The 55,300-nt window shown below is 36.8% G+C and overlaps 7 protein-coding genes and 1 pseudogene across 8 annotated transcripts; 6 read left to right on the forward strand and 2 right to left on the reverse strand.

Moving 5' to 3' along the window:
* The first annotated feature begins 451 nt into the window (after positions 1 to 451).
* On the forward strand, positions 452 to 1,477 carry LOC149382836 (uncharacterized). Its single transcript, XM_089629447.1, has 2 exons — positions 452 to 750; positions 820 to 1,477. Exons 1-2 carry the CDS (start codon positions 466 to 468, stop codon positions 1,381 to 1,383), a joined length of 849 nt encoding a protein of 282 aa, XP_089485573.1. The 5' UTR covers positions 452 to 465; the 3' UTR covers positions 1,384 to 1,477.
* A 4,332-nt stretch (positions 1,478 to 5,809) lies between these two features.
* TOPII (topoisomerase II) lies at positions 5,810 to 12,401 on the forward strand. Its single transcript, XM_089628365.1, has 19 exons — positions 5,810 to 6,471; positions 6,760 to 7,052; positions 7,151 to 7,217; positions 7,307 to 7,577; positions 7,670 to 7,869; positions 7,962 to 8,171; positions 8,272 to 8,385; positions 8,496 to 8,606; positions 8,699 to 8,863; positions 8,957 to 9,298; positions 9,396 to 9,529; positions 9,618 to 9,966; positions 10,043 to 10,229; positions 10,319 to 10,368; positions 10,458 to 10,886; positions 10,973 to 11,156; positions 11,254 to 11,315; positions 11,408 to 11,519; positions 11,601 to 12,401. Exons 1-19 carry the CDS (start codon positions 5,890 to 5,892, stop codon positions 12,188 to 12,190), a joined length of 4,452 nt encoding a protein of 1,483 aa, XP_089484491.1. The 5' UTR covers positions 5,810 to 5,889; the 3' UTR covers positions 12,191 to 12,401.
* A 1,034-nt stretch (positions 12,402 to 13,435) lies between these two features.
* Positions 13,436 to 18,371, forward strand: LOC149382838 (PHD finger family protein). The gene is made up of 13 exons (XM_089628773.1): positions 13,436 to 13,586; positions 13,664 to 14,015; positions 14,413 to 14,590; positions 14,670 to 14,719; positions 14,825 to 14,917; positions 15,014 to 15,102; positions 15,452 to 15,530; positions 15,631 to 15,713; positions 15,904 to 15,982; positions 16,093 to 16,810; positions 16,887 to 16,961; positions 17,267 to 17,783; positions 17,870 to 18,371. The coding sequence occupies exons 1-13, from the start codon at positions 13,555 to 13,557 to the stop codon at positions 18,018 to 18,020; spliced, it is 2,496 nt and encodes an 831-aa protein (XP_089484899.1). The 5' UTR covers positions 13,436 to 13,554; the 3' UTR covers positions 18,021 to 18,371.
* Positions 18,372 to 23,950: 5,579 nt separating this feature from the next.
* Positions 23,951 to 27,578, forward strand: LOC149382839 (Ras-related small GTP-binding family protein). Its single transcript, XM_089627604.1, has 7 exons — positions 23,951 to 24,370; positions 24,486 to 24,577; positions 24,660 to 24,801; positions 25,320 to 25,624; positions 26,487 to 26,540; positions 26,621 to 26,751; positions 27,120 to 27,578. The coding sequence occupies exons 1-7, from the start codon at positions 24,280 to 24,282 to the stop codon at positions 27,343 to 27,345; spliced, it is 1,041 nt and encodes a 346-aa protein (XP_089483730.1). The 5' UTR covers positions 23,951 to 24,279; the 3' UTR covers positions 27,346 to 27,578.
* A 300-nt stretch (positions 27,579 to 27,878) lies between these two features.
* ATAB2 (RNA binding protein) lies at positions 27,879 to 30,291 on the forward strand. Its single transcript, XM_089629554.1, has 5 exons — positions 27,879 to 28,470; positions 28,991 to 29,060; positions 29,162 to 29,333; positions 29,431 to 29,574; positions 29,960 to 30,291. Exons 1-5 carry the CDS (start codon positions 27,953 to 27,955, stop codon positions 30,217 to 30,219), a joined length of 1,164 nt encoding a protein of 387 aa, XP_089485680.1. The 5' UTR covers positions 27,879 to 27,952; the 3' UTR covers positions 30,220 to 30,291.
* A 639-nt stretch (positions 30,292 to 30,930) lies between these two features.
* LOC149382841 (uncharacterized) lies at positions 30,931 to 32,523 on the reverse strand. The gene is made up of 3 exons (XM_089629190.1): positions 32,398 to 32,523; positions 32,018 to 32,136; positions 30,931 to 31,363 (listed from the first exon to the last, which is right to left on the reverse strand). Exons 1-3 carry the CDS (start codon positions 32,492 to 32,494, stop codon positions 31,250 to 31,252), a joined length of 330 nt encoding a protein of 109 aa, XP_089485316.1. The 5' UTR covers positions 32,495 to 32,523; the 3' UTR covers positions 30,931 to 31,249.
* Positions 32,524 to 39,551: 7,028 nt separating this feature from the next.
* LOC149382842 (hsp70-Hsp90 organizing protein pseudogene) lies at positions 39,552 to 40,478 on the reverse strand (annotated as a pseudogene). The gene is made up of 2 exons (XR_016301750.1): positions 39,797 to 40,478; positions 39,552 to 39,699 (listed from the first exon to the last, which is right to left on the reverse strand). The product of XR_016301750.1 is annotated as a hsp70-Hsp90 organizing protein pseudogene (transcript).
* Positions 40,479 to 50,771: 10,293 nt separating this feature from the next.
* On the forward strand, positions 50,772 to 52,437 carry LOC149382843 (uncharacterized). Its single transcript, XM_089629331.1, has 6 exons — positions 50,772 to 50,857; positions 50,960 to 51,031; positions 51,110 to 51,156; positions 51,408 to 51,691; positions 51,789 to 51,920; positions 51,994 to 52,437. The coding sequence occupies exons 2-6, from the start codon at positions 50,985 to 50,987 to the stop codon at positions 52,213 to 52,215; spliced, it is 732 nt and encodes a 243-aa protein (XP_089485457.1). The 5' UTR covers positions 50,772 to 50,857; positions 50,960 to 50,984; the 3' UTR covers positions 52,216 to 52,437.
* Positions 52,438 to 55,300: the final 2,863 nt, after the last annotated feature.

The following is a 55,300-nucleotide window of genomic DNA, read 5'->3' on the forward strand; positions in this document are numbered from 1 at the left end:
GTCAAATCGCGTCAGAATGAGTTGAGAAACGTGAGAATCTTGTAAGTGAGTAGTCAAATCGCGTCAGAATGAGTTGAGAAACGTGAGAATCTTGTAAGTGAGTAGTCAAATCGCGTCAGAATGAGTTGAGAAACGTGAGAATCTTGTAAGTGAGTAGTCAAATCGCGTCAGAATGAGTTGAGAAACGTGAGAATCTTGTAAGTGAGTAGTCAAATCGCGTCAGAATGAGTTGAGAAACGTGAGAATCTTGTAAGTGAGTAGTCAAATCGCGTCAGAATGAGTTGAGAAACGTGAGAATCTTGTAAGTGAGTAGTCAAATCGCGTCAGAATGAGTTGAGAAACGTGAGAATCTTGTAAGTGAGTAGTCAAATCGCGTCAGAATGAGTTGAGAAACGTGAGAATCTTGCTATAAATATTGTCTTCATAAGTTGTAATTTCACCACATCACTCACCTTACTAAAAAAAATGTCTAGAGCTTCTAATTACTCTCGAGATGAAGACAAACTCCTTTGTAGGGTTTACATGGAGATTTCGCAAGACCCAATCATCGGTATATACCAATCATCCGATCAGTTTTGGACTCGTGTTGCGGAAGCTTACAACAACGGCAAAAGTCCGGATTCAGAGATGCGTTCGACGCGATCAATCCAGTGCCGTATTCAAGTGATTGAGAAAGCTACAAGGAAGATGCATGCATGCATTCGACAAATTGAGAATAGACACCCAAGCGGTGCTTCAACTGAAGATATTGTGAGTAATATAGTTTATTATTTTCTCACGATTAGATTTTTACTTAACCATTGTTTTATCAACTTTTAGATGGATCAAGCTAAAGTATTGCTTTCACAAGATGAAAAATTCAAGAAAGGTTGGAAGTTTGATCATGTGTGGAACATTATTAAGAATTTTGAAAAATTCCAAGATGGAGCCTCAAGTGCAAGACAAACATCTCGAGGTTCATCTTGCCCACAAGAGTCAGAAAATCCAACTCCTGAATCTGCTAGACATCCATCTCCTCCTGAGCGGCCGATTGGGGTGAAGAAAGCCAAATTAAAAAAAAAAGTGGATGATGGAATAATGTCTAGAATTAGTGGTATTGAGGAAGGAAATAAAGAACTTCTTGAGCAATTGAAGAAGACAAGTGTTATCAGGCAACGCCACTTGGAATTGAAAGAAATCAAGGAAGAAAATAAAATATTGTTCCGGGATTTAAGTTCAATACCAGATCCACAGGTTCGGGCATATGTTCAAGCCGAACAAGCGAAAATTATGCAAAAGAGGCTTGAACAACAACAATCCCATGCACCACCTCCGACTTCTGATTCATATTCTCAATATTTTACCGGTCTCGGGGGATCCGGCACCAATCTTCCAGAATATTAGTTTATCTATTGTTATTTTATTTTGTTGCATTGTGTTTTTAATGTCTTTTGAGTTTTTTTGTTGACTTTCTTCTAAATTGCTAATGTAATTGTGTTTGGTATTAGTTGATTATGACCGTTTTAATATTATAATTTTCTTGCAATGTGCAAATATCATTGTTGTATTTTAAAATATTGTTGTCTTTTAAATTATGCACAATAATAAATTTTATATAAATTAAATAATTTTAGGGGTAAATATTAAGTAATTATATACAATTTGGGCATTTGGGTAAATTTTAAAACCTAAAAGAGAAAAAAAAAAAAAAAAAAAAAAATTTTAACGCGTAAACAGTGCAGCGCTACAAATAGCGCTGCACTGTGGGGAAATAACTTCCCACGCTAATATAGCGTGGCTTATTGCGCTCCAGTGGGGGCACTAGCGCAATAACAGGGAGGTTATTGCGCTCCACTGGAGACGCTCTTAGCTGTTGTTTAATATTTCAGTTGACGATTAGCTATATCATCTCAAATTGGGAATTCCAAAACCGTGGCGCTACTTTAGAGGCATCCCCATGTGCTTGTAGGACCTACTACTTTGAATACATGATCATCTTTCAAATTAGTTATAGGCAAAAATATTTAAAATTTACTTGAAATAATATTTATGTACTTATTTTTTCTTTTTGCGACAAAAATACATAATATTACATTTTGGTTGCATCGTATGTTTTTATGTCGTTAATCATTAAAAAAGTACATGTGGAGGGCTTTGATTTGATGAATATATAAATTATGTATTTTTAAAATAAGATGAATAATTTGAGGAAAAAAATATAAAATAAAATTAATAATGTACCCTCTTCATTAGCTTGAGCGTTTCGATTCGTCGCCGAAGTTCATGATGAGGCAGCTACAAGAACAATGTTGTTTCCCGACGGCGCAAGGCCGGTGAGAGTTTTGGGTTTGGTATGAGCATTGTTTCTATCCCTTCTTTATCCTTCCTCTTCTCCACCTCCAATATTCCTTTTTCCATATATGCATGCAATCAATCCAAAACCCTAAATCGTAATTCAAATAATTGATTTTAAGGTGAATGGTGTGGTGTTCATGATATGGAGGTTGTATTCTGGCTTTCTTGGGGAGTCCGTGTCGCCACGAAGAAGAAGCGAATAATGCTTCCTCCTTTTTCTTTTATGCTGGTGACGAACTTTGTGAGTCTCTATGAAAGCTGAGTCCGAGCCAATGGAAGTTCATGATGGCAAGGGTCTTGAATGTGTCCAGTGACATCGAAAGCGCATGCCAAGTGTTCGAAGAAATCATTGCTGCTGATTTGCTCTCCTTGTAGCTCTTGACGGTCTAAGTACCAGTTCGAGTTCGTAAATGGAAGCTTTTGACATAATCATAGTAAATGACAACAATTCACTTAATTAGTCCGATTGAATAATGGATAATTTAGCAAAATAGCCAAATAAAACCTTTAGAATTGCTAAATAGCCAAGGTTTTGTAAATACTAAGTAAATAACCAGATACCATTTAAGACATTTCTAAATTTACCAAAACGCTCAGACTCTCCCGCCCATAACACACGGTTGACTTTAAAAAAAATAATAAAATAGGTAATGTGATTCCGAGAATCGAGGAAGTAATAACTGCATTTAAAACTTATCATCTTCCCACCGATATTTACTCTACCATTAAGAAGAAAAAAAATCGCTCCCAAAAATATTTTCATAAACCAGCTCCTCTCTCTGACGAACTGTAATTATTTTGGCGACTTCCGACGAACTGCAAATATTTTTCAGACCAGCTCATCTCTCCGGCTGTAAGAGGTATGCATGTGTTATTTTTTTGCGATTGGAATTCTTATTTACTAATGTTCAAACTCGATTTACATATTAAAATTTTACAATTTTTTTTTTTTGGAATCGATTTTGAAATTAGATGGTATTGAACATTCCTCTCCCTATGTGTAATGAATCCGTGGATTATTGGTCATTAATCCTAAAATTTACACAAAACCCTATTCATCACAATGAAATTTGGGGGATCCGACTATTGTGATTTAAATACAAAATCCTGTGTCATTCAATGATTATTATGTTTATTGTAAATCCTTTTGAATGTTTAAAGTTGTTGGAATGGGTTTGTATATAAATCTTGATGTGTTATATCTATATCTTGATGCGCAGTAAAATGAAATCATGTATCAGTGTGTTAGTTTTCCCGATATATCATTGTGAATGCGTTTTCTAACTGGGTGTTTGGATGTTAGAAGAAAAAATTGGAGTCGACATATTTTGCAGTAAATCTGAGTAAATATTGGATAGTCTAAGTTTTTTGGACCAAATATTTATTTACACATATTTATTGATGAGTTTTGATGTTAAAAGAAAATAATAGTTGGCGACATATTTTGCAGTAAATCTGAGTAAATATTGGATAGTCTAAGTTTTTTGGATTAAATATTTATTTTCACATATTTACTGCTGAGTTTGGATGTTAGAATAAAACAATAGTAGTCGACATATTTTGTAGTAAATATCAGACAGTTTTTTTGTACCTTTTCTTTATTTACACATATTTATTAATGTAATAGTAATAGTAAACCATATATTAATGTGGATGGTAAAATTTTGTTAATGAAAATGTAACAATTATTTTTGGTTTATTGTAAAGAATGTTGGTGACGAAAAAGCTCCAACCGAAAAGGAAGAAACAGGGGTGAAAAAGCGTCTCAAGAAGAACGGCGAACCAGTTGCAGTGAAGCATGCCATAAATGAGAGACCAAAACGCGTTATAAAGAAACCAGCAATGCTACATTCACCATATGTCACGAAGAAGAAAGTAACAAAGCAGGTTGATGAGAATCCAAGCAACCAGCCTAGTTTCTCACTCAACATCGACGATGTCTAAACCGTTTATCTTGCTTTTTAATTCACCAGCAGGATTTCAAACTTTATTCTATTACTTAATGATGTGTATTTTGAGATTTATGTTTGCTAACTCTTTTGGTACTTGGATTCTTCGTTAATCCAAAGAAACATATATATGAGTAAACTTTGTCATTACTAAGACCTATATATTTTGATGTTATTGGTTAAACTGAAACATGACTTATGTAAATCTGGGTAAATAACCTATTGACGCAAATGTAAATGAACACTCAACCAACATTATTTACATAAGTTTACTAATCCCTACAGAAATCAACTTAAAATTTACAAGAGATATTAACAATTTATTAATATATAAACAAATCGGTGGTTTGATCATATTTACATAGTTTTACTGATCCCTAGCCTAGAGGGAAGCACCCGCGCGAGCAGTGGTAGACGAAGCGGAAGCGAGAATGTTATAGATATCAAGAAATAATATCTGGCCGAAAATATAAGAAATAATTTTTGGGCGTTAGAAACAAGAATTTAAATAACAGACGATGCAATATAAATCTGGCCGAAAATATAAGAAATAATATATAAAAAGAAACAAAAAAATTACAACTGCCACGTCCATTTAGTTTCTAAAATAAAGGGATCATTAATAGACTAAATCCTGTTCACACTTATATCTGGAAATACAATTCAAAAAATTTCGAGAATAAATTTCATCCGAAAATTCAAATTAGTAATTCAAAATTCAAACGCTAATGGGCAATTTTCGGATATAAAAAAACATTTTATCGGGCCACGTCATCGGAATGGCTATTTACTTAGTATTTACAAAATCTTGGCTAAATAGCAAATCATAACGTTTCATTTGGCTATTTTGCTAATTTTTTGTTGAATAATTCGGTTTTACTCATAATTTAATCATTGTAATACCTTTATACATGATTTTAAAACTAGTTTCAAAGTGATTATGGATTTTAAAAACTGAACAATCGGTTTCTTTAAACTGGTTTCAAAATTGGATTCGAATTTTAAAGAACCGAATAGTCGAATTTTGAAAATCAAATATTGAAAATGGATGTTGAATATAAGAAATTGAATAACCAACTTTTATTTTTGGTCTAAACTGGATCGTTTATTGGACAAAAAATTTCAAAACCGAAAATTCGAATTCGGATATTGAAAATGGTCAAAATTGAACCGAACCGATCCCGTTACAGGTTACAGTTACAGGTACAACTGTAGTTATGTGTAGATGGTTACACAAATCTGTTGGTACCTTCTAAAAGTTGCATATATATATATATATATATATATATATATATTTTAATTTTCACCGAGTTTCCCCTTTTTATTCAAAATGAAATCATGGTTTTAAAATAGGTGTCTATGAAATTAAAACATAATTTTTTTTGGGTTTGCGATAGAGACAGATATAGCCCAATTTGTATTTCGTGACAGCCGAGAACAGCGAGCCCAACCCAATAAGCACAATCCCGCCCAAACTTCAAAATTCAAATTCCGAATTCAAATCTCCAAAGTCGAACGTTTATTTTCCTGTCTCTCAAACACCTTAAAAACCATTTCTCACCCTTTCCTCTCTGCAAAATCAATCCCAAACACTAACCCTAAAACCATGGCGGCGATCGACAAGAAACGGCCTCTGCAGAGCGGCAGCGCCGCCAATTCCGCCGCCGGAGCCGGTGCCGGCGCCGGCGCGTCGAAGAAGACGATCGAGGAGATGTACCAGAAGAAATCGCAGCTGGAGCACATCCTTCTCCGACCAGACACCTATATCGGCTCCGTGGAGAAGCACACTCAGACTCTGTGGGTCTTCGAGAACGAAGAGATGGTCCACCGACCGGTCTCCTTCGTCCCGGGGCTCTACAAGATCTTCGACGAGATTCTGGTCAACGCCGCGGACAACAAGCAGAGAGATCCTTCCATGGACACCTTGAAAGTCGTCGTCGACGTCGAAGAAAACTCGATCAGCGTCTACAACAACGGCGACGGAGTTCCGGTCGAGATCCACCAGGAGGAGAAGGTCTACGTCCCGGAGCTGATCTTCGGACACCTGTTGACGAGCAGCAACTACGACGACTCTCAGAAGAAGACCACCGGAGGAAGGAACGGCTACGGAGCGAAGCTCACTAACATCTTCTCGACCGAGTTCGTTATCGAGACAGCTGATGGGAAGAGAAAGAAGAAGTACAAGCAGGTTAGTACTATTTGGTTAGGTACTATTTTGATTGCTTAGTTAAAATTAGGGTTTATTTGCGTGCTGGTTTGAATCTGATTTATATCTTATGAATTTGCGATGTAGGATTTGTTCAGCATATAATCTATCTGAATCGTCATTTTTTTTTAAGAAATTTGTTTGTAGTATCAAATAGTCTAGAGATTTTTATCTGTTTCCTTTATGGTATTTCGCTTCTGTAAAAGAAAATAGTCGAGTCGTGTTCAAGTTGATTAATTTGGTTATTTGTGCGTTTTTTTTGTTTGCAAGGTCTTCTCGAACAACATGGGGAAAAAGAGTGATCCGGCGATCACGAAGTGCAAGGAAAGTGATAACTGGACTAAGGTGACATTCAAGCCTGATTTGGCAAAGTTCAACATGACTCACTTGGAAGATGATGTGGTTGCGCTGATGAAGAAGCGGGTGATCGACATGGCTGGTTGTCTCGGAAGGACCGTTAAAGTTGAGCTGGACGGGAAACGAGTCCCCGTTAAGTCTTTCTTGGAATACGTTGATCTCTACTTGAGCTCTGCTAATAAGTTCAAAGAAACCCCTCTTCCGAGGTACATTTGCTCTTTCCTTCGGCCAGTGAGAGTACTATTTGGTTTGTTTTTGACATCTTGTTTGCTTAAAATATTTATAAATTTTTTGTTTGTTTCAGAATTGCGGAGAAAGTAAATGATAGGTGGGAGATATGTGTGAGCCTCAGTGATGGGCAGTTTAACCAGGTATACAGTTGTTTTGAGTCACTGCTATTGTTTTTATCTATATGCTGTGCACTTTATATTCAGAGAGTCTGTTTTGATTCTTATTTCAGGTTAGCTTTGTGAATTCGATTGCCACAATCAAGGGAGGAACTCACGTCGACCACGTAACGAATCAGATCACAAGCCATCTGATAAGTATCGTAAACAAGAAAAACAAGAACGCCAACCTCAAGGCTCACAATGTGAAGAATTATCTGTGGGTGTTTGTCAACGCACTTATTGACAACCCTGCGTTCGATTCTCAAACCAAAGAAACACTCACGATTCGTCCAAGCAGTTTTGGCTCGAAATGTGAACTACCAACTGAATTTTTAAAGAAAGGTACTTTCAATTATCTTTCAGAGTTTGTGACGACTACTATTTGTCTCCGTTATGCTTACGAGTTAAATACCTGTGTGACTTCTGACCCGCAGTTTCAAAGTCCGGGGTTGTGGATACACTTCTTTCGTGGGCTAATTTCAAGCAGAACAAGGACCTTAAGAAAACCGATGGTACGAAAACAGAGAGGGTTCACAACATCCCAAAGCTTGAGGACGCTAATGAGGCTGGAACAAGAAATTCAGAAAAGTGCACCTTAATCTTGACTGAAGGAGATTCAGCCAAGGCTCTTGCAGTAAGTTTGTTTTTTGTTTTTATTCAATCCCAATTGAGCTTTTTTTAATTCATTTCTGTAAATACAGTTTTTAACACTGTCGATTTATATAGATGGCCGGGCTCTCGGTTGTGGGTCGAGACCATTATGGGGTTTTCCCACTGAGGGGTAAACTGCTTAATGTTAGGGAAGCGAGTGTCACTCAGGTCAGGGACAATGAAGAGATTAAAAACATCAAAAGGATCCTCGGATTGCAGCAAGATAAGGAGTACATCAATGCAAAGTCGTTAAGATACGGTCATCTTATGATTATGACCGATCAGGTTTGATCACTTGAGCTCTCTAGTTTTTCATTTATTTTTTCCTGCTTATTTCAGGGCACCTATAAGAACAAACGATTAATTTTTTTTTCTTTCTCTACAGGATCATGATGGTTCTCACATCAAGGGCCTATTGATCAACTTCATCCATTCCTTTTGGCCTTCCCTCCTTAAAGTCCCCTCCTTCTTAGTGGAGTTCATAACCCCGATTGTGAAGGTTGGTTCCCATAATTAACATTTAATCTAAGTTTCAAGTTCTGTAATCGAATTTGAAGGTTTTGGTCATGGATTGAAATATTCTGAAAATATGTTCCATGAACCATGCAGGCAACACACAAAAATGGAAAAGAGCTATCCTTTTACACGATGCCTCAGTACGAGACATGGAGGGAGAGTCTGACTGGTAATGCACATGGTTGGACCATCAAGTACTATAAGGTGTGTGCTTTCAGCTTTTAAGCCAAAACAAACTTTAGTCTTTATTCAGTTTATTTTTTTATCGCATACCTAAACCATGTCATGTGATGTAGGGATTGGGAACCAGCACATCCAAAGAAGGAAGAGAGTACTTCCAGAATCTGGCCAAGCACAAGAAAGACTTTGCTTGGGTTAATGAACAAGATGGAGAGGCAATCGAGCTCGCGTTTAGTAAGAAAAAGATTGAAGAGAGGAAGAATTGGCTTCGTGGGTTTGTGGTAAGGAAATTTTAACTTGTTAGCATTCACATCTCTGCTTTCCCAAGAAAAAAAAGACCAAGAATTGATTTTCCTTTTCTTGTTGTCATACAGCCTGGAACCCACCTGGACCAGAAAGAGACGCTCATCAAATACAGTGACTTCGTTCACAAGGAACTGATATTATTTTCTCTGGCTGATCTACAAAGGTCTATTCCTTCAGTGGTAGATGGCCTAAAGCCTGGCCAGAGAAAGATCCTTTTCTGTTCTTTCAAGAGGAACTTTGTGAAAGAAGCGAAAGTGGCTCAGTTCTCCGGTTACGTTTCTGAGCACTCAGCCTATCACCATGGGGAGCAGAGTCTTGCTGGCACAATCATCGGAATGGCTCAAGATTATGTTGGTAGTAACAATATCAACCTTCTTCAACCCAATGGACAGTTTGGAACACGAAATCTGGTAAGTGCTCTTTTGTTTTTTTTAATCCAAAAGATTACTTGAATTTTCACCATTCTGTATATGTTTCATTTAACATATATAATTTGTCACTTCTCAGGGAGGCAAAGATCATGCCAGTGCTCGTTATATATACACGAAACTTTCTCCTATCACGAGGTTTCTTTTCCCGAAGGACGATGACCTCCTTCTTGACTACTTGAATGAGGATGGACAATCAATCGAGCCTGCTTGGTATATAATATATATTTTTTAACCCGTGACACAATGTAGATCAGCAAAACAACGGATGATATCTTATCAAGCTGTGTGTTTTATGCAGGTACATGCCTATAATCCCGACCGTACTTGTCAATGGTAGTGAGGGTATTGGGACGGGTTGGAGTTCATACATCCCGAACTACAATCCCAGAGATATCATTGCCAACGTGAGGCGATTGCTGACCGGAGAAGAAATGGTGCCAATGACTCCGTGGTACCGTGGATTCAAAGGGACGATCGTGAAAAATTCAAAGGAAGGAAACTTCACTGTGACAGGAACGATAGAGGAGTTGAATGAGACAACGTTGAGGGTGACAGAGCTTCCAGTTCGCAGGTGGACTCAGGATTACAAGGAGTTTCTGGAATCTATTTCTCTCGGGAACGACAAGGCCAAAGATCCTTTCATCCAGGTAAGTTATCAAATATTTTAAAAATAGCTGTAATTTTTTTTTAGTTCTTTTCTCATGTGTGCTTTTGTGGCTGCAGGGTTTCACGCAGCACAGCGATCACAGCTCAGTGGATATGCTGATCCATTTGACTGAGGAGGTTTTGCTGGCGATTAAGCAAGAGGGCGTTCTAAAAAAACTCAAGTTGACCAATTCGATATCCACAACCAACATGCACGTGTTTGATGCGAGTGGTGTGATCAAGAAATACGACACGCCGGAACAAAGTTAGTATTTTTGTTTTTTTTTTAAACTATTCATTTGAGCATGTATTAATGTTTCGGTTCGCTCATTCTCTGTCATTTTTGGCTTGCAGTTCTTGAAGAATTTTTCCACCTGAGGCTTGAATACTATGAGAAGAGAAAGGCAAGCCTAACGCGCTATTTTAATGAATTTTTCACAGTCCCGTCGAGTCAATAACGTATTTACTGACTCTTGTTTTATGATAAATGCAGAGAGTTCTACTGGATAACCTGGAATTGGAGCTATTGAAACTGGAAAACAAGGTCAGGTTTATCCTTGGTGTCGTAAGCGGAGAGATCGTTGTGAGCAATAGAAAGAGAGCAGATCTGTTTGTTGAGTTGCAACAGAAAGGATTTACTCCTTTCCCGAAGAAAGCGAAATCTGCCGAGCCAGAAGTGGCCGGGGCAACTGAGGATACCGAAGATGCAGAGGAAAACTCTACTTCCGAGGCTGCTGGGACGGTTCGGATCAGCGATTACGAGTATCTACTCTCCATGGCAATCGGAACTTTGACCCTCGAGAGAGTCCAAGCACTCTGCGGAGAGAAGGACAAGCTCAACAGCGACGTCGATGAACTCAGAAAATCAACTCCGAAGTCGCTGTGGGACAAAGATCTCGATGTGCTTGAGAAAGAACTAGACGTATGATACGTTTGTCTCATCTCTCCTCTCCGACTTACTAAACATCTTTCGTGGCTTGACATTTTTTTTTTGTATTTTTATCTCAGGAGCTCGAGAAAAGCGACGCTCAAGCTGACGAGGCGAGAAAGAAAGCCAAAGGCAAACAAATCGGAGCTGTTCCCAAAGTTTCCAGAGCCGCACCGAAGGCTCCGCGAAAGAATACTAAGAAGGCCACAAGTGCTGAGGCTGTAGAGGAAATCACGCAAACATTTGATTCAGCAATGGATATCGGTAAGCTACAAAAAAAGGCTTGCTTTTGAAAGAAGAAAAAAAATTAATAATCATTTCGGATGGCTAACATATTTTGGCTTAACTTTGCTTTTTCCAGAGAAAGCTCCCGAGCCAGCGAAGCCGAAAGCCAAAGCTCCTGCTAAAAAAGCAACTACTAAGGTCTGTGTTTGTTCCTTGAACTAATCACTTTCCTTTTTCGCACCCGTTTTTGGATATCAATGATCTCATGATTATCATTATTCTCAAACCAGGCGTCTAAGAAGATAGTGGTGAGCGACGATGACACCGACGATGATGAAGTACTCGAGCTCAAAGACCGCCTCGCTGCATATAACCTCGACTCGTCCCCAGAACAATCAACAGGTAAAAACTATAACGACCCATTTTGAAAGAAAAGACCTTTGCATAAGATTTACTTTGGACTGACTTTTCTCTCTCTCTCAGAAGCTCCACAGGTGACAAAGAAAGCACCGGCGAAAAGAGCTGCCGCGCCGAGAAAGAAGAAAGCTCCTGTGGTCGTCGTCGAAGAAGAAGAAGACATCGTCGACTTAGACAAAAACGACGACGACGACGACGACGACTTCGAGGCCGAACCCGCCGGAAAAAAGAAGGCCGCTCCGAGGGGAAAGGCGGCGGCGGCTCCGGCGAAGAAGAGAGGCCCGGCGGCGAAGAAGCAAGAGCAGTTGTTGGGCCAGAAGCTTCTGACGGAGATGCTGAAGCCGGCGGCGGAGGCGGAGATCTCGCCGGAGAAGAAGGTCAGGAAGATGAGGGAATCTCCGTTCAACAAGAAGAGCGGCTCGATTTTGGGAAGGGCGGCCGGGAAAGCCATTGCCGAGGAAGAAGAAGAAGAAGAAATGGAATCTCCGGCGGTTTCGGAGGAAGCGGCGGTGAAAGCGAGAGCGAGGCCTGTGAGGTCGAACCGTAAGCAAATGAGATATGTGGTGAGTGATTCCGATGAGAACGAGGACGACGATGACGATGACGATGACGTGGAAGAGATCAGTGATGACAGTGACTTTGACGAGGATGATTAAGATTCATAAGCTTCTTTAGTGAGATATGGTTTGTAATAGTTTCAGGAAATGTAGCTCGTTTTCCTGTTAATAGTTTCATAACTCTTAAGTTGAAGTTTGAACTAGCATTGTTCATGGTTTTGCTTCTTCCTCAAGTTACTCTTTGATTTTAGAATCTGTGTAGTGAAGCCTCTAATTTTAACTTGTTTGTAGTGAATCCCTTGATTGCACATTTTATATTGAATTGCTTGATTGGCCCTTAATGTCGCTCGGCCTAAAACGACATCTAACAAGAAAATGAATTGACCAGATAACGACATTTAAAAATAAAACACCATCTAACAAGAAAATCAGTTGAAGATATAGCCACAGACAAATAATGAACGAACTACAGTAAATCAAATTTGTAGGAGGCGCCAGATTAAGGTTCTCTCAACAATTATTTTTATTGTATTTTATTTTGACACCATTGATTACCGTAATAAAAAAGTGACCACTTAAACTGATTTTACTTATGAGAAATATGATTTTGCTTATTTTTGTATCTATTTTGAAATTTATTTAGTAGCACTCGCAGTTCTATATAAATACATGGATAAATTACATAAAAAAGATCTTTCTGTTATTTTCATACAAAGCACATTTAATTATGTAGTATGGGTTTTCAGGTTATATTCGTGTTCTTGATTTTGGAATTTTGTTTTGTATCGTCAATTTAGAATATGTGAATATGTGTGTATATATATATATATATATATATATTTGTTGCAATAAATTAGTTGCTAGATTTATCATTATTATACTAGCTATATTTTAGTTATTGTCAATTTCTTAAGGAAACGGGGATTATTGTCGTGTTACCTGGTCCATTAAACGACATGTCGTATATTAAAAAAACGAATTGTCGTACTTTACAAGTATTTCTAAAAAACGACATTTCTTATCTTTCAAACGAACTATCGAACTCGTATGTCTACAGACGAAATTTCTTATGTTAAAAAACGACATGTCGTATATTTGCAAACTCACCGAGCATTGTTGTTTGATTATCCGTCGTCCATGTGGTGCATATAAACGTAGATTTCAGTATCGGACCCTAACAACTATAGAAATTGCAAATGAGCCCCAACCTGTCCTTCGCTATATATCTACTCTTCCTTTACGCAGTCGCTCTTCTCTCCACTTTTTTCCATCACAGTAACTACGCTACTACTACTACTATATTTTTATTTATATTATTTATATTATTTATATTATTTATATTTAAGACAACACACACACATAATTTTTATTTTATTATTATTGTTATTTTTATTATTTTTGCGAGCGATCTCTAAAAACACACGAAAAATTCAAAATCAAAAGAAATCTCTCGCTCCTTCAATATGGCATTTCACGTAGCTTGCCCAATTACATGGTTCGTTACTCTAAAAAGCCCTTTCACTATATTTTCCCTCACTTTTTTTTCTCACTCTGGTTCGTTCTCTCTCGCAGCCGAAGAATCTGCTTCTGCAAGCTAGGGTTTCCTCGGAGCCTCGCGACCGCCAAGGCCAAGGATGGTTTCCTCGGCCAAATTCGGAGGCTTGAGGAGTTCCTCGAAGATCCATGGAAAATTAGGGTTACGGACGGGAAAGAGACGATCCAGGTCGCCGTTCCGAGGATCCCCGCTCCTCCGCCGCCGCTTCCGATTCCGATTTTACCTCCGGTCGGAGATGCCGTCGCCGGAGACGACGAGGCTGCTGCGGCGTCGGCGCAGGCCAAGCGCTCCGCCCTGCAGCGCAAGGCCGCCGCGGCCATGGTCGCCGCGGAGGATTTCGCGAGGCGGTTCGAGTCTGGTGATTTGGTGGTGAGATTATTTTTGTTCGATTTTTGGTTCTTGATTTTGAATTTTGTCTCTGTGGCTGTGCGATTTTTGAATTTATTAGTTTGAGGCTTCTTGTGAATCTGTGGGCGAGTGGTGTTACTAGGATGTGAGTGAAAAGTGTTTCTAAATGATTGAACTTCTGACTTAAAAGTTAACTTCTTGAGCTTAGAATTGACTATTCTTAGTTGGCTTTGGGGTTGCTTCATTGATGTTTGGTTTCGGTGGAAGAAAATCGACTTTTAATAGTCCCAAGTGTTTTTTTAATTAAGATTGCTACAACACTACATCTTTTTCCCTAAATATCTACCATGTAAAATTGCAGTTTTTATGAACCTAAAGACTTTAACTTGTCTTTGAATATACGCTGCTCATCGAACAGGAATGCGAGGGTGGTCTTGCAAGAGAAGAGCAAGGGCAGTCAAATGTTAATGTGATGTGCCGAATCTGCTTTTCTGGAGAGAACGAAGGGAGTGAGAGAGCAAAGAAGATGCTTTCTTGCAAAAGCTGTAGCAAGAAGTACCATAGGAATTGCTTGAAAAATTGGGCTCAACATCGAGGTACGATTCACCATCCTTTTTAAGTTGATTTCAGGCTAAAATTCCGCACATATTTCTAATCACCGAGGCTTATCCATAGATCTGTTTCATTGGAGTTCGTGGACATGCCCGTCTTGCAGAATTTGTGAGGTAATAACAGACTTAATGATGTTTTTAGGTTATTGTGAACTCTTCATGTTGTTCTTTTGTCTTACAAATGTGATGACGCATTTTATTCTCCCTTTTGTTGGATAGGTGTGCCGTAGAACTGGAGATCCCAACAAGTTCATGTTCTGTAAAAGGTGCGATGGTGCTTACCATTGTTACTGCCAACACCCTTCTCATAAGGTGGGTTTGCGTGCGTGTTGATTCAGTTTCATTTTTTGTTTGTATTTGAAAATTGCATTCTGATGTTTTTATTTTTATTTTTTATGGATGTTTCAGAATGTTTCGTCTGGCCCTTATTTGTGCCCAAAACATACAAGGTGTCACAGCTGCGACTCTACTGTCCCAGGAAATGGTTTGAGTGTGAGGTAATAGTTCTTAAATGATGGCTCAATTATAGCTTTTGCTAAGAATTTCGGAATCTTTGTATAATGAATGGGATTTTATGTTGAACTATGGGTTTACAAGCTGGTTCGAATATAGAACATGCCTTGTTCAAAACTGAAGTCATCACATGAGAATAAACATTTATTCACAACTTTAATCTGTTCTTGAAGTACATTGGCTTTAAATAACTAACCTTCTTATAAGTTCCGTGGCCTCCCAGTCGTGGTTAGGGATTTATTTTTTCTCTAATTTTTATTTACATTAAGCATTTCTGGCTGCTAACATTGGCGCTGCTTGTTTTCATTTATCACGGTTTATTTCTCTTGGCAGATGGTTTTTGGGGTACACTTGTTGTGACGCTTGTGGAAGGCTTTTTGTAAAGGGGAATTATTGCCCTGTTTGTTTGAAGGTGGTGATTTATATCTCACTTACACTTCTTTGGTGGAATTAATTTTTGCTTTGCGTCACTGACATGGAATCTGGATTGCGTTTATTGTCAAACTTTGTAGGTCTATAGGGATTCCGAATCAACTCCAATGGTCTGCTGTGATGTTTGCGAAAGATGGGTTCATTGCCAATGTGATGATATCAGGTGAATTATTAGCTTCTATTGTTTCTGGCCCATAATTTGTTACCATAACTTTTTGAAGGCTTGACCTTTTGTGGTTTTTGTTTCCAGCAATATGAATTTTTAAATTCTTATGTAGAAATATACCCTTTGTGTAAAAGATGTAAATGTAAAAATATATATGGATTCTAACCCAGAAAATGTTGGTTTGCAGTGATGAAAAATACTTGCAGTATCAAGTGGATGGGAAACTCCAGTACAAGTGCGCCACCTGTCGTGGAGAGAGTTATCAGGTTTGCGAAATTCTTTCAACCACCCTCTTTTACATCTTTGACCCATTCAAGGTGGTATAATAACTTCTCCGACATTTTTTTTTCTTTTGGGCTTTGAATACTATGTTCAGGTCACAGATCTCGAGGACGCTGTGAAAGAACTTTGGAGGAGAAAGGACGAAGCGGATCGAGATCTTATCACAAATTTGAGATCCGCTGCAGGATTGCCGACTCAAGATGAAATATTTTCTATATCACCATACTCTGATGATGATGAAGAAGAAGCCGCTATAGTAGCCAAGAATGAATTTGGACGGTCTCTGAAATTATCTCTGAAAGGGTTGGCAGAGAAGTCACCGAAAAAGGCCAAAGATCACGGGAAAAAATACGGTAGTAAAGGGTCTGCCAAGAAGAAGGGATACCAAACATCTGCTACAAAACTTGATCCAAGTTGCGAAGCTCATAATGATGGTCAACCCTTTGGATACATATCGGGCCACAACGGATTGCTGTCTCGAAAAGTCGAAGTACCGGAAACGTTTTCCTCTCCTATTGCCGGAAGTATGAGTCATATGGACGAGATTAACCCGATCAAGCATAAACCTGGAGTTTCGAAGCAAAAGCTTGTCAATGAAGTGATGGTGAAGGATGAAGATAGGGCTTCGAGAATTGTTAGAATCAAGAATGACAAGTCTGTTGATGTGGATGCCGTAGAAGACAATGGAAAGCTTCCCGTGAAAGGGAAAAAACTCGTCATTAACTTAGGTGCTCGGAAAATAAATGTAGCCAGCTCTCCTCGCTCCGATGCGTCAACGGGTCAAAAAGATCAAGAACTGTTGCCATCTAATGGTATATATATACACACACACAAACTCTGGATTCCCGTATTACTATGTCTGACTTGTACTATTATGTTCTTGATCAGGTGTTGAACACACGAGCTGGCGGAGAACAAACGACAAGCCTGTGACGGACAGGCGTGACCCTACTAACGGCGATGGTATTAAGCTTGTTATCTCTTCTTTCATCAATGGTTTTTTGTTTTTCTCCGATATATGTGCAATTGTGCATATGTATCCTTTTTTTTTTTTATAATTTTTTTTTTATTGTTCCCTGCCTGACACCACAACATTTGGGAACTTGAAACACTAGCAATTGCTAGGTGGGTACCCAGGTGTTGGTGAGAATCGAACTCGGGACCTCTTGAAAATAAACCAAGAACCTGACCACTGGACCACCAACACTTGGTTTCTATGTATCCCTATTATTATGTGAACGATAATCAAGTCTTGTGCACTTTGGCAGCGAGAAATGATCACGCCGGTCAAATAAAGGGTTTGAAGGTCGGAAGTATAAAATTGGGCAAGTTCAGGACTTCCGAAACCACGACCCCAGAACAAGCCCGCAGTGAAGTTCCCACTCCTCGAGCTGATAAGGTTTATGTGAGGAAACAATCGGAGAACAAGTTAGGGACACAGACCGAGAGCAAAGACAAGGACAAGGACAAGGACAGCCATGGTCAAACACAGTCCGTGCCCAAAGACTCGAAGCCGTTGCTGAGGCTCAAGTTCAAAAACCCTAGTATTATCGACAACCAGAACCTCCTTGCCACGGCTCAAGATGAAGAACGTAGTCTCATCAAGGGCCAGAGATCGAAACGGAAGAGACCGTCACTCGAGAAGCTTTCGATCGTCGGAGCCGACGCGAAGCACAGCGACAGCGTGGTTGATGAAATCATGAATGCGAATTGGATCTTGAAAAAATTGGGCAAAGATGCTATTGGAAAGGCGGTTGAAGTTCATCAGCAATCGGATAACTCATGGTGAGTTTTGTGTTTTAGAAAGCCTTTCGAATATTAATCACTTCGATGGCATTTTTTTTAAATATTAGTTTTTTTTTAATGTCCAGGCATAAGGGAGTGGTTGCGAACGTAGCGGATGGTTCGGGGACTGTATCGGTTAGACTAGACGACGGTAGAGTAAAATATCTCGATCTTTCAAAACAAGGCGTGCGATTTGTATCTCAAAAGCAGAAGAGGTCAAAGGCAAGTATGGTGTAAAAAAATTATATGTTCTGTTTTTTTATTTCATTTTGAAGCACTATATACAAATGAAGGCTATCCGCTCCGTCTGAGATATTCGTGTATTAAGCCGGGCCTTGCAGGTAGATCTAGATTTGTAGCTGATTTCGGTTCGGGACTAATTCGGTCCCGGTCCTGGTCCCGCGAGGAGTGACTGTCAGGTCATTCCATTTCTTTTTTGCTTTAGGAGGTTCAAACTGGGTGGTAGATATATATTTGGAAATCATTGTAATGAAGTCTATAGCGGAGACAGTACGTGTACTAATTAGCCTTGTTGAAAGAAATTTGATTTTGGTCAATCTATGCAATCAGCTTTTCCTTAAGACTCTCTTTTTGCCTTATTTCTTTCCACTGTATATTAGTCCACAATCAATATATGGAATCGGTAAGCATATAATAATTTTGTATTAAGCAATTCGGTCATTAAGTATGAGCATGTGGGCCCCGAGTAATCCGGGTTAACCGTTCAGACACCAGCTAGGGCTTCTATACATTCACCTTAAATCTCACCGCATTGCCACGTGTCGCAATGGCAATCAAGGGCTTCCATGCATATAATATTGTTGATCATAACTTCTTGCAGGTAGAGCTAGATTTATAGCAGATTTCGGTGAAGGACTAATTCGGTCCCAGTCTCGGTCCGCCCCAGATTTCGGAAAGGGTAAAATTATGGAATCGTTAAAAAAAAATGGGGGGTGTCTTGGTCAGAAAAAAACAACGAGTACTACTAGCGTAATTCAGTGGAGCAATAATAAAAGAAGTAGATGAAGAAAAAAAATTATTGAGCAAGATTGGAGGAGAGTTGTCAATTTTCCTCTTTTTCTTCACCTCGTTCTTCAAAACTCAAACGAAAAACTAGAACAAAATTTAAATAGAGGAAGCAAAATTTAAATGAAAAACTCATTTTTTATTTCTCTCGCTAAAACTGAACTTTCCCTTTTTTTCCGATGAGGAGGCAAAAAGTGGCTGAAAATCCTTTATCGGGCGCACTTTGGAGCTGACGTGGCGCATCAAATAATTTTCAATTTCCTTAATTTTCCCGGTTTTGCTCCAAATGTGCCGCATCTTCCGTCATAGCTCCAAAATGCTCTAAAAATGTGAATAGTCAAGATGTACTTCAAAAACACATCAAAAATTTCGAGACCTCGCTTCTGTTCAAATGTAAAAATACTCGATAAGTTATAGGAAACGGATTTATCAATCATTTCATATTTGCCAATAATTTAGCATTAATCTGGACACGAGGATATCTGAATTGTAGTACTAAGTAGATAGGCCATATGTAAGTACGTATGTATTGATATTTGCATATCAGGTGCTCCGTGTTAAAATGTCAAAAACAAGTTGGTCTAGTGTGTTTTTAATTAGATATGTACGGATATTGTTTGCTTGCTTTAAGTACACAAGTTAAGTTTCAAATAATTCTTCTCCCATCTAAAATTCAGAAACATCTCTCTAAAAATCACTTGGTGACCGTCGAACCGGCTGATTTGGCTCCATAGGTATTGTCCCATTTTCATGTTCCTGCACAAAATATAATTGTTCAAAAGATATTTTATGCTGGCAAAACAATTGATCCGGGCTTCAAAAAGATTAATATAGACTCAACTTCTACATATAGTCAAGATCAAATTTACCTTGCTCTCAATTGTTATTTCTACTGAGTGCTATTATATTGCTGAAAACTTCAAAAATATTATCAAGACACACCTTACGAGGTAATAAACTTAGTGAAAATATTATTAATGTATCTTTGAAAATTATTATCCTACTATCCAAAACACACAAACAAGGTTGCGTAGATTATTTTTCAAAACGTTCGTCCAAACGAAGCAACAAGTGTCAATATTCCAATATTCTATATCAAGCTTAAAAAAAAAAAAAAATCTCAGTTCAAAACACAAAAAATAACAGAATACCATCTTTAAAAATCTAGCAAGTATTTTAGAAAGCATGATTAAACATTTTGAAAAGAGATTAATATTTTTGAAAGTAGGATAATCACAAAAAGTATAAATGAAATTATAAAACACACATAAAGAGCCATTTTGCCTAAATCTTCAAACCACGTAGAAAATGTCAAAATCTTCAATGCATCTTTCAAAAATATTAATCATACGTGGAAATCCTTTATTGTTCAAAATATGAATCCATATTCTCCTTATCCATTTAGCTTAAATCTTCAAACCATTTACAAAGTGTCAAAATTATGAATACGAAACTTTAATGCGTGTTTCAAAAAGTATAATTTTACTAAATCCAAATATACCTTTGAAGTCGAAGACGCCGATGTGAGAATGAGAAGGGCCTAAACGCTTCTGTTTCGTATGAGGTATGAGGAGCGAAAAAAGGATAGAGCTACTTTGCCACATGGTTGGAAAGTGCGAGTCTTTTACAAAACTAATAGTTTAGTTCGAGTATATAGCTACCAAACATAATTAATGTGAAGTGCGACATTTTCTAGAACTTAAATTGTGACCGCTCAAAACAAATAAACGAATTCTTCAAGAATTGAGTTTCTAATTGTTGAAAGAGAAGTCTCTAGCGAGAGCAAATGATGGTCCAATATTTGAGAAAATAAATATTTACTACGATTTTTAAAAAAAATAAAAAATGAATATTTGTGAAGGTTGAGAAAATATTTGGGAATGATTTTTATAAAGGTTTGAGAACGTCTCGAATAAATTAAATTTTGCAAATGAAGATTCGGTGATATGTTGAGCTAAATAAATTGTCCGAAGAGCGAGAATAAATTATGAATCGTCTTAAATATAATGGAAATGGTTTAAATCGAATGAGTAAATTCTCGATTTAATTTCCTAAATTATTTTCAATTGTTTTGGACAAGACATATTAGTTTAAAAATAATGAAGGATGACTATGCAACAAGAAAAAAGTAGTGCTGCGGAGGAAATTGGAAGAGGCAACAAGGAGTGGCTAAATTCGAGTTTCTTTCCTTTATTATCCTCTCCTCATTGGACAGATATCCTTATCCGTTAAGGATTCGAATTTGTGGGTCCTCACTTCATTGATCTTCATACGAGAAAACAAATAGAGAGAGAGAAAAAAAAAAAAAAAAAAAAACCTTTAGCATTCTATCGGTTGTGGGCCTAGCCCATTCTCTAAATCCGACTTCTAATTCGAATGGAATTAGCCCACTCGTACCTTTGATTATTACTTCGGTTTAGATTCAGAATATTTGCACACCTTGAATAAACAACCTCCCATTTGGATTGTCCCAACCATCAATCCTTGACACATTTGTGTTATGATTAATTTAATTTTGGTTTGTTTAGTATGATTTAATATTATTTCTCCCATAGATTGTCTCTCTATTGCGCCATTTGGCCATGCTCTTAAATTCTCTTTCTACAAAGAGTAAGAGAGTATAGTCATGGATGCGTAGTGCTTGTTTGTGATCTGTAATGAATTTTAAATAATTTTATTAATATTTACATGCAATTTTAGAGATGCTTAAATTAGAAACCAATTTTAATAATGCTGAATACTCTCAACACCTTCGTAAACACAAAATATTTAAGATTTCGGGTCACTCAAACATTAAAATATATACATATATAGGCGAAAATATGAATTCTCTATTAATTAAGCCCAGCAGTGCAAATCGCACCTGAGCAGCTTCAATACGATACCACGTTCCGAGTTTTGCATGTTCAAGAATGATAAAAAAAAAAAACGAATATTATGCATGCCGTTATTTCGATTAGAAAAAAAGGGAAAAAAAGAATGCATGCATGTATACGAAATTTTTTATTTTTTTTCACTTTTCATAAATTTTTTATTTATTTTTTCACTTTTCCCAATTTCAAAAATTTTTTTAAAAATTTTTTTACCCCAAAAATATATAAATTAGCCCCCTCTCAATAATTTTACTAATAATCAAACTAGATCCTCATTGTTATTATAGTCTTACATTGACAATTTAGCTCGTAATTATTTCGTTTGAGCCATTTTTGGTCCCTAAATAGGTGTTTTAGAGGGATTTCCTATTCAAGCAAAATATCCCCTTTGGGCGAAATTTCATATTCAAGCTAAAAGACCCTTGTCATTTTATAGGGATTTCCTCCACCCCCTGATCTTCTCCCTCGGGTTCTTCTCCAATATATACACACTCCCACACACACACGCACACACACACACACACACACACATATATATATATATATATATATATATATATATATATATATATATATATATATATATATATATATATACTAGTTGAATATACGCGCTTGCGCGCGTTGGAAAGAGAGAGAAGACGAGAGAGAGAAAGAAAAAAGGGAGTGAGAAACAGAGTGGTAAGAGGAAAAAAAAAATTAAAGTCGTCCCGTGTCGTCATACATATAAAAGAGCTTTTTTGTTATATCAATGTAAGTAAAAGGCACGTGTATAAACATTGGCTTTTTAATTGTTTCTGTTTTCTAGGAGTTCACAACAAGCTGATCGAAGAGGAGAAATTATTACCTGCTGATCAGAAAGACCAATCAAGGTAAATTTGTAATAAAACTTTGTGTGATACACTCCTTTATATGTTTTTTTTTATTTATTTTCTTCATGTCATATAATCTGTCTTTTTTTTTTTTTTTTTTTTTTAACGAAGGAGTTTGTAAAGGAAAAAGTTCGGGAAGCCAAGAGAGCCAACCGAGAGGTATATTTTGTATTTTTCCATTTTTATTTATTAATTTTATTATATATAACTGCATAATTTTCAAATGTACATGCCATAATTGCTACTGATGTAAGAAAAAGACCATTGGTTCATTTTGATTGTTTCATCTACTCATTCATATTCTTGGGTTATTGAAATTCAATTTAAATAAATTTGTTACAGGCAAGGAGGCACGGAAAAAAGCCGTCGAATAGATGAGTGAAGAAGCCAAATCGGCTTTTGTAAATATGAGGTTCTATAAGAGTTCTACCCCGGGCAAACACTCGATGTATCAAATGTCAAGGTAAAATAATCAAATCGATGTCGCATATTCAAGGTAAAAACACTCGTGATCGGCTTTTGTCACATGTTCAGTGTAAAATCCAGAGCCAAGCCCTAAATCCTCGCAGATTTTGATCGGTGAAAATTCGGTTCACCGTGAAACTTTCGTGGGCTCTTATTGACAGATACCAAAAAGAAGTTGTTTCCATTGTTGAAAGTTGAAACTAGCAAAAAAGAAACGATAAAATAAGACGTTTTGATATCGCTTTTTTTATATCAATTTTTTAATTTGATTTATAAAAAAAAAATGTATTCAATTAACATATGAATCAGTAAATTTTGCAACTTAGTACTCCAACTTCTCAATTAAATATTAAAACGTCAATGGGTTCCTTCTGAATTGTTACCCAAGTGTGACTGTATCATTATTACAACTTCCTACAAAGGCTTTTTCAAGAGCGGAATTACTCTCTTAAATTAAACTAAAGAGAATTTGCCAATATTTAATTGATAGAAAGGGAAAAAAAAAGGACAGCAACCTACAAAATCACCTTAAAAATAATTAATTTACTTAATTTAAGACTGATGTCTCTAATTGGTCTTTAATATCTGAGGGTCCAATTATTAATGAGACATTGATTATCGAAAGAAATGTCAAGTAGTACGTTTTAAAATGTCGTTTTAAACTTGGGCATGACCATAAATAAATGGTTTTGAAGCGAGATTGCAAAAATATAATAAGATCAGGGACCACATAATATAAATTACCTATCCGCTTATTACAGTGCCCGAGAATAAGCAACAATTTTTTATATAATATTTTTTTTTCCAATAGAAGATTAAGCTACATTTAAAAAGAATACTTTAGAATAATAAAAAAATTGTGAACGTAAATCAGAGTGTTAATCAAACCGTGAATTAAATTAAAAGGCACCACTCTTTTTTTTTTTTTTTGTAAATCGCACAACATTTTACTCGTTCGTTCCTTCGCATTTGATTCCTTTCAGATCTCATATTTTGGCACTGAATTTTGGAGCCAAACCCAGCTTCGAACTTTCTTCATTTCAAGTTGAACTCAATTTGGCCTTTGTTTCGTAACTACACGAAAATTTGGGGGTTTCGGGTCTTGGCTCCATTTCGATCTAAGAACAGGATTGAATCTGAATCTGCTTGATGAAATCGATGCTCTTCAAGTCTGTTGAATGGATGAGAGACTCGATCGTATGAACGAGAAATTAGATTCTAAATTTCTCTGCTTGGAAAGCATTTAAAACCTTTGAAACCATGTTTTGGAGGGAACGCGAGAGAGAGAACAAAGACCAAAATGGAGGACCGCCTTGTGGTCAGGTTCGAGTTCTCGTCGTTGGCGATTCAGGTGTGTATCTACTTTCTAACATTTGATTGTCGATTTTTACTGATCTTTGAGATATTCTCAGAAATTTAGGGTTTTTAGGAGACTCTGAATTTGTTGTTTTTTTTTTTTTCGTCAGGTGTTGGAAAAACGTCTCTTGTTCATCTGATTGCAAAAGGCTCTTCAATCTCCAATCCTTCCCAAACGATCGGATGTACAGTCTCTGTAAAGGTGAGACACAACATTCTCTGTTTTCTGTTTCTCTCATTATGTAAAGTTCATAGTGTTTACTGGTTTCAATTACACAACACAGCACACTACTTATGGAAATGCCGGTAGTTCTTCGAGCAGTATAAAAGGGGATAGTGAGAGAGATTTTTTCGTGGAGCTTTGGGACATTTCGGGCCACGAACGATACAAGGATTGCCGTTCGCTTTTCTATTCTCAGATCAACGGTTGACTTCTTTCTTTGTTGACCCGCTTAATGCAATTTATTTTTTAATTCGAAAGACACTTAATTACATTCTTTGAGTGATTTCTCTCTCTCTGTTTTTTTTTCCTTCAGAATTTAGCTCTTTTTCTTTGACCGATTTAGTTAGAGATTAGTCTGGTGCAATTTAGTTTGTACTTTGGTTTGGCCTAACAAAGCCTTTATGTATAGTTTTCTTATTAAATTCTAAAAAAAGAAAATAATCGTCATTAGGAGCTAATAGCTTCATATATTCTCTAGTTTTCCTCTTGTTTTTTCAGAGGGTAGTTACTTTTATTTGGCGATTTTTCTAGAGAGTAGTCCAGTGCGATTAGTTAGTTCTTTGCTTTGGCTTAACCAAAGCTTTCCGTGTCTATTTCTTTTTGAATTCTATTGAGCTTCTTCTATTAATACAAAAAAATAACCTCGTTCTGAGGAGCCATATGTTTTGTTTTTCCCCAAAAGAAATACGTGTCTTATTGATATCACTTTCGTCCATATCAGGTGTTATATTTGTCCACGACCTGTCTCAAAAGAGGACGAAAGCGAGCCTACAGAAATGGGCCTCCGAGATTGCTTCGTCGGGAACGTTTTCAGCTCCGCTGAGCTCCGGCGGTCCTTGTGGTCTTCCGGTTCCGTTTCTGGTGATCGGAAACAAAGCCGACGTGGCTGCCAAAGACCGGAGAAGAGGAAGCAGCGGAAATCTCGTTGACATGGCTCGCCATTGGGTCGAAAAGCAAGGCCTAATTCCCTCCAGCGACGAGCTTCCTCTCACCGAGACTTTCCCTAGCTCCGGAGGACTTCTCGCGGTAAGATTTTTGTCATGAATTTCGATTGTAAAAGGACGGTAGAATAATTTATTAGGTTGTTAGCGAGCTTGTAAATAAGAGAGTGTGGTAGAGAAAAGGGCATTGAAATTGCATGAGAGACCATAGACCATACATTGAAATTGAAAATATATTTAGATTATATTTCGGAGAATACCAGCTCGTTTCAAATTGGTATCGGAGCAGTTTGTAATAGATTCCCGCTCGTTGATTTGTGGAAATTGGGCAATCGGTGCTTGGATACACTGTTATAATTAATTAAATTAGTGTGTAGCTTTTAAATGTCATGGCATGGCATTAAGGGAGATTTAATTATATTCTTAGTATGTAGCTTTTAGATGTCATGGCATGAAAAGGAACTGAGCTATAGAATATGTAAAAGTTGTGAGCTTGTAAATAAGAGAGGGTGGTAGAGTAAAAGGCATGGAAATTGTATGAGTGACCATAGACTCCTCTCAAATGCCCGGGACTGGCTATTTTATTGTATTTATATTATGGTTTGGTTGATATAAAAATACCAGCTCGTATCGAATTTGTATCCGAGCAGTTCGTAATAGATTGCTACTCGTTAATTTGTGGAAATTAGGCACGCGATCAGGGCTTGGATACACTCTAAGTGTGTAGCTTTTAAATGTCATGGCATGAAAAAGAAAAGGAAGAAGTGAATGTAAACGGGTTTTTGTTCACTCTCATACAAATTAAACTCCGTCCTCAAGCTAGAGTTTTTGGAACTCAAAAAGCCTAATCAAATTGCATTCTCTTTTCATCGTAGAAAATATATTAAAAGTTTCCTTTGAGTTCCATGCTTTGAAAAATTGGGCAAATGTTTTATTCGTCTCTGCAGGCTGCGAAGGAATCGAGATACGACAAAGAAGCGCTGATGAAATTTTTCCAGATGGTTTGTGCTCTCTTTTTTATTTTCATATTATGAACGGGATAAACCAAATCCGATTTATTTATTTATTTATCGTGATTCAGTTGATAAGGAGAAGGTACTTCTCGGACGAATTACCTGCTTCGAGTTCGTGGTCTACTTCTCCGGTTCCAAGACCTGTACAGCGATTGGATGATCCCTCAAACGACGACGATCGATCATACAAGAATGATAGGTATAAATTTGATTATGATGATGAAAATTACTTACTTTTTTTCCCTCTAGGAGTGACAGAAATAACTTAGGGTGAACCACATAGTACCCTCATTTTTCAACTGTATAATATATGGTACCTGGACCTATTCAGTATCTGAAAAACAATACCCTATTCAATTATCAAATATGATAAATTTGCATTAATTTAAAAATTTAAGTTTAAATTTGCATAATTTGTGGGTAATGTATAAAAAATGTCAGGAATCAGGATATTATTTTGCACAATAAGCTAACGAGTGAGGTATTATTTTGCAAGGAAAAAAAAATTATATGATAATTAACCCTATAATTTACTCTTTTCTTATTTTTTTTTTTATTGTATTATAGTATTTATAGCGATGCTTACAAATACACGAACAACAACAACAAGACGACACTACCGCCACTTCCGGCGCAGCGGAATCTGACTCCGCCGCCGACACTGTACCCTCAACATCCCGTTTCGGCCACCGAAAACTACAATAATAGCGTCCCGAGATTTTCATTCAACGGCTCTTCTTTCCAAATCAACTCCGCTTCTGCTGCGAGACCAAGACGATCCGACATTGTTTGATTCATATCATCATATGGCCTCAGCCTCAAGCTTTTTTTGTCGTAGCTTGATTTTGCTGATATAGAATGAAATGCCTTTCCTTTTTTTGTGTTTGATGTTTTATTACCATATTGGTGGTTTGTGTATACTGATGATTCTTTCATACGTACATTGTAATTTGTCCATGCTATATATAATAATTATAGTGTTTGGGCTACATTCCCATAAATATATATTCTTTTCTAAAAATAATTGATATCTTCAGCCATAGTAATTCTTTCAACTTGACCTTTTAAGGTATCTAAATGTATATAAAAATTATTTATGTATATAAGCTAGTCTCTACAATGTTTCTCTAGATGTCTTTTTTTCCTATTTATGATAGACACGTGTTATTTTGGTAAATTATCTTAGTGATACGGTAACAATCCAGGTCCGGCTCAACTAATTTTGGGCCTTATAAAAAAAAATAGACCCAATAAATATCAAGGAAAAAAATCCCACTAAAATAAACGGATAATAAAAATATTAAAGTGAGAGATAAATAACTACCACAACTAGATTTTGTTCCCTGTAAGAAGTACTCATCTTCTTCTTCTTCTTCATCATTGAGCTCAGTTCTCAATCCATGGCGAGCTTAAGCTTGAACTCGTCCAGGCTAAGAACTCCATCGATCCAATTCCAATTCCAATCCAACAAACAACACATCTCTTCCAATTTCTCCACCAAAATCCCTGTCACTTTCACCTCCTCCCAAACCTTGCCCAAACTCCGCCATTTTCTCCGGCCATGCTCTGTTTCGTCGGAGAGCTCTGTTTCGACGCAGAAACAACAACAAGGCCTCGAAGAAGAAGAAGAAGAAGAAGATGAAGATGATGATGATCCGACGGTGGAGCTTTGCTATCTGGACCCGGAGACGGATCTGAAGAGGCTGTCGGAGTGGGAATTGGATTTCTGTTCTCGGCCGATTCTGGACATTCGAGGGAAGAAGGTTTGGGAGCTTGTCGTTTGCGACGAATCTCTGTCGTTGCAGTACACCAAGTACTTTCCCAACAACGTCATCAATAGCGTCACTCTCAAGGAAGCCATTCAAGGGATTAGCGACCAATTGGGCCTTCCTTTGCCTGAGAAAATTCGATACTTCAGGTCATTCAATTTCATTCATTCTAAGACTCTGTTAGTTAGAGTGCTTACTTAGGGGAGGAGGGGCTAATATGGAAATAAAAATCTAAGGATGGCTAAAATGAAACTTTTTGGGTAAAGTAAAAAAGCTATTAACTTTGATGTCTGAGAGCTCAGTGATGAACATGTTTGAGCGTGAAGTTTGCGAAAATGGACATTCACAAGTGGCCTGACATCGATATTGTGTTTGGCTCAAATGAAAAAAAGAAAAGTCTCAGGAGGGCTAAAAATGAAACTTCTTGGGTAAAGAAAAGAAATAAGTTAAATAACAATGCATGGAATTTGATATTTGAGAGCTTGGTGATGAACATGTTTGAACTTCAAAGTTTGTGAGAGTGAAGTGTTTGGCTCTGGTACAATCAATGTTAGAAGTGTGACATCCAAAGACCTAGCTCGGGGTTGTCAAAAACATTTATAAACGAGCACATTTATACGTATATGATGTTCTGATACAATCGCATTTACATTTTTTTCTTCTTCTCAGGACTCAAATGCAGACTATTATAACGAAAGCTTGCAACGAGCTTGGTGTTAAACCTATTCCTAGCAAAAGGGTATGTATGCGTGAATATCTTTCAATTGTGTGTTTCTTACTTGAAACGAAAACATTAAAGACATGTTTTTTTTTTTTTGGTGGTTATGTGTTGAATTATAGTGTTTGTCACTGCTTTTGTGGTTGGAAGAACGGTTCGAGACAGTGTACACACGTCACCCGGGTTTTCAGAAAGGAGCGAAGCCGCTTCTGGCGTTGGATAATCCTTTTCCGGTCGAGCTTCCACAGAATCTTTATGGAGAGAGATGGGCTTTTGTTCAATTGCCTTTGTCAGGTCACAAAAAACACTTAACCATTCCCTAACCTCTCTTACAACAACAATCATCGTCTTTTTTTTTGTTCACGGGTCTTTTTCTTTTTTCTTTTTGCAGTCGTACGAGAGGAGATGGAATCGTTGTCAAGAAAACGGATATTCGGGGCGGGTCTAGATCTTGATTTGTTGGGGATTGAAATCGACGACGATACATTGATCCCGGGATTGGCCGTCGCCACTTCTCGCGCTAAACCACTCGCCGGTACATGAAAATCTTATCCATCTTATTCCTGGCCTATTCAAAAGGCCTTAATGGTCTCGCTAGGCTAAAGTTTATCTTTTGCAAGAGTGTTCTGATAAGATCTTTGGGGAGTAGGAATAGGGAGAAATTCCCTTTAGGAGAGTGTGATAAGACCGCAAATCTTTCATTTCCATCAATATTAAGAAATACAAGATAAGCTTTCGATAGGCTTGTTCTCTTCCCTCGAAACCTTTCTTTTCCCTTCCCTCTTCTCTTATTTATAGCAAGTAAATTCTAATTGTAGTACTACCCCTTGGTTATCTTGTAATTTAAGTTAACTAAAAGTTGATTGTGAACTAGCCGTGTTGTCGAGGCTTATGTTATGTTATTGGGTGGGTTTTTGCAGCGTGGATGAACGGCCTAGAAGTGTGCTCGATAGAAGCGGAAGTTTCTAGAGCGGCCTTGATTCTGGCGGTGGGAATATCGACTCGATATATATACGCAACGTACAAGAAGACTCCGGTGACTACAAAGGAATCCGAGGCCTGGGAAGCGGCGAAGAAGGCTTGTGGTGGTTTGCACTTTCTTGCCATTCAAGAGGACTTGGATTCCGATGACTGCGATGGCTTTTGGGTTCTCTTGGACTTACCTCCTCCGTCTGTATAACAACTCTTCAATTAAAAAAAAAAAAAAATTAAAATCTTCGTGTGTGATTGATTATACATGGTTCCTGAGTGAGTGAATGATCTATATAAGTATATTCAGATCCAGCTTAGCAATTTCTATTCTTTGTGAATTAACAGAGTTTTTGGAAAAGTGTAAAGAACAAGATACGTAGAGTAATAAAGAGAGATTTATTGTATAAAAATAAACGATAATCTGAGGAGATTAGGTTTGGAAAGAATTGGTGGTAATTTTCGCATCAAGTTAGTTGGGCGAAAGGACTAATTTTTTCAATAATTAAGAGGGCGAGGATAGTTTTACTTTTAAAAAGATTCTCTGACCAAAACACCTTGCAAAAGGTTCAGGATCATTCGAGGCAATAAGCCTATTCTAAAAAAAAAAAAAAACACCTCGACGGAGAGGTCATGGGTTCAAGCCCCATGGGATGCAGAAATGCATGCCCCCTATGATTTATTCTAATAAGTATGTAATCTTGGTCAATAGTGCCACCTACTATGTAATCTTGGTCGATAGTGCCACATGCGCTTTGCACTGCTAATATATCATGTAATCTTGGCTGATAGTGCTAATATAGATGGTAAATTTTGAAGTACACGGCAAAATGTAAGACTTGTAGATTTTTAAGGTGCATGACATGAACGTGATTTACCTTCATTTTACCAGAACCATCACTTGAATTTAGTCACAATCATATTAAAAATAAACAAAAGATAATCATAGAGAACGTTCGAATAAAAAACACAAGCTTAAGCAGAGAACCATAAAAGTCATGCCTATTATAAAAGAAAAAAAATATATCAAGAATTCAAAGACGATATCACGAATCCTACGCAAAAATGAGAACTCCGTCAACCTATACGAGTCTTTTTCGGGTTCCAAATACGGATAGAAAGAAAGAATGTATTGATGTCTAAACTCAACAGAGCAAGAAAGAGAAACAGTCATCTCTTTGCCAAATCGCTTCATTGGTTTTCAGCCAAAAAAATTTAGTATCGTCGAACGAATATGCCAATTATTCCACTTCATCCAAATGCCCATACAACTTTCTCCAGTGAACCGATGCTTCCTCTACAGTCCGAAGAGTCCAAATGTGAGTCGCGGCTTTTTCGCGAGCTTCAAGAATTTCCTGTATTCAAATATTCAAGCCTCTGTTACTCTCAGCCAATTGATTTTCCGCAATTAACTCAGACAAACAAATTGAAACAATACATTTTGGACTCGGCGATTAGAAGTAAATTTATGATAAACTGAACTAAAACTTGTTTCAATCCAGCCAGATTTTCTTCTAGCTCTAAAAATTCTAGGCTAGTCCATAACATCTAGGATCATATCCCAATAAAGTTTTTTTTTTTATTTTTTTATTTTTTTTTATTTTTAAAAAATTCAATTGAAGAGCAAGCTTATTTTATTTTGAATTCTAAGGTCTGTAGTTCTAGAACTAGAAGTTGACTCATTTCTTTCAAGTTGTTTCTCATTATTAAGAAAAAGGTAACAAAGATAAAATACGAGCTTGTTTTATAGCATTAGTGATTAATCGTTTTCCCAAGGCACGATACATATGCACGCGTACACAACTTTTGAATAATCTAAGATCAACAATAACTGAAAAATGGTCTGCGAGATCCAAATCCGATGTGAATTTGAATAAGAACTGGCTCAGATTCACAACTCAGTAACATTCCTATGCTTTACTTTTAAACCACCTCTAAAAACCACCGTAATGTTGTAAAAAATATCTAAAGTGTGCCCGGATGGGAAAACAAAAGCTAGAAAAACAAACCTGAACCTCAGAAGATCGTTTTGTCTTCAAAGTCAAGCAATCCATAAGAGAACTCCACTTTTCCCCACAGTTGTCAAGTGATCCGAGTCTATAGTATTGTTGCAACTGATGAACCGGGGCTGATTAATGATTTCGAAGAAAAAATAATAATACCAGTTAGGTTAAAGAAAAAAACGATTTTCATTGATATATGTATTTGAGATATAAAAAAAAAAAAAAAAAAGATTTTACTTCCGCTAATCACGATTCGACTAAGAAGCCAAAATTATAAGAGAATGACAATTGCAAAGAGAAAACGGATTGAAAATATTGGAATGCAAGCAAGGTGTTCGACAAAATTCGTCACAGAAGTAAAGACGAGGAAAGATAAAAGAGTTTACAGTAGCAAAACCAGATAGCGTCGAAGCAGGTTGTGCACGAAAACTTCCGTACAGTTTTGGCAGCGACTTCAGATTGATCTTCCATCTCTGACGACATTCTCTCTCTCTCTCTCTCTCAACCTCTGTTCACAAGAGCAAGTCACGGAAAATTTAGAGAATGCACTATGCACGTACACAAGACACACGAAAATTTAAAATCTGATTAAGTAGACACTCAGAAAAATTTACAAGACACGGCTTAAAATTCGAAAATATCCACAGATCTCAGCATATCAGGAAAAAAAAAAAATCAAACTCAATCCAGTCAAGTAACAATTCATTATAATTTAGCAGGAAATCAGATTCGAACCCCAAAATTCGCAAGCACGGCGGAGGAGCACGGCGGAGCTATGCGGAGGCGCGACTTCACAATGAATCTGAGAGAGAGAGAGAGAGAGAGAGAGAGAGCGTGAGACAGAATCTCACCGGACTCGACGACGGAGCTTGAAGGTTTAGGGGAAAATAATCAGATACCAAGTTACGGTAAAAATATCAAGTCAAGAATTTGTTTCTTACCGAGCCGATAAATTTGATGAAACGACACGTCCATTTCAAAATTAAAAAAAACATTCACTCTCTCTTTGTCGTAATGGGACTTTATCATAGGGAAATTTAATAAAGTAGACTTAAATATGTACAAAATATCATTATTAAATCACGTTTTTTTAAAAATATATAAAACTAAACATTTGGCTTCAAAATGGACAAAAATACCTTTAAAACAATAAAAACAAAAAAATTTCAGAAAAAACAAAAAAAATTCAGAAAAAACAAAAAAAAAATTAAAAACAGTCGCTCATATTCTCTCTCTCTCAAACCCAATATTCCCTCCTCCACTATTCCGATCGATTGCGACCAAGTACGACGTATTGCAACCTCTTTCGATGGAAACCGGTGGACAAGGCTTGAACTCCGGCGGTGGTGGTGGTCCAAGAGTTCGCGGGTCTCAATCCAAGAAAAAGGTAAGTTTTTTCTTCGATTCTCTTGTTAAATCTAGTATTTAATAGTTAGAAATGTGTTTAGTATTTAATAGTTAAATATAATATATATATATAAGATTTAGGGCCATTTGAATTGATTTGGATTGATTTTGAAAAGTTAGTGTTTTAAAATTTTCCCGGAATTTGCGATGAACTTCAAGCATTTGCGATTAGTAGCGATGAAATGCAAACCAAATTGCGATCGGTTACGACCGGTTGCGATATTTTTAATTTTTTTAAAAAAATTATATTTTGCGACCAAGTGTGATGATTTGAGACCAATTGCGACGGTTTGCGACCAAATGTGATGCTTTGCGATCGAAAATGATTTTTTTACTATTTTTTTTGTCTTTTGTAGGATCATTTGAAATACCTTTATGAAGTGGATTTCCCGGCTCGGGTCTCGTATCTTGGGTCCACATCATTGAAGAAAGTGTATGAGAGATTTTTCAAGTTGGAAATTTTGGATAGAGTTATCGGGACTCCGTTTGAGCAATTTTTTACAAAGGATCAAGTCGAGTTACAATACTCGGACATGCTTATACATAATTTGCTTCAGAGGAGGATCGAGCCCACTGCACGGGGAGAGATACATTTCGGTATAGGTTCTCAAAGAGTGAGATTTGGACGCCTTGAATACGATTTGGTAAGCGGTTTCACGTATGAAGATGGTCCGAGTTTGACAGAACAACAAGAGCGGCAGACTGAACACATAGTACCTAAATGGCAGAGACAATTGCAAGTTGAGTGCGTCAATAGACGCGTTCAATGCTTGTGCGAATGTAGAATGCAAGAATGACAATTGCAAAGAGAAAACGGATTGAAAATATTGGAATGCAAGCAAGGTGTTTGACAAAATTCGTCACAGAAGTAATAAAAGAGTATACAGTAGCAAAACCAGATAGCGTCGAAGTAGGTTGTGCACGAAAACTTCCGTACAATTTTGGCAGCGACTTCAGATTGATCTTCTATCTCTGACGACATTTTCTCTCTCTCTCTCTCTCTCTCTCTCTCTCTCTCTCTCTCAACCTCTGTTCACAAGAGCAAGTCACAGAAAAGTTAGAGAATGCACGTACACAAGACACACGAAAATTTAAAATCTGATTAAGTAGACACTCAGAAAAATTTACAAGACACGGTTTAAAATTCGAAAATATCCACAGATCTCAGCATATCAGAAAAAAAAAAATCAAACCACATGAAAGAATAACTGAGAGAGATTACTTACAGAGAGTAAGTGGAGGCGGAGGAGCACATCGGAGCTATGCGGAAGCGCGACTTCACAATGAATCTGAGAGAGAGAGACACAGCGTGAGACAGAATCTCACCGGACTCGACGACGGTGTTTAACGGTTTAGGGAAATATAATCAAGTACCCATTTTTAAAATTTACCGGAAAAATACCTAATTTGTTTCGTACCGAGCGAGCTGTTAAATCGGATGAAATGACATGTCCTTTCAAAATTTAAAATAAAAAAAATTGCTCTCTTTATTTATGATGGGACTTTATCATACGTATTATAATGAAGCTGCAATAACAAATATTAACATATATAAATTTAATACATCTAATATAATAAACATTTAAAACTTTAAAAGAATTAATGACTGTGAAAGGCACGTACTAATGACAATGAAAGGCACGTAATGACAAAATAAAATTTGTTATTTTGGTTTTTTTTTACAGGAGGCAACAAGGTCAAAAAATCTTCAACGGAAAATAGTTAAATATTTCGTGAAAACATAGTCACAAAATAAATTTACGAGATCATGTTATCATGAAACATATATATATATATATATATATATATATTTTTTTTTTCATGATAACATATGTCTTCCCGATGAAAAAGTCGTGATAACGTTGTAACAAAACCCATATTTCATTTAAAAAAATTTGTGTACTATCCCATTTTGCTTCAAATAGGGTTTTCAATATTTTATTTCGAGATCAAAAGACCATTCTACACCTTCTTACATTAAAAAAATATTGTAACCATCAATATAACATGTCAAGAATCTTAAATATATTTCACCATTTGAAATTGAATGACTTATGGTAGTTTCAAATTTTAGAAGTTTTCGTGTAGTAACCCATTTGTCTTCCAAAATGGTTTATTAAATTTTTATAAGGATCAAAAACTAATTCTACGACAATTTATTTTCGAACAGGTGAAAACCATCAATGTATCAAGCCAAAAAGCTTAAGAATCGGGTACAATTTTAAAGAGTTATCGTAATATCAATTTTTGAACATTTTCGTGTATTACTCCCCATTTGAAATCGAATTGAGTTTTTAATATTTTATTTGGAGTTCAAAAGATCATTCTACACCTACTCACATTAAAAAATACTGTAACAATCCATATTATAAGTCAAGAATCTTAAATTCGGTCACCATTTGAATGACTTATGCTAGTTTCTATTTTTGGAAATTTTTCGTGCACGCCCCTTTGGTTTCCAAAAGAGTTTATGAAGTTTTTATGTGATCGAAAACAAATTTAATGGCTACTTATCTTTGAACTGGTGATAAACGTCAACGTAGCAATCAAAGAAGCTTATAAATCGGGCACAATTTAAAAGAGTTATGGTAGTCTCAATATTTAAACATTTTCGTATACTACTCCTTAGGCTTAGAATAAGGTTTTCAATATTTTATTTCGTGTTTAAAAGACCATTTCCCATAATCACATTAAAAAATATTGTAACCATCCATATAATAAGTCAAGAGTCTTAAATATCAGTCACCATTAGACTGACTTATGGTTGATTTTGGAAGTTTTTCGTGTACAAATCAATTCGGCTTCCAAAAAGGTTTTTGAATTTTTTATAGGGATCGAAAATAAATTCTACGGCTATTTATTTTCAAATAGGTGATAACCATTAACGTAACAAGCTAAGAATCTTAAAATTCAGGCATTGTTTAAAAGAGTTATGTTAGTCTCAATTTTTTTAACATTTTCGTGTACTACTACCCCCTTTGGTTTCGAATGAGGTTTTCAATATTTTATTTCGTGTTTATAAGACCATTCTACGCATAATCACATATGAAAATAGTGTAACTATCCATATTATAAGTCAAGAGTCTTTAAAATCGGTGACCATTTGAATGAATTATGATACTATCAAATTTTGGAAGTTTCTCGTTTAGTAAACCCTTTGGTTTCCAAAAGAGTTTATTAAGGCGAATTAATTTTGAACAAGTAATAACCATTAATGTAACAAGCAAATAATCTTAAAAATTGGGCACAATTTGAAAGAGTTATGGTAGTACTATAACTAATACTACCCATTTGTTATAGTCTCACTTGCTGTAATTGTGATTGACATCATTATTTATGAAAAATGGATATTTGCGGAATTAAATAACTATTTATAGTATAATTGTTTATTTATTGTTGGATCAAGTAAATAATCAATTAATAAATTATTTATTTATCGTTGGATCAAGTAAATAAATAGTTTTGTATTTTTGGGCCGAGACTTGCGCTGAAAAAAAAATTCGCCACCTCCCTACCAGGAGGTGAGCGATTTTTTATATGCTGGTTTTATACCAGTTTATTCTCTTTATTCGTTATAACACTCAATTTTTTTAAAAAATTTCCAAAAATAACTATTTAAGTTTTAAAATTACATAAGTAACCGCATAACAAAATTCCAGAAACAACTTTAAAAAATGAAAATTCCAGAAACAATTCTAAAAAGCGAAAATTCCAAAAATAACTCTAAAAATGAAAATTCACTAAACTAACTTTAAAATGATAACAATTATTAACCGATTAATAGTTTTATAATTAAAATTACTTATGCTCAGTATAATTATTGAAAACTAATGAACATATAAGTAATGATGTTGATTAATAATAATTTTTGTGTTGCTAAAAAAAATCGTCTTCATAATTACAACTTACTATTTCTAATTTTTTTTTTTATATCTGAGTTATTATTTAATTAAAATGGTTTAAATATATATTAAAAAGTGGTAAAAGAAATGCTAACTTTTACGTATGATAACTGATAACCAACAATTGCAAACCGTTCACATTATTTGTTTTAAATTTAAATTTTTTTCATAATTAAATTCTATATTAAAAGGCAAGTAAATATAATTATAGAGATTTGTAAGTAACTAGGCCACTTTAAACATGTGATTTTGGATCTAGTCTATGTTTGACAATTTTTAGGGATATAGCCAAATGACTTATGTGGCAATAATTAAGGTCTGATTTGCCCTTATTTATTAACAAATTCGTCACTTTCTCTCTCCTATTCTTTTTCAAATAATTTTTTTTGCATCAAAACTTCAAAAATTCGTATCTTTCTCATACGAACTCGAAATTGACTGATTTCAGATCCTACAAATTCGTGGCATCGAGATCTTCAAAAATAGACCCATTCTATTTGATGAAAAATTATGTTTAATGCATCATAGTTACGTTTCCATTTATTTTTTTGATAATTTCAAAAATTTCCAGTTATTTCCATATATAAGGTAGTAACATGATTTTTCTACATCTATGGTATTAAACATGATTTTTCATCAAACACAAGGGATCTATTTTTGAAGATCTCGGCGTCACGAATCCGTAGGATTTGGAATCACTCAATTTCGAGTTCATATGAGATAGATATGGTTTTTTGAAGTTTTTATGTAAAAAAAAGTGTAGGAAAAAAGTAGGAGAGAGAAAGTGACGAATTTGTTAATAAATAATGGTAAATCAGACCTTAATTATTGCCACATAAGTTTGTTGACTATTTCCCTAAAAGTTGTGAAACATAGGCTAAAAACAAATTTCATAGTTTCATTTTGGCTATTTCGCTACAGTGCCCATAATTATATATATGCAAAATAAATCAATTAACTACTTAAATAAATTAATTATAAAAAAAAAAAGATAAAATGGGCATGATAAAACTGCACAAATTGCAACGTCATGTTTATTGACTATTTTTCAAATAATCTTGAAACGTTAGTTAATTTGTGATTTCAACATTTCAAATTGGCTACTTCTTCTTGCAATTTTCTGTATTTTAAGCTTTATAATTTCCCAATAGTTACAAAATGGGCGTTTCCCATATATGCTGGATTTGTCGAGCTATGGCAGTGGGCCTATAGAAGGAATATTGGCCCGTTGAGATCTAAGCCATAACCATAGCATATCATGTTGGCCCGCTGATGTCGCGTTACCAAAAACCCCCCAAGAAGATTCCAGAACCCCTAAAACACACAAGACTGACCATCGCACAAGAACCCTAAACCCCGCGACTCGTCTTCTTCTCGTCGAACACGCAAAATCACTCCTTTGCAAAATGGCAGCAGAAGCCAGAGCAAAGGGCAACGCGGCGTTCTCAGCCGGAAACTACGCGGAGGCGGTGGGACACTTCACGACTGCGATCGGGCTCGCTCCGACCAACCACCGCCTATACGGGAACCGATGGGCGGCCCACGCGTTTCTGCGTAACCACGCCGAGGCTCTCGCTGACGCCGAGAAGGTGGTTGAGCTAAATCCGAACTCGGCCAAGAACGCCCTCATTATCATATTTCCGCTTCCGAGCCTCCTCATCTAAATGAAGGAGGTTTATTACGTCCTAAAATATAATACACATTAGTTTATAGGATTAAGAGATGAGTATGTACAATTTAGAAAAGATATAATATATTACCTTCGGGTCATAGGATCTCAAACTTTGGTAATACTCATTGATTGGGAATGTGACGATAGCCGCACCATGTTTGGCTAAGTGGGCTCGTATCGCTTCCGAGTTGCGATTGTCGGTGGAAACATCTCGGAAAGACTTGATTGGAAAATACCTTCCATTCTTCTCACCTCGAAGTACTAGAAATTAATCCCCAAATTACCAAGTGTTCGAGAACATTCGAAAAGTCTTCCAACAAGCCCTGACCAGGCTCGCTGTACCTGAACATTCAAACTAAGTCAGATTTTGATTTAAAAAATTAAAGTAAAAAAAAAAACTCACTCAGTCACGATTTCATCGGCATCGATATAAATGTATAGTCCATGTAGAAGGATCGACACCATAGATACCAAATTTTTTATGGCGAAAACCCAACAATCTGCATCACTTATAGTTTTTTCCAATTCTGAATTCTCCTCCTATAAAGAAATAAAAGGCTCACTCAATCACGATTTCATCGGCATCGATATAAATGTATAGTCCATGTAAAAGGATCGACACCATAGATACCAAATTTTTTATGGCGAAAACCCAACAATCTTCTTCACTTTGTAATAGTAGTTTTTTCCAATTCTGAATTCTCCTCCTATAAAGAAATAAAAGGCTACATTTAATTAGCTTTTTCCAGTATAATTATTTTCGGTTAGAGTCCAAAGAGAGAACTAAGATAAAATTAGAATTACCCAATTATCTGTGGACTCGGGAGAGGGTGGAAGAGGGAGGGCTTGCGGAGAGCTTTCTTGGCAGCGACGAGTTTATGTTTGATGGCTCGGTTCTTGGGTTCGAGGGCCAGACCCTTCCTGTAGCTGTCCACGGCGATAGCAAGGTGTGCGGCGCCGACGCACGCGAGCCCCTTGACCGAGTTCGGATTTAGCTCAACCACCTTCTCGGCGTCAGCGAGAGCCTCGGCGTGGTTATGCAGAAACGCGTGGGCCGCCCATCGGTTCCCGTATAGGCGGTGGTTGGTCGGAGCGAGCCCGATCGCAGTCGTGAAGTGTCCCACCGCCTCCGCGTAGTTTCCGGCTGAGAACGCCGCGTTGCCCTTTGCTCTTGCTTCTGCTGCCATTTTGCAAAGGGGTGATTTTGCGTGTTCGAAGAGAAGAAGACGAGTCGCGGGGTTTAGGGTTCTTGTAAGATGGTCAGTTTAGTGTGTTTTAGGGTTCTGGAATCTTCTTGGGGGTTTTTGGTAACGCGGCATATCAACGGGCCAACATGATATGCTATGGTTATGGCTTAGATCTCAACGGGCCAATATTCCTTCTATAGGCCCATTGTGCCATAGCTCGACAAATCCAGCATATATGGGAAACGCCCATTTTGTAACTATTGGGAAATTATATAAAGCTTAAAATACAGAAAATTAGAAGTAGCCAATTTGAAATGTTGAAATCGCAAATTAACTAACGTTTCAAGATTATTTGAAAAATAGTCAATAAACATGACGTGGCAATTTGTGCAATTTTATCATGCCTATTTTATCTTTTTTTCATAATTAATTTATTTAATTAGTTAATTGATTTATTTTGCATATATTGTTAATCGCGTTTTTGGATTAGCACTAAGAACCGTCCGTGGTTCGATCCAGGGCCGGAGCCTATGACTGCACGTAGGTTGGGTTTGGTGAAGTTCTTCTCTTCTCGTCGTGTTTGTGTTATTCGGATCTTCGGGTTTCCGAGTCCTGGAGTTTCCGGATCTTGGTATCTTTCGTGTTCTTCGTTGAGTTCTTGAGTATTTGCTTCTTTGAGTCTTCAACCCTTTGAATCTTCCATGTTCTTCATGTTTCTAACGTATTCGTGTTCTTCGTGTTCATCGTGTTCTTCGAATCTTCTAGTGTCCGGGTCTTCGGATCTTTCACGTTCTTCGCGTTCTTCGTCGGGTCTTCGAATCCTTGCACTTTCACCTAACCACAAGAAAACGTGAATCTAGAGAACCCTCCGCACGTTCTCCGACGCTCAACATTAGTCATGTTGTATTGTGTTTTTGGTAAACGATTTGTACTTGTGGTGGTGTGATTTTTGTAGAGTTTTGACAAGTTGAGAGAAACCTCCCTTGTGTTGTGAATGAGTGGGATATTTATAGGAGCCAAGAGTTTGGTGAAAAGTACTTGATTGGGTGGTGAAGATAGCCAGGTGGTCTTGACCGAGTGAACACGACCGGGTGGTCTTGGCCGAATGAAGACGACCGGGTGATCTTGGCCGAGTGAAGTTGACCGGGTGATTTCGGCCGAGTGAAGATGACCGAGTGGTCTTGACCGAGTGAAGATGACCGGGTGATATTGACCGAGTGAGAATGACTGGTGGTCTTGGCCGAGTGAAGATAACCGGGTGATTTTGGCCGAGTAAAGATGACTGGGTGATCTTGACCGAGTGAAGACAACCGGGTGGTCTTCTTTTTTGACCGACCAGGTGGTCATTTTATTTGGCCGACCGGGTGGTCATTTTTATGGCTTTGTCTTGAAGATTTGTCAAGAAGTCTAGCTTGAAAACATTCTTTGAGAGTCTTTTGAAAGACATTTCATGAGTGTTGACTCGGAGCTTGGTGCGTGAGTTTGCTTGTGGGCTTGTGCCTTGTGTATGGACTTTATGTATCACCTATTACTCTCGGGGTGTTATTTATATCATGTGAAAATAACGACATAACATTAACCCCCAGTTTCTTGAGCGACTTGTCGAGCGAGAAATTTAATTTGAATTTCCCGAGAGCTTCGTTGTTGATGTCTTTGGACTGTTTGGTTTTCCATTTGTGATTTAGATACGTATCTTGTAGCGGTATGCCTCGTGGGACGCGACTTTGCAAAATTTAGGTCCCATGAAATGTGGCCTCGTAAGGCTAACCCCGTAGGGTTGATCCCGTAGGATTGCATCCCGTGGGACGTTGCCTCGTAAGGCTAACCCCGTGGGGTTGATCCCGTAGGATTGCGTCATGTGGGACGTGGCCTCCTAAGGCTAACCCCGTAGGATTGCGTCCCGTGGGATGTGGCCTTGTAAGGCTAACCCCGTGGGGTTGATCCTGTAGGATTGAGTCCTGTTGCGAGCCGAGGTGGCATTGAACGGTAATGATTGCGAAGCCATTAAGGCGTTGAGCTACAATGGTCGCTGTCGTAGACCTTATTTTTAGGGCTTGATTAAGTATTCTAGCCAAGGACTTTGTCAAGGGTTTTTTTTATTGTGTTCGGTCGGATCGTATCGGTTGTATCCATTTTGGGGTCTTGATTTCATATCTCACCGAGACGTCTCGGTCGTCGCTGAAAATAGAGTGTCATTTTTTCTTTGTACTCGATCAGATCGTCTCGGTTGTATCTGTTCCGGGATCTTGTTTTGTCGAGGCGTCTCGGTCGCCGTCGACATGGGGTCATTTTCCTTGTGCTCGCTCGGATCGTCTCGGTCGTATCCGTTGCCAGGTCTTGTTTTGTATCTCGTCGGGGCGTCTCGGTCGTATCCGTTGCCAGGTCTTGTTTTCGTATCTCGACGGATCCGAACTCGCGGTAACTCGCCGATTTTGTGCTTCGAGGAGGCTCGTCAGGTCGGGACTTGCGGTGTCTCTCCTGTTTCTTTCCACACACACACACACACACATATATATATATATATATATATATATATATTTGTACATATGTGTGGTACATTATGTACATATGCAAATGTACATTTTGTGTACGTACATATGTATATAATTGTGTACGTATGATGAGGACATCTCAAGCATCAATGTGAAAAAAGGCCAACGCACTCATCAACAAATTTGGATGTTTTTATTTTTACTTGTTTTGTAACCTCTAGCTTTTAATTTTCATTACTTGGTGGTTTTTATTTTCTTAGAGGTTATGGTTATTTATTTTTGTGGTTATGGTTTTTTTTCTTCATTCATTTGGTTTTATAACCATTGAATTAGAATATGTAAGGTTTGAGTCTAGAGGTTATTATCTAGACTATATATATGTGTGTGTAAGCTCTAGTATGGGCAGCTTGGAAGATATATGAAAAAGTGTGTTTGTGTGTTTAGTGAGGATTCTTTTAGTCTAGAACTTATCAAGAATTTGTGCTCAAAATTCTTGTGGCGTTCGTCCGATTTATCGACGGGAATTCCGCAACCCATCGTGGCCTCATTCGATCCATCCTAATTCGAAGGTTTCGAGCACGAAAGCTTCGTCTATATCTAAACCTTCGTCTATATCTAAACCTTCCGATAGACGGTCCGCTCAAATTGAACTCCGACGAGTTTCTCCGACGAATTCACATCAAGTGGTATCAGAGCCAATTTCTATCAAAGGTGTCTATTTTTTTTTTCTCCTCCTAGTTTTGTATATGCATTTGCAACTTCAAAAAAAAAAATAATCTCCAGAAAACTTTCCTCCAGAAAGTTATTCTCTCCAGAAAACATTTTATTTTTAATATTTTGTGTGTTTTAATTTATCTCTTTTCCTTTCCTCCAAAATACTTTCTTCCAGATTAATATCCCAGAATACTTTTAGCATATACCATTCCAGTTCTTAGCAAAAAAAAAGAAAAGAAAAAAGAAGAAAAAAAAAAGAATAGAAAAAAAGAACATTTTATTTTTAATATTTTGTGTGTTTTAATTTATCTCTTTTCCTTTCCTCCAAAATACTTTCTTCCAGATTAATATCCCAGAATACTTTTAGCATATACCATTCCAGTTCTTAGCAAAAAAAAAGAAAAGAAAAAAGAAGAAAAAAAAAAGAATAGAAAAAAAGAACAAAAAAAAAAATAAAAAAAAGAGAAAAAAAAAGAAAAAAAATGTCTTACGATGGAAACAACAACGACATGCCGAGGAATTTTGAATTGCTCCAAGGTTTGATTGAAGATATGAATAGGAGATTCACCATCCTCGAAGAAGCCATACTACGACCTCCCGCACCACCACAAGTTCCACCACCGCAACTTCCACCACCACGAAGTCCTAACCCACCGGCCGCGAGAAGACAACCAAGGTATGCACTCCGTCAATATCCCAATGAGTCCGAGAGCGATGACCAAGGCGAATACCGACTCCATTGACAAGACTATCAACGTCGAAAACATTGGCGAATACAATCGCCACACCAAAATGGCGTGCAAGACGATGAACGGGGGTCGGAAAGAAGTTACGGCCGATATCGAAATCACAATCGAGATGAACTAGCCAACGTCCGAATGAAGGTTCCTCCCTTCTATGGGAAAAATGATACCGAAGCCTATCTTGATTGGGAGAGAAAAGTTGATATGATTTTTGGCGATCGACGTTGTTCCGAGGCAAGCAAAGTCAAACTCGCGTCCCTTGAGTTTTATGACTATGCTTTGGTTTGGTGGGATCAAATGGTATTAAATAGAAGAAAAAATCGCGAACCCGCCATCGACACATGGGAGCAAATGAAGTCAATCATGAGAAAAAGATTTGTGCCAAGCCATTACCACCGAGGAATTTATACCAAACTTCAACGACTCAACAAAGGAAGCCGAAGTGTGGAAGAATACTATCAAGAGATGGAAATGTTGATGAGCCGCGCCGACGTCGAGGAGGACCGAGAACAAACAATGGCTCGATTTCTAGCCGGGCTCAATATCGACATCGCCAACGAAGTAGAACTCCACCACTACGTAGAGCTTGAAGAAATGGTCCACATGGAAAATACCATTGAGAAACAATTAAGAAGAGGAAGCAATCGATCCTTCAAGACCGCCGAAAAGACTCCTTGGAAGACGCCCTACCAACAACGAGAAGATAAATGATCAAGCTCCTCCAAAATAGTGGTTCCACCATCGTCCACACCACTCACTCATGATGTTCAAGACAAGACCGGCATCGAAACGTCAAGAAATAGTGACATAAGGTGTTTCAAATGCCAAGGGTGAGGGCACATCGCTAGTAAATGTCCAAACAAGCGCACCATGATCTTGACGGAAAATGGAGAGTACACCACCGATGAAGAGTCGACGGAAGAACAAGAAGAGAACGAAGACAACCTGGCCAATGACATCCCAAAAAGTCTCACACTTGTGAATCGTCGGTCCTTAAGTGTGCTCGCTAAGGAAGATGACGACGCTCAACGAAAAACAATCTTTCAAACACGGTGCTTCATCAAGGACAAGGTATATAGTTTGATCATTGATGGTGGTAGTTGTACCAACGTGGCTAGTACTACCTTGGTCGACAAGCTTGATTTATCGATGACCAACCACCCACGACCATACAAGCTCCATTGGCTCAACGATAATGGAGGTGTGAAAGTTGTTCAACAAGTTGTCGTTCCATTTAAACTCGGACATTTACTATGAAGGCCGGACATTTACTACTCGGACGGCCATGGCAATTCGACCGGAAGGTATCTCACAACGGCTTCACCAACAAGTACACTTTCCGCCACAACCACCGCGACATCACTTTGTCACCACTTTCTCCAAAATAAATTTTCAAAGACCAACAACAAATGTGCCAAGAAAGTGAGGTAATAATAAAAAAAAATAAAGGAAAAGACAATTTGATTTGAGGGTAAATCCTTCTCAACCCGGAGGGAATGATGAGGACATCTCAAGCGTCAATGTGAAGAAAGGCCAACGCACTCATCAACAAATTTGGATGTTTTTATTTTTACTTGTTTTGTAACCTCTAGCTTTTAATTTTCATTACTTGGTAGTTTTTATTTTCTTAGAGGTTATGGTTATTTATTTTTGTGGTTATGTTTTTTTCATTCTTTTGGTTTTACAACCATTGAATTAGAATATGTAAGGTTTGGGTCTAGAGGTTATTATCTAGACTATATATATGTGTGTGTAAGCTCTTGTATGGGCAGCTTGGAAGATATATGAAAAAGTGTGTTTGTGTGTTTAGTGAGGATTCTTTTAGTCTAGAACTTATCAAGAATTTGTGCTCAAAATTCTTGTGGCGTTCGTCCGATTTATCGACGGGAATTCCGCAACCCATCGTGACATCATTCGATTCATCCTAATTCGAAGGTTTCGAGCACGAAATCTTCGTCTATATCTAAACCTTCCGATAGACGGTCCGCTCAAATTGAACTCCGACGAGTTTCTCCGACGAATTCACATCAACGTGTATACTGTGTTTATATTTTTAAACACATTATGCATATATGTTTATTTTTCATCTTTATTTTCGTCCGGCCGTGGTCGATTGCACATGAGTCGGTGGCAATAGCTCCACGCGGACCAGACTTCGGTGGGGACACGACCTCGTCGTCGTGGCAACGAGGCGGGCGAGGACCCGATCCCGGCGAAAACCAGACTTCGGCAAAGACCTGATCTTGTCGTCGGAGAAGTGGGGCGGGAGAGGACCCGACCTCGACGGGGACTCGTCCGTCGTTGGAGCGGTGATGTATGCGCGGACCAGGCCTCGTCGTCAGAGCGGCGAGGTGGGCGGAGGAGCCGCGACCGTTATCGTGCGGCGGCGCTGGAGTCACAAGACCGGCGGTCGTCGGAGGAGGCGCCGAAGTTGCCACTGTCTCTCCTCTTTCCTTTTGTCTTCTTCTTCCTTCGTTTCTTTGATTTTTCTTACTGCCGGATAGTGAGAGAGAGAGGAGAGGAAGATCTTTTCTTGGCTTTATGGTGATTGTTTTGTGTGTGTTCAATCTGGAGAAAAAGAGAGTAGTAATAGAGTGTGTGAGATGTCTTTTTTCCACTTGCCTTCTCCAAGAGAGAGAGAGAAGAGTAGGTGATCATCCCTCTTTCTTTGGTTTGCCGTGTGATTTTATTTAGACCAGCCAAGAAGATCTTTTTTTTTTGTTCTTCTTTTAGTGGGGCTACCGTGTGAATGTCTCCAAGAGAGGTGGGAAAGATATTTGTTTTTGCATGTGGCTTCCATGGGAGTTCATTAAGCCAGCCAAGAGATAGACAAATCATTTTTTTTTTCTTTCTTTGTGTGGCTATATCAAGTGGGAGAGAGTATTGGCAAGAGAATTATTTAAGCTCTTCAAGCAATTTGAACTGTTTAAGTCCACTTATCATGTTAAGGTCCATATTTGATGTACTTTTGTGGTATTAATAGGTTTTTAGAGTAAATATCACAATACTAGCACAAGATTTAATCCCACAATAGGGAGTTATGGAATCAAAGAAACAAACAGCTTCACGATAAGAGAGGAGATTTCAGGCGAAGCATTCTCGGAACACCAACCAATCCAAATCCTGGTCCACTCCTAAGATGCACAGGTGGAAATTAAATGTGGGTTTCCGTCTGAAGGCTCGCTTATGGGTTTGGGAGGCTATTTCAGCAGAAGCAGACCGAAAGCTGCATCGGTGCAGAACTTTAGTCTGACTCGAACTCAAGTTCTGCACCGACGCGCGACAATGGGTAGGGTTTGGGTAAGATCCTACAAAACTAGATCTTACGCGCGATTTTTTTTAAATCATACCTTCCTCGTACCTATTTATTTTTAATGGGTCTGGATATCAGTAAAACCCTACAGGGTAAATGATAATTCATGAGTATTTTTTTACCCATTTAATATTAAATTTATGGATAAAAATAAATAAATCTAAAAAAAATACTTAAATAAAAAGTAATCAAATTTAAAAGAATACTTAAATGAATAAATACGTATACAAAAATTTGCTTAAAAATTCATAAATATAGTAATAATTTCAAGCGAGTAGGGTATAGATAGGGTCCTGGGTAGAGTACTTAAAAATCATACCCTATTCATACCCGTATAATATTTAATGGGTAATACCCGTATCCTACACATTACTCATTCATACGAGTAAGAACCTACCAGTTGTGGGTAGGGTCTTGCGGGTACGTGAGTACACATGTAAAAAAAATTTCGAACTGTTAAAATTTATCTATAAATCCAACTATAAACGATAAAAAAAAATACAAAAAGGGTTATCGATCTTTTTTCGGCGATCAAAACCCCATTCTAAGCCTTCGCACATTAAAAAATATTGTAACTATTAATGTAACAAGTCTAGAATCTTATAAATTGGGCATCATTTGAAAGAGTTAGTAGTTGTGTTTGGCTCAGCTTATTAAGCTTGATTTTATATTTTTCTAAAAGTTAAATCATATTTAAGTGTTTGGTAAAATTGCTTTGTCTAAAAACTAAAAGAGATTTGAAACTAACTATGCCACTTTAAACATGTGATTTTGGATCTATCCAATGTTTGAAATTTTTTAGGGATATAGACAAATGGCTTATGTGACATTAAGGTTTGATTTGCCCTTATTTATTAACAAATTCGTCACTTTCTCTCTCATATTTTTGTTCAAATAATTTTTTTTTGCATCAAAACTTCAAAAATTCGTATTTTTCTCATACGAACTCGAAATTGAGTGATTTCAGATCCTACAAATTCGTGGCCTCGAGATCGTCAAAATAGACCCCATTATGTTTGGTGAAAAATTATATTTATGTCGATAATTTCAAAAAATTTCAGGTATTTATATATTTAACGTAGTAACGTGATTTTTCTACATCTATTGTATTAAACATGATTTTTCATCAAACACAATAGATCTATTTTTAAAGATCTCGGCATCACGAATCCGTAGGATTTGGAATCACTCAATTTCAATATATTAGATAGATATGGCTTTTTGAAGTTTTTATGTAAAAAAAGTGTAGGAAAAAAGTAAGAGAGATAAAATGACGAATTGTTAATAAATAAGGGTAAATCAGACCTTAATTATTGCCACATAAACTTGTTGGCTATTTCCTTAAAAGTTGTGAAACATAGGCTAAAAACAAATTTTATAGTTTCATTTGGACTATTTTGCTACATTGCCCAAACTAAAAAGTGTTTTTGAATATTTTAACTAAAAACTGAAAGCTACAATTTGAAACTTTTATACGTAGCTTTAGTTTTTGGTTTGTAGTTTCTCCCTCTTCACTTTTTTTTTCCTCTTACAGTAACTTTTAATTATCTTTATATGCTTTTATCAAATAATTTTTTTGACATCACCAAAATTTATAATTTATTTTTTACATTATATAGACACCCACGTTGATATATTTTTTATATACCAAAAAATATCTTATTATTATTAATTACATTTTATATAAATAATTATTACTTAAAAATATTAGTATATATTTTACCAAATACTAAATCAGCTTTTGTTAACAACTATAAATATTTTACAATAGTTTATCAAACACCCATCTGTTTTTTAAAACAACAGTTTTTTCGTACAGCTATTCTAAAATCAATATTTTTAAAGTAAAGCTATGCGAAACGCAGCCAGTATTTTCAAGTTTTGTAATTTTTTGTGTACTAACCCCTTTGATTTCAAAAAAGGATTTGCGATTTTCACCCCCGAGATCGAAACGGCATTATAGGCGTACTAACGTTCAAATATATTGTAACTTTCAATGTAACAAGCAAATAATCTTAAAAATGGGCAACATTTGAAAGAGTGTGTGTTTTATAGTTTTGTAAGTTTTTCGTGTAAGATTCTTTTGGTACCGAAAATATATTCAATTTTTTTTTCGAGATTGAAACCCCATTCTAAACCAACTCACATTGAAAAATATCATAAACATTAATGTAACAAACCAAGAATCTTATAAATCTGTCATCATTAGAAAGAGTTAGTATTTTGCGAAATAGATAATAAACCACATTTATCAAGCAAATATACCTTTCATTAAAATGAAGAGTTACCAAAAATAAATTAATTAACAAAAATAAAATAAATAAATGAAAAACATTACAATAAATAACTCTTCCACTAATAGATTAAAAAGTTCTCTAAAAATATTACGAGATCTTCACCGCCGAGTCAATTTGCCATCTGTGGACAGCTACATGAATGGTCTAGCCCTCGAACCCAAGAACCGAGCCATCAAAAATAAACTCGTCGCCGCCAAGAAGGCTCTTCGCAAGCCCATCTTCTTCCACCCTCTCGCGAGTCCACAAATAATTGGGTAATTCTAATTTCTTGTTCAAATTATCTTATTTCCCTCTTTGGACTATAACCGAAAATAATTATATTGGAAAAAACCAATTGAATCTCCACATACAGATGAATGTAGCCTTTTATTTCTTTATAGGAGGAAAATTCAGAACCGGAAAAAACTATCATTACAAACTGATGTAGATTGTTGGATTTTTGCCATAAAAAGTATGGTAGCTATGGTGTCAATCCTTCTCCATGGACTACACATTTAGCTAAACATGATGCTGATATCGTCACATTCCCAATCAACGAGCATTAACAAGGTTTGAGATCCTATGACCCGAAGGTAATATATTACTATCTTTTCTAAATTATACATACTCATCTCTTAATCCTATAAACTAATGTGTATTATACCTTAGGACGTAATAAACCTCCTTCATTGGGATGAGGAGGCTCGCAAGCGGAAGTGGAAATATGATGATGATGAGGTAAGACGTTGTTTCCCTTTTTGTTACTTTTGTATCTGCAGTTGAATTGAACACATTGTTTCCTTTTTTTTTTTTTTAGAAAGTAGTAATTTGAGATCATAAAAAGTTTGGGCAAAAATGTCCAAATTAGTGTTTTGGTTGATTTTGGGAAATGAGTTATGGAATGATGGTAGTTGGGGCAATTTCTCATTTCAGAAGTAACGTGCCTATGTAATTTGAGCCCATTGAATCAGTGGCCCAAATAAGCCCAGCCCGTAAAGAGAAGGCCTATCAGCTCGATTATTATTGGGAAATGAGTTACGTAGTGGTTACGTCTCGGTCAAATTATGAAGCCACAGAGATCAACAACAAGAACAAGCGCCGCGGAAAGAGGTAAGAGAAGAGAGGAGAAGCGGTGACAAGGTATGCGACTTCTATTATTCTGATAATCAGCTGGATTATTTGCATATTGTTTTAGTACATTGATAACTGCTTATGGGTTTACCCTCTTTGTTCGTGTTCAAGGTTGGTTCAAAATATCTATCGCATAATGAGGAGGACTGAAGAGCCAGAAAAAAAGTCTTTTAAAAAAGCAAGGTACGAGTTACAGGGTTTAGGATGATTAATTACTCTTTTTTCTTGTTGATTTTGGTAATTCGATTGGGCATGCTTTAGGATTCAAGAATGTTCAATGAAGGATGTTGCCGTCTCTGAAGCTGTTGGTGCGTTTTCCTGCTTATTAAATTAATTAATAAATAATCTCATAGTTGCACTCTTTTCTGAAGCTGTTTGTGCGTTTTCATGCCTGCCTAGTCGCTGGTCAAGTAATAAGTAATTAAACGTCTTTCATTCACTCTTTTATTTTTCTCGGTTGATTTCACTCTTTTTTTGTTTGTTTGTTATGTACTTTGACTTGATATTCATATCCTCATTGTTGCCATGGATGCTCAAATTATGCTTTTATTTGCTTCAGATGATAGTTACTCAGATGGCAGTGACTTAGATAGTTACTCAGATGCCAGTGAGTCAGATGGTTTCTCAAGCTGTGACTCAGAGGATGACCTCAGTGTCTTCAATAAACTCGGAGAGGAGTGGCAAAAACACAGAGAGGAGTGGGTCAAAAGCAGAGCGATTAATCCTGTTCCTGTCGAAAGAGAGAGTAATCCTGCCACCCAAAAACTCAGAGAACAGCTGCGCAAAAACAGAGAGAAAAATCCTGCCATACAAAAATACATACAAGAGTTGAAGAAATATGAGGTGATGTTTGTATAGATTTTGTAATTCTAGTTTCCATCTACAATAATAATAATTAGCATTAATTATTTTCTGATTTTGGGTTTTTTCATATTATTAGGGTTTTTATTTTAGCAATGAGATTCCTGTTCGTGGTATATTGGGTGGCATTTCCCGTGTCTGGCCCGAGAGCTGTTTACGTTATGCTGTACCGGCCACAGAGGTTGCAGTTGCCCACTACAACAAATCAAATGTATGTTTTTATGTCATTATTTGTTAAGTTATGTTACCGAGTACATTATAACATTAATTAACGTAATTGTCAGAACACTGAGCTCAAGGCCACAAAGCTGTTTAGAGCAAATAAGGGCTTGGCATGTTGGATCTGTTGCTATCTCACATTCGAGCTCTCGGATGGTCAAGTGTACGAAGCTCGGGTCAACTATGATAACCGCGAATGCATGGGAGGAAGTCAAGTCATGTTTATCAGGCCGGCACGTCACTTTCAAGATATCGAAGAAGCCTACACTTATCATGAGTTTAAGTGAATTATCCTTTTTGAATTTTTATTTGCTCGTGTTTGGCGGCCTGTATTTATTATGACTTTGATAAATTATGTTAGATTATCTTTGCTAGATTTTGGAGACCTTTTTTAATTTTATTTGCTAGTGTTTGGCTATGTAACATAAACTTCTACCTACCATTTTCGTCTTCTCAAAAGTTGTGTTTGTTGTTGATATCAAAGTGTAAGGGGCTAATTGATTTAAGGTCTACTCAGCTATTTGTAAATGAAAACTAGCAAAATGTTTAGTTCTTTTAAAACTATGACACTGTTAAATGTTACAGTACATAAAAGAAAAGAAGATTGTCTAGACTTGTCTCCCCATATGAAGTATATCCAAGTTTTGTTTTGTTTTTTTTTTCCCGAACTGCAAATCTTTATTTTCTTTATAAATCAAAATGTAAACAAAGGTAAATAAAGTAAAAAACAGTAAATAATGCTTTTAAAAACACACAAACATCTAGAAAGAAAAGGAAAGTAACTTTTTACAATTTTAAAAAAGAGTGATTTGAGATTAAAAAAAAGTGATTCAACTGTTTTGAGATAAGTTTCAGAAATGTGAGAGGACATGTTTTTTTTCACCCATGAAGATTTTGGATTCCAAAAGTTTTCGAATATTCTTCAATATATTCGGTTTAGCTCATTTGGTTTGGTGTGAAGTATCTTAGTATCCATTTCTTTTAGATGCAAAATCCAAACGATTAGCTTTTTGGCACAATCATTTGTATTGGTTTTTCAACAACTGTTATCAAAGCGATTGCTAATGTATGATACTAGGCGTGTTTACCCAATGAGTTTAACTTGTCGTGTTGACTTTAATTTTATAAAGGCTTAACTAGTCTTGGCCGAGTTCATTTTGTACACAATTAAACATATTAAATCATGACACATTACCTAAAACAACACATTACATAATATAGAATGTCCGAACGATCTTAACTGAGAAAGTTACCAAGTATTACTGGTCCTACTGAGATGAATTTGTAATCATCCATCTGATCAAAGTTTAATCTATAATAGGACAAAGCTCAACGACAACTTACAAGCTCCGAGCAGTTCTAAACTCTCTCCCACTTTCGCAACAAGCTCCGACATTAAGCTGATTCCGATAAGTTGTTCATATGACCTAGGTTTAGCTGGACGTTTTTTCAAAATTTGAAAGATTTTTTAGTGATCGCCTTAGAAAATCAATAAACAAATCTGGTTTTACGTTGAAGGATTCATGAATATGTTGTCACAAATTAGGGTCTACGTGAATTGATATATTTATAGGTTGTATATTTAAGTGCATATAATGTAAAAAAAACATAATTTTATTTCGTCATTACTTGCATTTCACTGTCATTAATTCTTCAAAGTCCTAAATGTTTATTATATTAAATGTGTTAAATTACACGTAACGGAGGAACAAATTCTTGACATTGGGTATTTTTTTCGTAATTTTTAAAGAATGAGTACTAAAGTGTCACAAACCCGTAAAGATTAGGTCTTTTTGCCACCTTTTCCTATGACTTAGATATATTTGACCAATTAATTAACTCGATTTTCACACTAAAATTGGAAGAAACATTTGGCGCTTGATAATGAACGAAATAAAATATATCCCGCTAAAAATTTTAAATTCTAATTTAAAATCATAGTTTTTTTTGTAAAGTTCGGTGAAGCGTTTGGATGCGACTAATTGCATAAAAAAAATTGAGCTAAAGTCTTAAATTGCCCTAATGATTGGTGGATTTAATGCTAAATCATATGATATCTCTAATGAGTCTTTTGCTTCGGGTGTGATTATGTAAGAAGAAAATTGGTCATGAAAGTTTTGAGATCTCTTCTTGAAAAATTTTCCATGAAGGTTACTACAATAGAAGAAGCCCAAGATGTGAAAAATATGAGACTCGACAGACTGATGGGATCTCTCAAGACATTTGAGATGCACTTGAATGAAAAGGAATCGGAGAAAAAAAAAATCAAAGTGTGGATCTCAAGGATAAAGTCAATGGAGATGATCAAGATATGTCGGAGCAAGTTGCCTAACTTGCTAAATTTTTTGGCAAATTCATGAAGAGAATGAATCGAAGAGGAACCAATCAAGGGCAGGAATCTACACCATCTGAACAAAATTGAGGCAATAACTTTCGGAGAAGGAACAAGTTTGGTGATGGTCTCAAGACTTCAGTCTTGTGAATGTGAGGGATTTTGGCATATACATGCTAAATGAGTCAGCACGTTGAAAAAAAAAACAAAAAATTGGCTACGTAAGCCACCTAAACTATAGGAATTGTAAATTAGCCAACCTTTGGTAAATACTTTGTAAATAGCCAACTTGCATACGTGGCAGCCTATTAACTACCTAAAATATATGTTTGGTTGTGTTAAATAAGTCTTTTATTAATTTGTTAATAAGTTTACTTGGTTATTTACAAGAAATTAACCAGAGGTGGGCTATATATCTCAATCCACTATATCTGTGTGGCTATATAACTTAATAACCAAAAAAAAAATCTTATGTTGTTAGAGTGATGATGATTCAGAAAATAGTAAGTAAGATGAGGAGAACACTAAGTATCTTGCCTTCAATGTTGTTACAGATAGCAAAGAACATGAATCTGATGGCACGTAGTCGAACCAGATGTTAATTGAACAAGTTCCTGATAATAAGAGCAGTGATAAAGAAGAGGTGAATGAGGAAGACATTGTCAAGAATTATTCTTTGTTGCATGATTAGTGGCTTGTTGTTATCCACAACAGCAAGAAGCTGAATCAGAATGTTGCCAATCTGAAACTTGAGAAGAGTGCATTAGATGGCAAGGTATCTATCCTAATTGCGGAAAAGAACGAATTAGCAAAGACTATCTCAATTATGAAGTCACAGTTTGATCGTTAGAAGAAAGCTCAGTTGGAAGGTAATGGAGAGCTGAGTAAACTTAAGAAGAATGTGAAGATGCTCAATTCATGGTCAAGTGATCTTAACACTACAACTCTTGATTCTCAAAGAAGGGGGTAACGGTAGCAGAGGCCTTGGATTTCATGGAGATTCGTTCAATGATGAAACCATGTTTGTAAAAGCTGAAGAA

Source organism: Urtica dioica, chromosome 10, assembly GCF_054948205.1.
Source record: "Urtica dioica subsp. dioica isolate 48M chromosome 10, U.dioica_male_clone48M_v1_H2, whole genome shotgun sequence".
Lineage (NCBI taxonomy): Eukaryota > Viridiplantae > Streptophyta > Magnoliopsida > Rosales > Urticaceae > Urtica > Urtica dioica.

What these genes read in the sequence shown, in the direction of transcription:
- TOPII (XM_089628365.1), top strand. Translation starts at nt 5,890, where the DNA reads ATGGCGGCGATCGACAAGAAACGGCCTCTGCAGAGCGGCAGCGCCGCC. An exon ending in GAAAGAAGAAGTACAAGCAG is followed by an intron (nt 6,472 to 6,759) that starts GTTAGTACTATT and finishes TTTGTTTGCAAG; the next exon opens with GTCTTCTCGAACAACATGGG. An exon ending in TCATAACCCCGATTGTGAAG is followed by an intron (nt 8,386 to 8,495) that starts GTTGGTTCCCAT and finishes TGAACCATGCAG; the next exon opens with GCAACACACAAAAATGGAAA.
- LOC149382836 (XM_089629447.1), top strand. Translation starts at nt 466, where the DNA reads ATGTCTAGAGCTTCTAATTACTCTCGAGATGAAGACAAACTCCTTTGT. An exon ending in GTGCTTCAACTGAAGATATT is followed by an intron (nt 751 to 819) that starts GTGAGTAATATA and finishes ATCAACTTTTAG; the next exon opens with ATGGATCAAGCTAAAGTATT.
- LOC149382839 (XM_089627604.1), top strand. Translation starts at nt 24,280, where the DNA reads ATGTTTTGGAGGGAACGCGAGAGAGAGAACAAAGACCAAAATGGAGGA. An exon ending in TGATGAAATTTTTCCAGATG is followed by an intron (nt 26,541 to 26,620) that starts GTTTGTGCTCTC and finishes ATCGTGATTCAG; the next exon opens with TTGATAAGGAGAAGGTACTT. An exon ending in CGATCATACAAGAATGATAG is followed by an intron (nt 26,752 to 27,119) that starts GTATAAATTTGA and finishes ATTGTATTATAG; the next exon opens with TATTTATAGCGATGCTTACA.
- ATAB2 (XM_089629554.1), top strand. Translation starts at nt 27,953, where the DNA reads ATGGCGAGCTTAAGCTTGAACTCGTCCAGGCTAAGAACTCCATCGATC. An exon ending in GAGAAAATTCGATACTTCAG is followed by an intron (nt 28,471 to 28,990) that starts GTCATTCAATTT and finishes TCTTCTTCTCAG; the next exon opens with GACTCAAATGCAGACTATTA. An exon ending in AACCTATTCCTAGCAAAAGG is followed by an intron (nt 29,061 to 29,161) that starts GTATGTATGCGT and finishes GTTGAATTATAG; the next exon opens with TGTTTGTCACTGCTTTTGTG.
- LOC149382843 (XM_089629331.1), top strand. Translation starts at nt 50,985, where the DNA reads ATGAGGAGGACTGAAGAGCCAGAAAAAAAGTCTTTTAAAAAAGCAAG. An exon ending in AAGTCTTTTAAAAAAGCAAG is followed by an intron (nt 51,032 to 51,109) that starts GTACGAGTTACA and finishes GGCATGCTTTAG; the next exon opens with GATTCAAGAATGTTCAATGA. An exon ending in AAGAGTTGAAGAAATATGAG is followed by an intron (nt 51,692 to 51,788) that starts GTGATGTTTGTA and finishes TCATATTATTAG; the next exon opens with GGTTTTTATTTTAGCAATGA.
- LOC149382838 (XM_089628773.1), top strand. Translation starts at nt 13,555, where the DNA reads ATGGCATTTCACGTAGCTTGCCCAATTACATG. An exon ending in GCCAACACCCTTCTCATAAG is followed by an intron (nt 14,918 to 15,013) that starts GTGGGTTTGCGT and finishes TGGATGTTTCAG; the next exon opens with AATGTTTCGTCTGGCCCTTA. An exon ending in AGAACTGTTGCCATCTAATG is followed by an intron (nt 16,811 to 16,886) that starts GTATATATATAC and finishes GTTCTTGATCAG; the next exon opens with GTGTTGAACACACGAGCTGG.
- LOC149382841 (XM_089629190.1), bottom strand. Translation starts at nt 32,494, where the DNA reads ATGTCGTCAGAGATGGAAGATCAATCTGAAGTCGCTGCCAAAACTGTA. An exon ending in CGCTATCTGGTTTTGCTACT is followed by an intron (nt 32,137 to 32,397) that starts GTAAACTCTTTT and finishes ATCATTAATCAG; the next exon opens with CCCCGGTTCATCAGTTGCAA. An exon ending in AACGATCTTCTGAGGTTCAG is followed by an intron (nt 31,364 to 32,017) that starts GTTTGTTTTTCT and finishes ATTTGAATACAG; the next exon opens with GAAATTCTTGAAGCTCGCGA.